The sequence below is a fragment of the Mytilus edulis genome, chromosome 3, assembly GCF_963676685.1.
Source record: "Mytilus edulis chromosome 3, xbMytEdul2.2, whole genome shotgun sequence".
NCBI classification, from domain to species: domain Eukaryota; kingdom Metazoa; phylum Mollusca; class Bivalvia; order Mytilida; family Mytilidae; genus Mytilus; species Mytilus edulis.
The window spans coordinates 40,907,925-40,980,013 of NC_092346.1; the positions used below are offsets into that span (position 1 = coordinate 40,907,925).

Genomic DNA, 72,089 nt, shown 5'->3' on the forward strand with positions numbered 1-72,089 from the left:
CCACGCTGGCGGCCATCTTGGATGATGGATCGGCTACAAAATAACAACACTTGGTCAGCACCACATAAGGAACATTCATGCCATGTTTGGTTTCATTCCATTCAGTGGTTCACTAGAAGAAGTGATTTGTATGCATTTCCAATAGGGTCCTATGTTAAACTAAGTCCCCCGCTGGCGGCCATCTTGGATAATGGATCAGCTACAAAGTAACAACACTTGGTCAGCACTCCATAAGGAACATTCATGCTATGTTTGGTTTAATTCCATTTAGTGGTTCTCTAGAAGAAGTCATTTGTATGCATTTCCCATAGGGTCCTATGTTAAACTAAGTCCCCCACTGGCGGCCATCTTGGATGATGGATCGGCTACAAAGTAACAACACTTGGTCAGCACCCCATAAGGAACATTCATGCTATGTTTGGTTTTATTCCATTCAGTGGTTCTCTAAAAGAAGTCATTTGTATGCATTTCCCATAGGGTCCTATGTTAAACTAAGTCCCCCGCTGGCGGCCATCTTGGATGATGGATCGGCAACAAAGTAACAACACTTGGTCAGCACCTCATAAGGAACATTCATGCCATGTTTGGTTTCATTCCATTCAGTGGTTCTCTAAAAGAAGTCATTTGTATGCATTTCCCATAGCGTCCTATGTTAAACTAAGTCCCCCGCTGGCGGCCATCTTGGATGATGGATTGGCTACAAAGTAACAACACTTGGTCAGCACCTCATAAGGAACATTCATGCCATGTTTGGTTCCATTCCATTCAGTGGTTCTCTAGAAGAAGTTCAAAATGTAAATTGTTAACGACGACGACGACGACGGACGACGGACGCCAAGTGGTGAGAAAAGCTCACTTGGCCCTTCGGGCCAGGTGAGCTAAAAATGAAATACATTTTCTTGAATTTTACTCAATGCTTTTATGTAGTATACAAATATATGCATGGGTTTCTCCTAGTTTCATATAATGACTGTCCACATACAACAACTTCATAAACAATAACTCATCTTTTACAAAAGAGTCTTCAACTGAGTTGACCCAGTCAGCAGTTCTACCTGTTGCATTTGCTAATATTCTGTTATGATGCCTTTTGCTTATCAAGTCTTTTATTTCAATGCCTGTTTGGCTTCCTAATTCCTCATCAATGGCTGTATTAGGTATGTTGCTTTTTTCCTTCTCTAACGCATTCCGATCTTGATTAACAATATCATTTCCCAAGTTAGGGTCATCAACTGTACTTTTAAGATTACTTATATCTCTTTGATGTATTTTCAATGAGTTATCTCCCATTTCTATGTCACTTTCCTGTTTTTGATCATTTTTTTTACTTGTCATTGCAGTGTTATCTGTCTTTGATGGGTTATCTCCCATCTCAATGTCATTTTCCTGTTTTGGATCATTATTTAAACTTATCTTTGAAGAGTTATCTTCCTTTTCTATATCGTTTTTCCCTTTCAAGTCTTTATTTGTGTTTTGGAGATCATCTTGTTGTTCAATTAGCGAAGCGTTATCTCCTTTCTGAATATCAATTTCACTTTGGCTTCTAATTGCATTGTTTGTACGTTTTGAAGAACCTTTTTCATCTGTCTTAATGTCTTTTTCTTGATTAACATTTTCCTGCTTGGATTTCTTTTTCTTAGAAAGAGATTTTAAAAGGAATCGCTCCATTTCAGGACTTGTCAAAAGAACTACAATTCCATCTGGTTTTAGTATCCTTAAAGTACAAAAAAAGACACATGAATTTATTGCAAAGGCAATCAAACCTTTCCCAATAAGCAGTTAGAGTTTATCTGTCCATTTAAATTTTGCAAAGTGTACTGTCCCATTGAATAAATACTATAGGTAATGTTCTCTCTCTCTAGTCAATTAAATGGGAAATTTCAATTTCTCCTTGAAAAAAGTAATCACCCATTGATTTATTCAGCTTTATTTTTTAATTTACTTAAATGGCTTTTCTTTTTCATTTACTTAAAGGACAACGGTAAAATCAAACACTTGTACTGAGAAGAACTTTCATGGAGTATAAAACAGCTGACTATGATGATCAACTAAGAAATAGTAAAGACAGTATATTTGCTCATTCATAGATCTTAGAGATTTTTTTTCTCTCTTTTTTAAATCATTTTATTTTAATCCACATGTGCAAAATTTGGTATTACCTAATTAAGGGCAATAACTCTTCTTCAACTATATTGTTTCTTGTGTACTATTATTTGTCTGTTTGTCCTCTCATTTATAGCCATGGCGTTGTCAGTTAATTTTCGATTTGTGAGTTTGACTGTTCCTTGACAGGTATCTTTTGCCCCTCTCTTAAGGAAATTGATTAACAAATGCTTAAAATGAATGAAATGAAATACTTTGAAAGTACAAAATATATCTTAATATGTAACAGAAAACTTACTGCAGAACTTAAGGAATTAGATTAATTTTAAATAATGTAGCTAATAACAAGATTGTGTCCCAAGTACACGGATGCCCCATCTGGACTATCATTTTCTATGTTCAGTGGACCGTGAAAATAGGGTAAAAACTCTGATTTGGCATTTAATTAAAAATATCATATCATAGGGAACATGCGTACTAAGTTTCTAGTTGATTGGACTTCAACTTCATCAAAAACTACCTAGACCAAAAACTTTAACCTGAAGTGGGATAGACGGACGAATGAACGTACGAACAAACGTACGGACCGACGCATAGACCAAAAAAAAATAATGTCCATAAATGGGGCATAAAATGTTCACCTTGTTACTTCATTGAGAAATCTTGTGTAGAAATGTTCCAGATCACAATCAACCTTATATTGTTTCCCAAATGGAGCGTCACACAAAACATGGTCTATGGAACAATTGCGTAGAGGCATCTCTGAAAACATAAAATGCTTGATTGAATGTCATTGGAAAATATAAAAGTTGTACTTTTTTGTTAAAATTGAAAAAAAAGTTATACACTGTATTGTTTCCTCTTTCCAGTGAGTGGTCCTTTGACCTATAGTCAAGATAAGCAAGAGGGGAGATCAGTGTGGCAATGTATGCACGTAAGGCTGTTATAACCATACCACATTTTTTCTCTTTCTAAAGTCAAGCTATTTGAACTATTGTATTGTTCATTGTTGCTTGTCTTTGTGTTGTATATCTGTTACAGTGAATTTGTATAATCAGGGATTATGTAGAATCCCTGATTTTTCAGGGAATATGTAGAATCACTGAAATCATTAGTAATTATATATAATCCCTGAAAATTACCAGTGATTTTACATAATTACTGAACATTTTAATAATTATTCTACAAATTCCCTATAATAATTTCAGGGATTATGAATAATTTAAGAATCCTTTGTTTATTAAAAAAAAAATATAGACAAATTATCATTTTTACTTTCATATTCTTGCCAGATGAAATAATTTTGCTTTTAAACACCCAGGGTTTCGAGATAAAGTTGAAGACTTCAAAATTAATAACATCAAGATCCAATATTTGGATTTTACACCAATAAAATTATTTGATTTGATTTGATTTGACCTATTTGTAAATCCACAGAGCATGTTATTTGTGGTACATGTAAAACAAATGGTGAAGAAGATTTTGGAATATCTGTTTTTTTGTTTTATTGTTTTTGTTCAAATTAACAAGAAATTCAAAACAGAGAGATCTTACGCATCTAAATGTATAGAAAAACTAAGGATTGAAAATTAGAACAAAATTTTAGATGAAGCTGGCATTTGGTGTAATATTCTCATAGCAATTCCACAGGGTAAAAAAGGAAAGGGAATCCCAACTAGAGGCTCTAAAGAGCCTGTGTCGCTTACCTTGGTCTATGTGAATATTAAAGGAAGCAGATGGATTCATGACAAAATTGTGTTTTGGTGATGGTGATGTGTTTGTACATCTTACTTTACTGAACATTCTTGCTGCTTAAAATTATCTCTATCTATAATGAACTTGGCCCATTAGTTTCAGTGGAAAATGTTAGTAAAAATTTACAATACTATAATTGTTAAAAATTGACTATAAAGAACAATAACTCCTAAGGGGGTCAATTGAACATTTCGGTCATGTTGACTTATTTGTAAATCTTACTTTGCTGAACATTATTGTTGTTTACAGTTTATCTCTATCAATAATAATATTCAAGATAATGACCAAAAACAGCAAAATTTCCTTAAAACTAACAATTCAGGGTCAGCAACCCAACAACGGGTTGTCCGATTCATCTAAAAATTTCTGAGCAGATAAATGTTGACCTGATAAACAATTTTACCCCATGTCAGATTTGCTCTAAATGCTTTGGGTTTTGAGTTATAAGCCAAAAACTGCATTTTACCCCATGTTCTATTTTTAGCCATGGCGGCCATCTTGGTTGGATGGCCAGGTCACCAGACACATTTTTCAAACTACTAACCCAAAAGATGATTGTGGCCAAGTTTGGATTAATTTGGTCAAGTAGTTTCAGAGGAGAAGATTTTTGTAAAAGATTACTAAGATTTACGAAAAATGGTTAAAAATTGACTATAAAGGGCAATAACTCCTAAAGGGGTCAACTGACCATTTCAGTCATGTTGACTTATTTGTAAATCTTATTTTGCTGAACATTATTGCTGTTTATAGTTTATCTCTATCTATAATAATATTCAAGATAATAACCAAAAAGAGCAAAATTTCCTTAAAATTACTAATTCAGGGGCAGCAACCCAACAACGGGTTGTCCGATTCATCTGAAAATTTCAGGGCAGATAGATCTTGACCTGATGAACAATTTTACCCCATGTCAGATTTGCTCTAAATGCTTTGGTTTTTGAGTTATAAGCCAAAAACTGCATTTTACCCCTATGTTCTATTTTTAGCCATGGCGGACATCTTGGTTGGTTGACTGGGTCACCGGACACATTTTTTAAACTAGATACCCTAATGATGATTATGGCCAAGTTTGGTTAAATTTGGCCCAGTAGTTTTAGAGAAGAAGATTTTTGTAAAAGATAACTAAGATTTACGAAAAATGGTTAAAAATTGACTATAAAGGGCAATAACTCCTAAAGGGGTCAACTGACCATTTCAGTCATGTTGACTTATTTGTAAATCTTACTTTGCTGAACATTATTGCTGTTTACTGTTTATCTCTATCTATAATAATATTCAAGATCCTAACCAAAAAGAGCAAAATTTCCTTAAAATTACTAATTCAGGGGCAGCAACCCAACAACGGGTTATCCGATTCATCTGAAAATTTCAGGGCAGATAGATCTTCACCTGTTTAACAATTCTACCCCATGTCAGATTTGCTCTAAATGCTTTGGTTTTTGAGTTATAAGCCAAAAACTGCATTTCACCCCTATGTTCTATTTTTAGCCATGGCGGCCATCTTGGTTGGTTGGCGGGGTCACGCCACACATTTTTTAAACTAGATACCCCAATGATGATTGTGGCCAAGTTTGGTTTAATTTGGACAAGTAGTTTCAGAAAAGAAGATTTTTGTAAAAGTTAACGACGACGGACGACGACGACGGACGCAAAGTGATGGGAAAAGCTCACTTGGCCCTTCGGGCCAGGTGAGCTAAAAATACATAATGGTAATTGTTCACCAAAAGTTGAAAAAAAAGGATATCGCCTGGCCAAAAAAACATGGTATCTTGCTCGAATCAGTTCAAGGTTGCTAATTCCGGTACCTACAGATATTTTTAATTCAATTCAATTCAAATCTTTATTGCCATAAGACTACATATTTATAGTGTGTGACTTTAATGAACACTTAGGCGGGTCTTAAAATCTGATTTGATGTGTGAAAGAAAATGTTTTCTAAAATGTGGGTATTGTGGTAAAAACAGCATATTATTTTAATATATTGTGTTTAACATTTTAATTTATTGTGCCTAACATTTAAAAAAAAATAGGAATATCATTTTGATATTTTGTGCTTAACATTTTACAATTTATGTTTATATAATGTAATGCTGTTTTAATATGATTTTATAGCATAAATTATTTGGCTTTCATTTATTTTCTTTAATAAATAAAACTGTTTCTTCATTTCAGTTATTATGTATAATCCCTGGCGTTTTTTCTAGTGATTATACATAATCCCTGAAAATTTTAGTGATTATATATAATCCCTAAACTGGCCAGTGATTCTACATAATCCCTGAAAATTTCAGGGATTCTACATAATCCCTGATTATACAAATTCACTGTAACATATCCACTGATGTAGAGGTGTTGGTTGATATTATGGTATGTTGTACTGTCCGATGTTTCACTTTTTCATTGTTATTATTGTTCATGAAATATTTGCAACCACACTGTAGTCTTAATAGTATTATAAATACTTTTTTTTCATATTTTCTGAATTAAAAGACAGAAAGCTTTATTTCAACTAATTTTTGAAAAACAAGAATTTGTCCATAGTACACGGATGCCCCTCTAGCACTATGTGGACCATGAAATTGGGGTCAAAAATCTAATTTGGCAAACTAAATAAGAAAGATCATATCTTAGGGAACATGTTTACCAAGTTCAAGTTGATCAGACATCACTTCATCAAAATCTATGTGGACCAAAAACTCGCACTATCATTTTCTATGTTCAGTGGACCGTGAAATTGGGGTCAAAATTCAAGTTGGCATTTAAGTCAGAAAGATCATATCATAGGGAACATGTGTACTAAGTTTCAATTTGATTGGAAATCAACTTCATCAAAAACAACCTTGACCAAAAGTTTTAACCTAAAGCGGGAAAGGTGGATGAACAGAAAAAAGAACATACAAATGGACACACAGACCAGAAAACATTATGCCCCTCTTCTATCTTAGGTTGGGCATGAAATAAAAATTTGCTTACCTAACACACTACCCTTAAAGATTTGAACATTTTCAAGTTTGGCAAAGCGAATGTTGTCTGTTGCAAACTTAATCTGGTTATCATCTTTGTCACTGCCAATGTATGTAATACTCTGTAAAAAAAATTGTAAAGTACTGATAATGATCATGTATTTATTGAATTGAGAAGTTGCACAGCATGCTATCAGTTGTATTTCAAAGTATCAGAGGGTGGCAACTGTAAAGGTACCAGTCTTGTATTACAACTCAGTTCCTGGTGCATGTCAAAACATAGAGGAAAACAAAATAGTCCATTTTTTTCTGAAATTTTTTCTGGACTCATTTTTTTTGTTTGATTATAAGTTTATGCTGAATTGAAATATATATATGTAGGACTCTGAGGTGCGATGGTACTCCATACCCCGATGGTCACGCTAAAGTGCAATGGTCTACGCTAAAGTATGTAATGTAACACTCTGAAGTGCGATGGTGACATTGTGAGTTATCTTGTTGATAACTACACTGTTGTGGTTACACTGAAGTGCGATGGTAATCTTAAGCGTGATAGTCTGTCTGCATGTGACATTGAGAAAAAAAATGTTTAAATGAAATTACATCTGACATTAAAAATTGACAAAAGTAGCTGCTAGCCTCGCATTTGAAATATCTTTTAATTTCTGTTCAGTTCCAACCACTTTACAATCTGAATTTGTTTTAATCTAATTTATAATTTGCCAATTCTCCTTAATATGGAGTCAGAAAATATGGTGTAGAAGATTGAAAAAAAAAGATTCAGAGTCTGGTGTAGATCTATATAAGATAAAAAGTAATCCTAACGTTTTCCACCAAATTTTTTTAAATAAGCTGATTCGCCACTGACATGGAGAATAAAATAAATTGGAAAGTACACGTATAGGGACCAGTCAGGTTATTTTCGGCCTAACATGTTGTAGAAAACTAAATACTGTAACCAAAATAAAATAAGGCTGGAATGACGGTGTACTTATAAATCAGGATTTATCTCGGAACTAAAAGAACATTATATCAACTTGATATAGCAAAAACATTGCTAAAACTATTAAGTAAGTTCTTTAATAAATTGTCCACACAAAATCGTGTGAAGCATACTTGAAGAGGAGTCAAATTAATAATTAATGTTAAGCTCAAGCCATTTCACTGACAGGTTTGCAGCGAACACGGTTAAGCTCATCTACAAACCAAGTTTATCTTTTGACGCTATGTTCCCCATGGTTTGACGCCTGACAGAGTTTTTATTTTTTTGTGTAATATCCACTGAAAACTTTTCGAGACTAAAATTGTTAGTTACTTTATTTATCCTTTAATCAAAATGAATGCAACTTTCATCTACTCGCATGAAACTTTTATCAACAAAATCTGATATTCCAGCCTACTAGTCCCTGTTTTATTCTGTATTTTGTTGTATTTGAAAACGTCACAATATTTAAACGTCAAGCCAAACCTACGCACTTCAGCGAAAGGACCATAGTATTTTGGTGCGGACCATTGTACTTCAGCGTCACCATCACACCTCCGAGTCCTACATATTGTAACAAACCTAGGGTTACTATAAACTGTTTAACCATCATTCAGGAGGAGTGGAATCGACGGCAGTGTGAAGAAACAGATTTGTAATAAACATAACAATGATATTTATTTCAACAGTATTTTGACTTCTTCTTTCAATATAATAAACATCAAATACACATTCATCATTCAACAGATAAAGCAATAAATCGGGTGGTCAATATAAAAGGTAGTTGACGGTTCAAGAGATTGATTCAGAATGACATGTTGTTCTACAGGCTCCTACTTATGTCTTTTGGCACTTACTATGACGTTAGAGTAAACATCTAATCGTCCAATCAAAAGAAACATTTCTTACGTCTTTTGGCTTGAAATGTTCAAGAAGACAATCAGATTTCGTTATTATTAAATAAAGACTCGTTATTGAGTTGTCCTCATTTTGTCCTTCTTGTCCGAATTATATTTAAAAGCAAATAAAACCAAAAGGACATTTCTACATAATGCTATTTTTAAACGGACAGTAAATTCCTTTCTCGATACGGCGTATGAACTTGGGTGTAATTTACATAACCTTACGCATTAGATATAATGCTTAAATGAGATCAATGAAAAACCGGTTCTATCATAAATAAAGACAATGTTAATGAAAAGGGAGGCACAAACATAATAAATACGCAATTTATCTGCATTGACAAAGTGTTTACTTAAACAAATAATAATGTGAGATCGCAAAGTGAAAGTACAAAACGGTGTCATGGCAGATGTAAACAAGTTGAATCTTACGACGATATTTGACAAAATAAATCACTATATGACGGGATAATCAAAGTATTTCATAGGTAAACATTACCAAGATATACATATAAAACTGGCCCTTATCGCTTGCAAAGTACAAATAGTTTAAATCATGAGTATGAAAGTCAATGCATTTATCAGTGTTTGTGCACACCCGAGAAGTTGACCACCCGGCAATATTCAAATAGATATATGTAATATACAATAAATAATAGGTTAAATAATAACAATTATCAGTCCAGATTTGTCACAATTTCCCCCACCCAAGTCTTAAAATACTCCTGTATTTTCTGGAGGTAACAGTATACCAGTACTTTTATTTTTTACTTATAGTCTCTGTGCTCTTCAATCTTTAATGGAATATATTCACACTGTTTAATTATATCATCCACACTTCTGTGTCTTCAGGGATATCATCTTTCTGTCAACTGTAGATAATTTTCACTATTACACTCAGCAATTTCTGATATGACATTGGACACATTTTAAAAACCATGGAGAAACACTAGAGCCATTCACGAATTTCTTCAACTTATCTACAAAAACACAGTATCACTTTAACATCAAATAATAATTTCTGTTGACGCTGCAACTATAATTATTAACTACCTTGGAAATATCACAATATTCCACCAAATTTTCTATAGAAAACCCCCTCTTTTCAACCAACTCTGGGGTGATCAGTCCCTATAGGCAAATCTGGGCTACGTTTCTAGAAATATCACATAACAACTGGATGCATTCACAACACTGCACCAATACTTCTTCATATACACTATATCTCAACACATGAATAATCTTATTCATAAAAAAATAAAAATAACGAGTGATACACATTTAAACACATAAGCACAATAAATTTTGATTGGCGTCTTGTCCTCTTCTTTGGTTTTAACTTTACTTCTTGCTAGAATATGAGACACCTTCTCTTGTCACTTTCTACTGTTTCCGTTATATTCAGCGAGTCTATCTATGTGAAAGACTTTTCCTGGTTTCTTAGTCACTTCAATATCCGATAATTTACTGGTACTGCAAGAATTTAAATAATGAATCTTGTTCTAAAATTTTATCAAGGTAATATCACAAATAATCACATTATTTTCATAAAACATATGTTGCCAAAGTTCTCTTATGTTTGTCCATAAACTGAACCATGCATATAAAATCCATGAACTGTTATTTTTTCTTGACCCCCTTATTTGATTTATTCTGCTATTTATAATTGCAGTCTGAATTTCATTTCCAACATCTTTAAAATTATTTAATTGACATCAAATACATCTTCTGTAGCCGTCAACTCCCGACCTATTGAATAAACGGACGGTTGTCTCCCTGAACCGTTTCCATAGTTGTATTCGGTCTGAAATTTCTAAAATTAAGTGAATTCGGGGATTTATTCTCCCTAAATTCATGACCATTAGACATAGAACATTGTCTATAAAAATGATCAGGCGAGTCACAAATGAAGCAGGTCCTTTGATTCTGTGTATTGCCCACATTTTGGTAATTTTTGTGGCAAAATCTAAAGTTGGATCGGTTATTCGTATTCCGAATCTGATTTTCTAACTTATCCATTCTACTTAAAAGCATTTAAATGGTTCTGTCATTATTTGGCTGTTGGGAAATTAATCTGACATTTTGGTCACCATTATTTTGCCATTCCATATCTAATTTATTTTCACTATAGTTTTCATAAGAAACAGAGCGGACACTAGTTTTCTTTTGACTTGACTCCCCTAAAAGAGCCTCATATCTTTCAATTATATCCACAGCGTCAGCGACCGTTTTACATTCTCGATCTACGCATCGACATTTCATTTCTATAGGAATCGACTTGTATAACTGATTGAGCGCCAACACTTCTTGTGCCACTGAATCTAAATTACAATAAGCTTTTTGTACCATCTGGCGGAGGTCATCACCGAGAGCAGCAAGTGTTTCACCGGAATTTCGCTTTCTCATTTCAAAATGAGATAACCATCTGTTTTGTTGACGGGCACTTCCGAATCTGTCTTCTAAGCGTCGGACAAGAATACTATAAGGTCGGCGTTCATGTGTAGGAAGGCTCATATAAAAAGTTCTCGCAGGACCTTTCAAACTTGCAGCAAGTGTCAATACTCTATCTTCCATACTCCATCTGCCTAGTTCTGCACAATCTTGAAAATGCGAAAAATATTCTTCCCAGTCATCTGATCCACTATAAGCATCTGGACGAATTGTAGCAGGATGTTCAGCAATCGGCAACTGTTCACGGCAAAATCATGGTGCATTTCCCCATTTTCGTTCTTGACTGTTATTATTTTCAAAATACGAAACACCCGGATTAACTTCAAAATTTCGTTCCGTCTCGACTGTATTTCTCTGTCTAACCATATCGTCTCGTACGTTGTCATTAAATTCATTTTCCATATCACCTTGACCTTGTTTTACTGTATTTAATGCAGAGTCTTCATTATTTTTCTCAACTGTTTCACGTTTATCCATATTAAACTCGATTTCTGAATCAGATTCGTCAGACATTGAAAATTATTACCAGTTCACTAAAATCGTTGAAAATTTAATATTCTATTCAAACTTAAAAATCACAGGCGAGGTATTCGATCACTGGATGACAATTATTTTTTGGTCATCCCACTTCTGACACCAAACTGTAACAAACCTAGGGTTACTATAAACTGTTTAACCATCATTCAGGAGGAGTGGAATCGACGGCAGTGTGAAGAAACAGATTTGTAATAAACATAACAATCATTATGATATTTATTTCAACAGTATTTTGACTTCTTCTTTCAATATAATAAACATCAAATACACATTCATCATTCAACAGATAAAGCAATAAATCGGGTGGTCAATATAAAAGGTAGTTGACGGTTCAAGAGATTGATTCAGAATGACATGTTGTTCTACAGGCTCCTATTTATGTCTTTTGGCACTTACTATGACGTTAGAGTAAACATCTAATCGTCCAATCAAAAGCAACGTTTCTTACGTCTTTTGGCTTGAAATGTTCAAGAAGACAATCAGATTTCGTTATTATTAAATAAAGACTCGTTATTGAGTTGTCCTCATTTTGTCCTTCTTGTCCGAATTATATTTAAAAGCAAATAAAACCAAAAGGACATTTCTACATAATGCTATTTTTAAACGGACAGTAAATTCCTTTCTCGATACGGCGTATGAACTTGGGTGTAATTTACATAACCTTACGCATTAGATATAATGCTTAAATGAGATCAATGAAAAAACGGTTCTATTATAAATAAAGACAATGTTAATGAAAAGGGAGGCACAAACATAATAAATACGCAATTTATCTGCATTGACAAAGTGTTTACTTAAACAAATAATAATGTGAGATCGCAAAGTGAAAGTACAAAACGGTGTCATGGCAGATGTAAACAAGTTGAATCTTACGACGATATTTGACAAAATAAATCACTATATGACGGGATAATCAAAGTATTTCATAGGTAAACATTACCAAGATATACATATAAAACTGGCCCTTATCGCTTGCAAAGTACAAATAGTTTAAATCATGAGTATGAAAGTCAATGCATTTATCAGTGTTTGTGCACACCCGAGAAGTTGACCACCCGGCAATATTCAAATAGATATATGTAATATACAATAAATAATAGGTTAAATAATAACAATTATCAGTCCAGATTTGTCACAATATAAAGATTTTATAAAAATCTTGCATCTTTTGGGGATATCAATCCAGGAAAGTGGAAGGATATCATGTTTACTGGAAGTGGTGCAGCCTAGTAAAAACAGCAAACAGAAAGTAGAAAAAAATTGTTTTGACTTCAGGGTTACACAACTTTTTATTCTTCGTGGCGTGACCCACTTTTACCCGATTAAATCACAATTTCACATTAGTACATACATGATATGAACATGAAATTATTTTTCTATGTAGCATTTTTTATTTTTTTATTTTCAAAGATCAGCTGTTTTGCAGGTAAGCTTATGGAGCAGTCAATAACAAGACTGCAACCTAAAGTCACTACTACTAAAACAGAGGTATTATGAGGTCAATCGAAAATATTTTTAATATTCATTTATTCAAGATTCATTCATTAAATTTTTTCTGTTTATCTGCATTTGTCAACTGGTCATACATGTCATATTTCAATGTTATGTAAAAGTTTAAATGAAATATTGCAGATCAATAGATATCTTATTGTATTTTATTTAGTCAATCATTTTGGATTAACACTCGAGTTTAAACATGTTCAAAACCAAATTCTAACATGACGTCCTTCAAACGCTTTGAGTACACACCCGTGGTAAAATATGAATATATTCATGATATTGTTAGGGTTGTTCCGATCGTCTCCCACATCATATGCTTTTTTATGAATGAGCTACCCGACGTCATAGAACTTTGACCTAATATATAAGCATTTAACTGGAAAATACATGCTTGTGAAACAGAAAATCATCACAACAAGGAAATGTAAACAAACAATGCTAAAATGTGTTATATAAGCCATTTTTGTAAACATATAAGACATTTAAGTACAATTATCCTTTAAATTCATCCAAACCTATCTAAATATGTTATTTTAAATAGTTTAAGCATGTTACTTATCCAGTTTGCTTCGTTCTTTTACATCAATTTAATAGTGCGTTTATTCATGGGAACGGCAAATAATGCCTTCACCTAGAGCGCTTCAATTAAAAAAAAAATGCTGTATTTGTCCTATTAGAATCGAAATAATTCAAGGGGGCTTGAATATATCTAGATTTTACTACGGGTTGTCCCTTTATGCCGATAGTTTACCCCTCGCTATCGCTCAGGGTAAAATATTTGTCATAAAGGGCCAACGCGTGGTAAAATCACTATATATTCAAGCCCCCATGAATTATTTCTTAAGTCACTGTCAGCAAACTAATCTATAGTGTGATTTTGGCATCTGATCTCTAACTATGAAATTTAAGGAAAAGAAATTTGTTAAATTTAGACAATCATAACAGGCAAAAATTTAACTTTACCTTATTTTCATGGGCGGACTCCACCAAAATCGTAGCTTTTCCACACATTGGATCCAAAACAATATCACCACTCTGCAAACAATGGAATGTATTAAGTTACTAATTCTGTAAAATCCTGTAGATATTAAGGAACTGAATTTATTTTTTCTGTCTCAAGTACTGTAACTGTAATAAACACATTGACTTCACAGTAACAAGTTATGAAATAATTTTTATTTTATTTAAACAAAAAATTACATGTATTAAGAACTACAGTAATTGCATTTGAAAACTACAGTCATAAAGCAATTGATATCAAGTTAAAACTCACTGTTATGATTAATACAAACTAACTAGTGGCAGACAAATGCTTGCTGTATATGAATAAAAAATAATGCATGCTTGGATGTGCTTAAAGAATACCCTAGGTTCTGCTTCAAAGTATTGAGAAAACCAGACTTAACTAGATGTAAGACATTTTTTTTTACCAAATTGCTATATTAAACTTACCTTCAATGGAAGAAGGCTGGACATTATGTAAGATATTGTTGATCTCAAACCAAAATGCTATATTAAACTTGCCTTCAATGGAAGAAGGCTGGACATTATGTAAGATATTGTTGATCTCAAACCAAAATGCTATATTAAACTTACCTTCAATGGAAGAAGGCTGGACATTATGTAAGATATTGTTGATCTCAAACCAAAATGCTATATTAAACTTACCTTCAATGGAAGAAGGCTGGACATTATGTAAGATATAAGAATTTTTTTTATTACCAAATTGCTATATTAAACTTACCTTCAATGGAAGAAGGCTGGACATTATGTAAGATATTGTTGATCTCAAACCAAAATGCTTTATATAACTTCTGTTGGACAGGGGTAATCTTAAATAATAAACATATCAAAATCATCTGATAAAGATAACACTTTCTTTATGATGATGTCAGTTTAATTGCTGGAAAAATAGGACAAACATGGTAAATTACAGACTCTTCTACTTTATGATGATGTCAGTTTAATTGCTGGAAAAATAGGAACGAACATAGTAAATTACAGACTCTTCTAGAATAAGTTACAAACAGTCATTTCTTCAAATTACCAGAGATATTCTCAAATCCCTACCATTTATACTTAAGGTTGCAGCCATCTACTATTACAAATAATGATGAATTATCTTGATCAATCAAACCAATAAGGATAATAGGAGATCACACAATTTATGTAACTGTACAGATTAACAATCTTTGATGACTGACTTGAAAAGACATTTAGGGAGCTACCATTTGATTTTTATGGGGGGACTAGGATCAAATTTGAAAAAAATAGGCAGGACAGGAGTTGAGTAAAATAAAAGGCAGGATGAGATCACTTGCAAAAAAAAAATCAGGACGACAATTTAGGTAAAAAAAAGGTCAGGATAAACTAAAAAAAAAAAGGCAGGACCGAACGCAGTGAAAAATAAAAAGGCAGGACAGAGATTACAGCTAAAAAAAAATGCAGGACAAAATTTTTCATCCTAGCCCCACCATAAAATCAAATGGTAGCTCCCTTACAATGAAATCAATGAATCAAACATAAATAAAGGATTGCTTTTAATGATGGTTAAATAAAGTTATGAATTCATGTTCTTGAAAATCAAACAGGTCTGAGAAACGTTATTACAATGTTGTATAAAAAAAATCTTACCTCATGATAGGGATTCCCAGCACAACACATTTATCATTGACATGGCAACTGATCTGAAACAAAAAAGACAGAATTTAGTGAATTAGTCATTGCACATATTAACAGATGTGTTGCAATACTCAATATTACCCTATGCTTCTAAGTTCTTTACACAAATGTATATGATGGAATATCTAGGAATATCTTTGAACTGAACCCTGATCGTCTTATCTATGTGAATGAGGTATAAAGTCTAGGACAAAGTGTTATATTTTTGTGGGTTGGTCACCTAGTTGGAAAATGGTTGGTGTTTGGTAGCTAAGATTTGAAATCAAAGGTGGTTGTAGGGTCTTTCTTTTGGTTTTACGATTTCTTTCATAGAACTGAACTTGGATGTAACATTTAATCCAGGACTATTAAACATGAAAATGCAGAATAAAATTAAAATTTTGAAATAAACTACCATGTTATTGTAGATCCTTCATTAAACCAATTTATTTAATTGTCATTTAATCCAAGCAAACAAAAATATGAGCAAATACAGTTAGCGTTGACAGCAGAACAGATTCATCTATATTTTTATTCAAACATTAGCAATTTTTATTTAAATTTTAATCATAGACTTCAATAAATTTAATTACTTAATGAGACAAAATGAGTCATCATTAAAAACAATACTTGAGCAAATTTTGATATGGAGCTTCTAAAAAATCAAACAGATATCTTGTAAAGAAAAAACTTAACTCACTATATCAATAATGTTTACCTCTATGTCAGGGTCACGTAGGTTAACTTTCCAGTTCAGCATATTCTTCAGTTTAGATCCAATGCTTATTTGGAGATCCTTTACAAATGTAAAATATACTACATGTAAATGTGTTTGGACTAAACAAATGACCTCACTAGAATAAAATACAAAATTGATCCGTATCTCACCTTTAAACAATAAAAATAAATACTAAGAAATTTCTTGATTTTAAAGGGAAGTAATTTGATCATCACTTAGGTAAAGGGAAGTAATTTGATCGGGATGTAATTTGTTCATAGGTACAATGGCACTGTTCAATAGTGTACACTCAGATTGTAACTTATCATTACAAAGTAACATTTTAAAACGAAGACATCACTGCATGTACTACTGTTTAAAATACCTAAAAGTATATTTTTTGTAATTTATTTGTATGTCAAAGTTTAACTTTAACTTAGCAGTGCATGCAGTTGTGAAAGACTTGTGATTACATTTTTGTCTTTATGTCATTCTAGCATAAAAATGTATTACCATATAACATACCTATACTTTGAAAAGATAGCATAAAGCTTTCATTTATTGAAAATTTGTTTTACTCAATGATATAAAGCATACACATTTCAATCTTTTATACCATTACCTGTGCATACACATATTTGCCAACTGAGCCTGTGCAGCGACAAGTCACTCTAAATGTAAAGTCTAACTTTTCTTTTTTCTTTACAGGTTCTTCAGGGTTTTCTCTATTAGGACTACAACTTCTTTTAACTGATTTTGTTGATCCTAGAGATTGTTCTACCTTCAACAAACCACTTTCTGATTCACTTTTTGGGGTTTCTGTCAGTTGATCTTTTTTCTCAGTGACAGACATGCTTAATCTTTCAGGTTCTTTTAAATCAACATCATGCTTATCACATTCAATGTTTTTTACATCATCCGAAATGCTTTTCTTTTCTGTAATAGGTACATGTAAGTCTGCTTTGTTTGTTTCCACAGAAGCAACTGGTTGTATGTCCAATCTATCATGCTGAATATCCATAGGTTCATTTTGCTTTTCTATGGTGGCTGGGCCTTCTTTGTTTAAAACTTCGACTAATGTATCTGTATTTGTTGTTGTAGGCTTAATGCTTTCTAATTTCTGTGAACAATCGATTGATGTTTTCTCCAAGACATGAGAACATGTAGAAGTTGATTGATGTTTTGAATCTGGAGAACTCTCATCTATCATGGCTGTGTTCTGGACCTGTAATACTTCATGAGGGATCTGATGAATGACAGGATCATTCCATATATCAGCATTCATAATAGCACGTCTCACATGAACATAGGAAATTCTATCATACTGCTTTTCTACAAAATGTGTTATATATTGTAATCATAGGGAAAATTATATAAGAATGAATTGACTGAAAATTATGGTAATTCAAATTTCATATTAGATGGCATTCAATAAATGAATCTAACACATTTCTCTGTCGTTCCAATCCTAAGGCAAAAATGATCTACTTTTTCAAATTCAAATTCAACTTAGAATTTGCATCAAATTTTCATACAAATAATGTTGCTTATTCCTTTTCCTGGATTGACATGATTGAGGAAAATGTGTTGTTTCATGGATATTTAATTTCTTGGTTTTGCCAAAATATGCATACTAAAAGACAATCCTCTGTAAAACTTTTAAATTTGTGGTTTACTTTTAGCTATGAATCAAAAAAATCTTGTTCTAATTTTCAAATGATCAATAGTCATGGAAGTTCTATTGGACATAATTGTAAAATAAAATTGAGAATGGAAACAGGGAATGTGTCAAAGAGACAACAACCCAACCAAAGAATTTTCAACGGCAGCACAGTTCTTGCATAAATTGACTTGTTATATATTATCTAATTGTAAGAAATGGCATGTAAACAGTCCTTTTAAGGTTCTTTTTATCCTTTGAAAGTTAGTTTAAGATCTTAAAATGATGAATTTAAAGGCACGCACAATATATTACAGCAAGGTCAAGATGTTCAACAAGCCGAAAATTAAAATGATCTTTCATTTGCAGTAATAATTGATGGTTATCATGGTTATTTTTTAACTAACATAAAAGTATAGAAATTTGTATATCAAAACTTGTGAAATTTTCTCGCCTTGTTCCAACCATGTCAAAAGAATACATGTACCTACTTTTGTTTATTTCTCGTATCGTCTTCCAATCCAGTTGTAAGATATGTACAAATATTCTTTCTACTGATCTCAGTGTTACAATCTGCTGAATCTGTGAGATATTGGCATCAAAATAAACTTTACCATCAGAGACAACAATCTATATAAATGAAAAGAAAAAAAACATCACAATAATCTGGGAATTCTATCATTTTCAGTCCAAACTAAAAACTGTGAGCACTGAATTTTCAAAGGATTCAATAAAATAATAGTCTCTTCAAAGAAATCTGTAATATTACCAATTGGTTCCAAGGCATGTTAGCAGTATTTCTTAGATAGGGCCACACCAATTTAATATCTTGTTCTACGGATTTTCTGCGAAGCTTGAAAAGTAAAGGCGAGCGATTATAATTTTTTTTTGTAAACATAAAATAGTAGGTTTTGACAATATTAAAACTTGATTTATCACTTGTTCTTTGACATTTCTTTAATTTCTGAAGTAACTTTTCCCTGTTCACCAAGAAATAATTAAATCTGGTCTATGTATGTGCGACTGACAATGAGACAATTCTCCATCTAAGTCATAATCAGTTTGGGGGCAACCCCTTAATGTTATAAATATCCCTTTTACATATTTTTTGAGGGATCAATATAAGTTATAATATATTTGTTTGTACTAAAGGGCTCATGTTTTCTCAAAGAACTATATATTATCTATCTCGTATTAAATGGTCAAACATGTCCAAGAATTTTGTAATATTCCTGGACTTTTTAACACATTTACTTTAACAGTTTAATATTATTCAAAATAAGTGGACCCCTCTTTTAGAAAAAGTTGTTTAAAATATGATGTAACTCTCCTCTTTTTCAGTACAAAATTCTAAGTTTTCAAAGGTTTTGTATAGAAGAACTATACAAATCCTTGGTATTTCTGTTTTCTTTTCTACATCAGTAAAATGACCCTTTGTCAAATACTTGTCTGAGGGAGACCTGGGAGGGTTGTTCTCAAACTGATAATAACAAACACATGTAAAAGTACGACCTTTTACACAAGGCTTTGATACAGACCAAACAGCAAGCTATAAAGGACCCCAAAATTATTAGCGTACACAATTCGAACAGGAAACCCAATGATCTAATTTATATATCCAAACAGGAAAATACCAATGAACAACATCAACAAACGATAACTGCTGAATGACAGGCCCCTGAATCAATCAGGACAGGCGCTTAAACATGCAGCGGCTATGGATAGTTTTGTTTCGCCAGCATACAATATAATTGCAGTTGAAGGCAAATCCTTCAGAAGTTCTTTGTACTTTATTCTAACAACGAACATTTTTTGATAGGGAATATAAGTAAGGGGGAAAGAAACCAATCTTTTGTTCTTTACAGGTATTTCCGCTGTTATAAATTTATATCGAGCACTCCCACTTTGGATAAATAGGTTTAATGCTGAAACAAATATTCTCACAGATATTTACACAGTGTGGTGAACTGGTGGTGTGCTTTTATGTGTAAAATCTTATATATACAGGTTAGACTGTGATTTTATAAACAAATGTTGATATCTTTTTATAATATTTACAAAAAAAACGGTGCAGGAAATGGGCATGATTACATTTCCGGATGCGGGAAGCGGGAATATAAAAAAAAATAAAAAATTCTGTTTTGAAAAAAATAGGTGCAGGCGGGTCCGTCGAACAAGGAATCAAATTAGTGTGGCCTAGGCTAGTAAAACTTAAAAAATCGTAATTCTAATATATAAATAATAGAAAAATAAGATTATAAAGAAGACTTTCCAGTGTGTGCTTTTTCCCCCGAAATTTCCTATGTAACAGAAAGAACTGATACACCATATTGATATTTGACGACACTTTGGAAACCACAAACACTGGCGGATCTAGACATTTCCATAAGTGGGGCCCACTGACTGCCTAAGAGGGGGCCCACTCCAGTCACGCTTCAGTGATTCCCTATATAAGCAACAAATTTTTTTCCCAAAATGGGGGGCCCCAGGCCCCCTCCCCCTAAATCTGCCTCTGACAAAGGTCCTTATAAAATTTGACGTCATAATACCAAATATATGACGCCACAACATGCACAATGGAAACATGATTGTTGTGTGATGTGTCTTGTGTACATATAAATAAGTCAACAATGTATGGTACTCTAATTTGATACATGCTAAACCCATGACATTGTAAAGAGTGTGGTAAAGGGTTATTTTAGTGCAACACTTTTTGCCATTTTTATTTCACGTGCAGCCGTGAAAAAGGCTTGTTATTCCCTGTGTTTCGTGAATCAGTAAAAAGACCAACATGCAGGACAATTTTAATTGTTCGTTTAAATGTTTAACGAGAAATGAATTAGTTTTATTTATTTTTTTATTTTTATTTTGCGTTCATCCATGCAGTTGCCCTCCCTTTACACCCCTATATAAATCTGAGTGTGTTTTACATATGTTTAAAGAGATTTCTAAAATAACTTTAGTAAGAAATGCATGTAGGATAGATAGTTTCTTTGTGTTGTTGTACAAATCTTTTAATATCTTCATATACATTTTGTGCTCTCAGTTTTTTCTCTAATTCTGTTTTAATGAACTTTTCTGTTCCTCTTCCTCCAGTGCAATAAAATCTTATCATGTTGGAGATAGAGATGGCGGGAAGACGTTATATATCGTATATGACTTTTTCTTTAAATTATATGAATACGCTCCATAGAGCTCCGAATGTACCAGGAAGAAAAATACTTTGGAAAAAAAACCGGAAATAATCTTCCGGAAATTGCGCATGTCATCTGCTCTGGAATTACGCGCGAAATGGAAAAAGTGTAAACAACGAAAACTTAGAAAACAGTCTAGTTATTCAAATGGAACAAAGTATTCACACGGTAATATATAAAAAACGAAAAACAAAATAACCCATGGTAGCTTTATTTGTTTGTACCAAATTCCCTCTTTTTAAGGCTGATTTTAACCTAATAAATTTACAAAAAATTATTGGTTCACAGCACACAGGCACTTGTTTCTGTCCATGGGAAGATCCGTTGATAGTGGGTCTTCTCATGGATATAAACAGTAGCCAAGGAGCAGTACACTGCATATCCAGAGGTGGATTTATGTGGAAAAAAGGGGGGGGGGGGCTGCAGGATGTTCAGATAAAAGATCATGAATTGTATTGATATTATAAAAACTACCAATCCAACATACATCGTTTTAGTTTTATTCCGTCATATTTCTTATATATAATGAGACAAAAAATAACATGCATCCTGGGAATCGTAACCATGAAGTAGGAGAAAGAAACCAGAATGAATAGACCCAATACCTTTGGGCCCCATAAGCCCCCTTTGAATATACTTGATCGTCATCTGATATTTAAATCTTGATATAGGAGTGGTTCTAATTTTGTATTTTTCAAAACGCCTCTTAAACAACTCAATTTTCTCTGACTTTTATTTATATAATTTCCATCTGCATTGTCCCCCTTCCATACACCTTATCATTAATACTATTTGTCTGCCATTTCTTGACATTGCTAAGGTTCCTGTGAAATTTTGAAGTCACAATAAAAAATATCAAATGCCACAATGATAAAGTGATTGTTGTATGACATCAAAGTTCTTAGGCGAAGATTCTCTGGTTAAGCAGAACAAATCTCCCAATAGGGATAATGTGTCTAGTTAAATCAAAAGTTTATTTACTGTCTAATATGTATAATTGTTCAAATGATGATTAAAAAATAAGGACATTGCTATAATTCAAAAATGGTGAATGCCATTTCAAAAGTAAGATGAATTTTAAAGGCATTAATTACCTACAATGTTCTAATGTATGTATGATAGTGTATGGTTAATAATTGTAGGAATCAGATAACATTCATGCGGATGAATTGAAACTGGAAGACAAAAGTGATAAAGCTGATTCAGGAATGGATGAGGATAGTCAGCCATTTAATGAACAAGGTTAGAACAATGTGGTATCAACTAATAGTATCTTTACTTGAGTGTGTACAAATGAAGTGACTGATATCTATGTCATTTGGTCATGGATGTATTAAGATTGCAATGAAATATAATTCAGATGTAATCCTTATGGGAGATTTTAACATAAATTGTTTACAACCCAATAAAATACCACAAACATGACAAAGATGGTTAATTGCTCTAGAAACTCATAACTTTCAACAGGTAATTAAGGAACCAACTAGAGTAACAAATGAATCAAAAACTTTGATTGACCATATATATGTCACCAGTTTAAGCATGGTTAAAGAGGCTCATGTTTCTAAATATTCTATTAGTGATCACTACCCAATATGTATGACAAGACAACAGAAATTGTGTGATAAAAAACATTCTCATTCAACAATCACTTATAGAAATTTTAAGACTTTTAATGAGAAAAATTATTTAAAAGATTTTAAAAGTGCACCTTTTCAACATATTGAATTTGAAAATGATCCATCTGTTTGTATTGAAATGTGGTACAACATTTTAAATAAACATGCCCCTATTGTGAAAAAGAGGGTAAAAAAAGACAGACAGCCTGAATGGTACAATAAAGAAATCTCATATGCAAGAAAAATGAGAGATAAATATCACTCACTGGGAATGTGGCCTGAATATAGATTCTGGAGAAACAGAACAAAATATATCATTGATACATCTAAACAGAAATATTATAATGATATGATAAAAGACTCAAAAGATTCTAAAACACTATGGAAATGTATTCACAGCCTAAATCCATCTAATCCTTCAAAACCACATGAACTTATTACAAATGGAGACCATAAAACAACTGACCATAAAGAAATTGCTAATACGTTCAATAATTATTTCACCTCATGACTTGTTGAAAAATTAAGGCATAGTAGGGCACCAAGCAACTCAAATTTTAATACTCTGACAAACTACAATGTATGTACAAATGAAATTCTTGAAAAAAAGGCATAATAAATTCATCATTCCTCCAGTAAAAGTTTCAGAACTATTTGCTGAAATAACTAAACTAGATGTTAAGACATCTTCTGGTTCTGACAATATAGGTCCAAAGATTTTAAAACTTAGTGCTCCTTTCATAGCATCTTCCTTAACATACATTTTTAATTGAATGATTGATACTGGTATTTATCCATCTGTTTTAAAAAATGCCGAAGTAGCTCCAATTTTCAAATCTGGTGAAAAAAATGTAGAGCTCTAGCAATTACAGACCAATATCTGTTTTGCCAACATTATCAAAATTAATTGAGAGACATGTATCTAAACATCTGTATAAATATTTGACAAAGTTTGATAATTTACACCCTTCCCAGTCTGGTTTTAGACCCAACCATTCATATCAAACTGCCCTCATTAATACATTTGTATTGATAAATGGCTACATGAAATGAATAATGGAAATATCAATTTGGCAGTCCTCTTGGATTTTAAGAAAGCTTTTGATGTTGTTGATCATGAAATTCTATGTAAAAAAACTTCTAATTTATGGCTTCCATGAAGATACTGTTGATTTTTTAAAATCATATTTGAGTGAAAGAACACAGCAAGTCCATATAAATAATCAGTTTTCTGATAAAAAGTTTATGAATTTTGGTGTTCCACAGGGCTCAATACTTGGTCCCATTTGTTTGTTTTGTTCATAAATGACCTTCCATTACACATCAAAAACTGCCATACAGACCTGTATGCTGATGACACAACTATGCATACATCAGGAAAGACTATTGGTGATATGCAATTAAAAGTACATTTGTACAAGATGATCTCCAATGCGTTGAAAAATGGTGTCATGAAAATAGCATGTTCATAAATTCGGATAAGACGAAATGTATGGTTATAGGTACAAGACAAAGGCTGCGTTTAAATCAAGCAGAACCAGTTCTAACTATTGAGAATAATATTCTTCAAAAATCATTAATTGAAAAACTTTTAGGTGTTAGAATTGACTCTAATCTGTCCTGGACAGGCCATATTAATTACTTATATTCATCAATTTCATCTAGACTTTTTTTACTCTCTATAATCAAGAAATTTCTAAATATTGATCTAAGAAAATTATTTTATAATGGTTATATTCTCCCACTGATAGATTATTGTTGTATTATTTGCAGTGATTTTGCTAGCGCTCGTCACTTTCGTATTTTACGAAAGGGTTTTCTCATTGACGAAAGTATTTCAAATCAATTTCGTCACTTTAATTTTGAAAGTGTAAAAAAAATTTCGCAATAAAAACTATAAATCTACCTGTCTTCATATTTTTGACAAGTTTATGACCTCCAGGTAATTAACATTTTTAACAGGTGTTACAAGTTGTGATTACAACTAATCCGCTTATCACCATCGGATGGGTCACTAATCCGTTAATTATTATTAAAACCCATAATTGAATGACCATCATAATTATTTCCCCAGGAAAATCAGTCAGTCGGCATTTCATTTCAACAACAAGGAGTATAGTTTCGTCAATTATTAAATCAAAAATGTAACAACCCGGACAGTTCGCATTTGAATTTCAATATTTTTCAAACGATCACAATCTGAAGTTCGTTTGTCGTAGATTCGTCATTCGAAGGCATTTTCGTCATATTTGATTTAAAATTTTCATCAAAAACTTTCGACAATTTCCATTTAAAATAAAGAACTTTAATGTGTTTATTCAAAACTTTCACGAGTTAAACAGGTGCTTCCTGTATTGTGTTCTACGCATGCGTGAAAGTATTCCTTTGACTATTTATAGACTTTAAAAAACGTAAAATACGAAATCATTTAGAATCAATTAAACGAGAGAGACAAATATATATCTCTTACTAAAGGAATTTAAATCATAAAAATGATAATTTCCTGATGAATCCGTACTCGTTTTGAATTTATTATCCACGTGTCACTTCCCGTTTTCGTTTCATTTTAAAACCGAAAGTAGTAAACGTGATCTATTGTTGATTTGTTTACAACCTACTTTCAGTCATTATTATAGTTCCAAAAAGGATTTTACACATTTCCAACTTGATAGAAATGATTTCCAAATATCGATTTAGACCTTTTATATGGATAATGATTATGCAGTGAAATAATCATTGCAAGTTAATTTCTGCTGTGATTCCTTGTTTAAAAAAAATAGAATCCAACTTTTGTTGATCAGGAATGACCCATGGAACAAACTGAAGAGAAATTGTGAACTAAATTTCTGGATTCCATGTCAGAATCTTTCATAATAATGGCCAATACAGTCAAATCATACAATAACTGCCAATCATGCTGGTGCCTCAATGCTTAAAATCTGACAAAGTCAAAAGATGAAGCTAGTAACATACGTCATTGGTCCCTTGCTTTTACACAAAATAAGGTTGATTTTAATAGCGCGCAAAAGTGACTAAAGCCCTCAAAATCCTAGCTTAAACCCTGATTATTTGGAGTGGTTGTGCTAAAAATGAGCTAGTCAGAATAATAAAATTGCAGAAAAGGGCTGCAAGACTCATTTTAGATGCTGATCCACTTTCATCATCAGCTCCACTGTTTAAACAGCTTGGATGGATGACAGTAGAGAACAGAATCTCATACCACAAATCAGTTTTGATGCATAAATGCCTTAAGAATGAAGCCCCTGTATATCTCACTGAAAAATTAAAAGAAATGCCAGAAATAAACCAATATTGTTTGAGAAATGCCTCTTGCAAAAATTTACAAGTTCCAAAAGCCAAAACAGAGCTTTATAAGAAATCTTTTATATATTCAGGATCTATTTTATGGAATAACTTACCAATATCCCTGAAAAAATCAACCTCAAGTACAAGCTCATTCAAAAATATTTAAAAAATTACTTGATGGAACATTAAGAAGCTGTGCGTTTTTTATATGCATAATAATTTTCACACACTTACTTAAATTTATGATATTGTTGATGCCAATACTATACATGTCATATGAATTTGTAACTTTTACCTGTTTTGAAAATTGTATATTTCATAACAATTTTTTATTTCATTATTCATGTATGTGTGTCTGTATGATATTTTGTAATTGTTTGTTATATTTCATTGTATTTCATGAGGGCCTCAGGGAAGATTAGCTTTATAGCTAACTGTGTAACCTTCTTTAAATAAAGAATTATTATTATTATATTATTATATTATTATTATTATTGTTTCATTAATGGCAATAAGCCAGTTCTGGGACACGGTACATGTTGTTAGTTGAATCTGTCATGTGACTTCAATTACCACATGACCAAAATGTAGGCATCGCCACTTCCAAAACATTTTGAACAAATGGGTGAAAAAGCTTGATTTTAAACTAAACCTCCCTTCAGTCGTATGGGAATTAGGATTATATACTTGCGAAACATAAATTATTTCTAGACCACCCTGCAGAATGATTATTCTGAAAGTGCTTCAAACTTTGATAGAGCAGGGATACAGCAGGGCTTCCAAAATATATTTGAGCCAGCCAGACATTTTATATCTGACCCCGATATTTTAATCCCTTAAGACATAGTCATAAAAAGCAATTATGGTAATCAGATGCCATTCCAATGATTGACATTAGATTAAAAAAAACGATTTTAAACTTTACTATGATATGAATTTGATGATCGGATGTAAACTGCAAAGTGTGCACATCAGTGTGCTCATATCTGCCTTAGACTCCTTATTTGTGCAAAATGACATTGTCAAAAACTTTCTTTTCGTTTTTAAAATCACTAAAACGGGATGTTGACTTGACAATGGTAAAACATGGACCATAGATGGATTCGTAAAATCTGTGTACGTTTTCAAAGCACGACTGAGTAATGAAGCTCTTTCAACGTTATATATTTCTTCAACAAAATACTTGAAATTAACGTTAGATACAGGTATCAATGGTAATTTTAGCATTTTTGAAGAAATGTAGGATGCATAATTAAATTTCCCACCTGTGCACATGTGCACACGTGTTCTAGTTCATACAACGTAGTTCTGACGATTTTTCATTTAAAACCTTTTTAAATTTTTAATCAAATCATGTTGATAAACTAATTTCTTATCATTTTAATCTTTTAGACTAAATCAACTAGATACAAACGGCTGAAATGTAAGAAAATAATTGTGATTAGACCTATCAATTTACATGATGTCCGGTAATGAAAATAGTTTACCTGTCACCTGAACAGGTAGATTTCAGCTGTCCAACAACTAATTAGCCTTGATAAAAAATTAGAAGGTATTGAAGTAGAGTTGTTTTGATAGTAGTTTATCATCATGTCACTTTTATGACCGGAAATGTGTGGTTGTTAAAGGCAAAAGGCTAGGTCAAAAAGATCGTATATTACATTAAAATGACCGAAAAAGCCTTGATAACAATAAAGAAGATGACGGTTTCATGCTTTGCCCACTTTTACAGGACATACAAATGAATGGAATATATGACTGTTTTGGAAGGCCTGGGATACAGGTGCACCTTCTATCTGGTAAATGATGTCAAATAGGCATGCAAAATGGATGATCTTTTCAGATGAAAGACATGATTCCACAAATAAATACAGCACTACTTTAATGAGGAATTTTTGTGTGTATTTTAAGGTAATGATGATGACGATGAAGAGGAAATTGTAACAAGGAAACCAAAAAATAAGGTACCATCAGTTACATTATAAATACTATATATTAAATAAAAAAAATTATCAGAATTTTTAGAAAAGAACACCCTTTGAGTCTTCTAATCATAACATTCATGTACTCTCATCAAATTTTCTAATATTTTACCCGTAATTGTCTTCGGCACTAGCCCAGATGGCATTGCATGTTACAAAATCATCATTTTCATGTTCAATTTGAAAACGAGATTAGAAACCTGTGAAAAAATTGCACTTAATGATGCCAATAAACGACTTATCATGAAAGTGATCCCAATGCCTGTTTTATAGAAAAGTGTCCAGATTGATGAGAGATTTTCATAATTGAAGAATCTATTGAAATTAGATGTATGCTTTTACAAGCTCCCTGTGGACTAAGAACAAGTCAATATTATGTGTATATTCCAAAACTATATAACAGGTTTTCCTGTGCCTTAAATTTTAGCGTAAACAAAATATTTGGGCATCAGATTATTAATACTTTAATAAGCATTAAATGCAAAAAAGTACAAGAAGATTCATAATTTATGACTAGTTATAATGTTACAAGCAAACTTATAATTTTATTATTAGAAAGCTATATTTGATGATGACGATGATGAAGACAGCAAACAGTCAAACACAGGTTAGTTTAATACAGAAGGGGTTATAACAAAAGACAGATTTAAAGAGTCATGCAAGAAATAAACTGAAATGTATTTTAATTTTGTTTTGATATAGTTTTTGTACTGTGTTTTAAAGCTTTTTGTAACAAAATATTAAGATCTTCCTTTTAGCAACAAAATTTTAACAAATCAGAAATTTTATAACTGATTTATAATAAAGACGTTAAAAAGTCCTTAGAAAATATTGGTAAAACAGTGCATAGAATTTTTATTATGATCTATTTAGAGTAATAAAAAATGGATATCTTTTTCAGAGGAGAGAGTTGAACATATAGAAGTGGTACCAACAACTACTTTGAAGGTAAGTGAACAGAAATTGTTCATCATCAATTTTTGGTAGTTCATAAATGCAGTTTCTTGCATATTGTTACTATAATAGAAAAATAGCCAATCAGAAGATGTGTTGCATCCAAAATTAAATTATATTAAAATAAAATTAATAACTTTCATTTTATGACTTGATTATTTCAGTGAAGTATGTAAACCTGTGTACCCCCAAAAAAATTTGTACACATCATTTTGAAGATGGGATAAATTTTCAAACAGTATTTACATCTAGGGCCTCAGTGGCAGAGTGGTATAAGTAGGAACTACTGTAATCACTAGCCAGTCGGTGGTTTTCTCAAGGCACTCCTGCTTCCTTTACCTGGAAACTGGTCACCATGAAATAGCCCAAAAGCAGTGCTTAAAAGTGGTATTATAAAAAAAAAAGTCAAATCAAACCATTTCTAATTTAATAAAATTATGTACCATTTTATTTATGATTTTATATACCTAAATTTTAGAATTGATTACTGATAAGAGCAGGATATGATGCACTGGTTAAACTTTTACAGTAGCTTGTAGAACTTGAATTGTTTAAACAAAAATCCTTTTCTTTTTCAGACAGCAGACCAAGTCCTTGATGCTGTAATGAATGATGAATCAGGATCAGAACATAATGATGGTAAGATATATAGATTCCTACACTGCAACAAGTGTATTACAATATTTCTCCACTCGAGACAGTTAAATTTTATTATTTAAAGCGTGAGGCTTGCCGAGCTCTTTAAATAACTAAAATTTAACTGGCGAGAGTGGAGAAATATCGTAATACAAGAGTTATAGTGTAGAAATCTGTTTCTCTAATGATTTTTATCCTTCTTTTTGAAAGATTTTCAGAAACTTGTGTTCTTTATATGCGACGTCATCAGGCATTGTTGCCTTTTTTCATGACGTCACAATAGGAAAATTCAGAAGAAATCAAAACATTTAGACTTCATAATCAAATTTCGACTAATCATTTGCCGAGAACAGATTTTTCACTAGTGAGGAGAAATATTTTTCTCACACCGGTCAGGAAATGTGAAAATGGCACAAAAATTAGAGAAATTACCTATCATGTGATAGATAGAAATAAAATAAAAATGAAAGGGCAAAAACTGTATAAGTATTAAAGCATTATGGGAAAAAGCATTTTTACAATAAAAAAAACTACAAATTCTACTGATAAATGAAAAAATAAGTGGAGAATCTTCAGTGCTGGTGTCAGATTAAAATGGAATTCCCACACAATCACCTTCATTCACTTTGTAATATCAACACCAAGAGTGATTAATAACCAAATCACTGTATGTACTATACAATGTATAATGTTGTGGTTTTTTTTACTTTTTATCTTGTTTTATAAAGGTTTTAGTGTCTTGAGTCTTTGGACTGCAACATTTCAAACATAGTGATCCTTAATCATGTGTTAGGCTTTTTAATTTTGTTTCATAAAGAAATATTAATTATGAAAAAATTTGTATGTTTAACAGATTCTACTAGTGATGAAGATGATCATGAACCTTTGTTGTCAACCATAAAGAAAAGGAAAAAGGTAAGAAAAAAAGAACCTACAATTACATTTACTTTTTACACAATTAAGAATTACCACATAACTTTTTTTCCAATTGAAAAATATTTGTGTCAGTAGTAGTGATTTTAAGTTAGGAATCCGGATCGTTTCACTGAACACTTTCATCTTATCGATACATTATGTAAGAAATTCATGAGTTTAAAAAATTAAACCCATGCAAATCCAAAAGTTTAAAATATAATTGAGGTGAAATCTGGTTGAATGGTAGATAATGGAATTCTGATGAAGATAAAAATGACATGGGAAAATTAAGATTCAGATTTATTTTGTAAATCTTAAACTTGTTGAAACTGAATACAACTTGATTTCTGTTGCAGATTGTAAAGACAAGTATAGATTCAGATAGTGAAGTAGATGCAGGTAATTTAGTTTCATTTAAGTTTCACAAGATAATTATAGTTGCTAATTAAAAAAATGTCTGGAAAGAGTTTTTTTTAAATGAATTTGATTTATTTTCTGACAACAAATTTTAGTAATATCATTGCAGAATATGAGGTCAATTTATTACCATATCAAATAGGTAAAATAAATTGCAAAAAAAGAATTAAGAGGACTACTTTGATATTATAAATCAAAATGCATCATTGAAGATGGTCGCTACTCTTTTTCAAAATAAAAAGCTTTTTAAAAGACGGTCATAAATTGATAGTATTAAAAAAAAAAAAAAATAATAGCAGTAAAATATGAATGGTCCGTGTGGTTGTTTTTGGAAAATGACGCAGTCATTGTTCCATAACTGCCGACCTGAACTTCATTACATTTCTCTGCCTACCGCGCTTGGTTTCGTATTTCGTATTTTCCATACAAACTGGAATCTGCTTGTGTTATCATTATGCATCATTGTGTAGTATTAATTCAGCCAGGACCCAGTTTACACTGGTTTTTGCTTGTATTCCACTACACTCGAACAAAGTGTTGTAGTTTGACGGGAACCAGTTTTAAAATTTGTAAACTACAAAACGTAATCGGTTATTGTTCATTCCGTTTTGGTGTTTCATACCGACTTATATGGTTTGAATAAGCTTAAGACCCTTCAAACATTAATGTGATAGGTATATTAAAGATTGTTTTACAAAAGGATTGAACTGTTTTACTTTCAAAGTCGTACTATAGGGATATCTGTCATATACGGATTTCCACTCTCACCGGTTAATTTCTTCTTTTACACGTGCTTTGGAAACTTCCTGTTTAATTGCAAGTTTTAAAATTGTTTTTGAGTGAATTAAACTTATTTTAACAATCATGAAGCGTTCCAGAATCATTTTAAAGCAGTTTCTTCTTCTCTTTGATGATGGAAAATAGGTTTTCTCAAGAAAATACCGCAAACGATCGCAGAGGAATTGAAACGTACAAGTCAAGTCGGCACCTGGTTAAATTGGCATCTAGTCAAATCGGCACCTATTCGACATCAATTCGGCATCCAATAATATTTGTTATAATATTTTCTATTCAATTAATTAATTACTGTTACCAAGTACATAGTGAATATGTTGTTGTGTATTTTGGTAAACCACGAAACGAAAGTGAATATGTAGTGTATAAAGGTAAACAACGAAGCCCTTACAAAAGCTGTTGTTTTAACAATTAGACAATTTGTGTAATTGTAAAAACAAGTCAATTATTAAAATAAAATGGAAAACTATGAGTCCCTTTCAATAAATCAAACTTTCATGCCAAATAATTAGCAAATTTAAGGTGTTTGTCTTTCAGTAAAGTTTAAACAGCATTAAACCAACAATCCTGTAAAATACACAATATCTCATGTATTAGTCCAAATAATTATGACGTCTGGCAAGGCTATTTTATTATTTTTCTGGGACGCCTTCATACGACGTTCGTAGGAAGGCGTCCCAGAAAAAAATTAACATAGCCTTGCGGTTATAGGAAGGTGTTCCAGAATAAAATTAAAAAGCCTTGCCAGACGTAATAATTATTTGGACTATTCATATATATATATATATCATTAAAAATACACCAAAAAAGTCATTAGTTGAGAAAAATAAATATATACAAAATGTACATGAACACCCAAAAATGTGAAAGTTAGTATTTAACTCTTTTTGCTTAAATACTGGAAAAAATTCTGGCAACCCCTTTCTTCTTTCTACCCTATTGCGTAAAATACTGTTAAAAATATATATTTAACATGGGTGACGAATTGACTATATCAGGTGTCGATTTTAACCAGGTGCTGATTTGTCCAGGTGCCAATTTAACTAGGTGCCAGTTTGACTAGAATTCTTTGACAAATGTTTGAAACTATCTGAGTTTCATTAGACCTTTGATAGCAGTAACAAAAAGATTATTTACTTAATATTTTGTGGGAGAAGGGGGTTCAGACTGTGTGGTATCAGGTCTGTTTGTGCCCAATACATTTTCGCACCCTACACGTTCGCACATTCACACTCTACTCATTCGCGCCCAATTTTAATTCAAATTCAAGTTGAATAATTGGAAAATCATGGTTGTTGTTTTAAATTGCTTTGGTGTAAATACTGAATGTATTTATAGCTTGGTATGAGTAAAACATTGAAGATTTAAAAGGAAAAAACACAAAAGATAATTGTTTTTAACAGCTTGGTCCCATTGATCTGAAACAACGAAACAATAAAACATAGCAATCCACTAATATAACCAAAACATGATAAAATTTATTCAACACGCAGAAACAAACATAGTCAGAATCTCACTTCATTTTGAAACAAGTCAATGAAACAAGTTATAGCAATACACTAACCAAAACATGATTAAGAGTTATTCAACACAAAATAAAACGTTGACAAAATACCACTTTATTTAGAAAGGATTATTATTATTTTTAGCAATACCTTATCCAAAACATGATTAAGATTTATTCAACACAAAAAAAAATTGCTGTCTCACTTTATTTTGAGACAATGACAACAATTATACTTATAAGAAAATACTTGCTTACAGAGTTATTAAACACAAAACCAATTAAGATTGGGTGCGAACAATGTAGGGTGTGAAAGTGACAGGGGTGAAAATGAGTGGGCGCAAACGTGAATGGAAGCGAACGGACCCAGATTCAGACTATGTACCAGTGAGAAATATACAAGCCTTTCTACGGTATTTATTTGTACAATTCAGCTAGTCTTGACCTATTCATTTGTCTTAAAAAACCAGCCAGTTGTCACCTTCACTTCACACACACACACATATACGAATATCAATTATATGCTCACGATACATGTTGCATTGTTAAACTAATTACGGTATGTGAAAATCAAGACTTGCATAAAAACTATCCCAATATTAGAGACAGTGGCGTCATTTTTCTTCAGAGCTTTCAGCTCTTTGATTCAAGATATGGGCCATTGAAAATTTGGAGGGAAAACAATCTCTAGATTTTTCATACATTTAACATTGGCAGCATTTTTTAATCTGTGCAAAGACAATTCTAACACTGAATCTGTTAGCTTAGGGTATATATAGCAATCAAACATGTCAGAAAATAAGTGCTTTCAAAGCACAAACATTTCTTATTTTATTATTAGTATTGAATTTATGATATGTATAATTACAGATAAAAAAGAAACTGGTGACAGTCCTGCAGTTATGAAGGTTAGATAACTCATTCACTAAAAAATACCCAAGGGTGACTGGGGTATAGAAATATGGTCACTTGGTCTTCTCCCGACCAGCAATAAAACGCTTGCCGAAGTGGGGTGTCCGTTTGGCTGTGCGGGATGTATCAAGTTCGAAGTCACGTCCGGACAGAAGGGGGACGTTAAATCCAATGCCTTGTGTAAAGAGAGTGCCACGCTCTTTGCACGTTAAGAACCCTCGCACCAACTCTTTGAGGGGTCTGTAGGTGGCCTGTTGCAAGGCAAAATTTCTGTCCCTATCCAATATACCCTCATTTTCCAGTGGCAGTCCAAATTTCCCCGACCATCATCCCAGATGGCCTCTATTGTATCAACCTACCTATTGTATTTATTGTGAACTTGTTCTCATCCTGAATATGCATTAAATATTTGCCACTGGACGTTAAGCAACAAACAATCAATCAATCAGTCACAAAAAAATAATTCATGAAGAGATCATTCATGAAGTGCATTCACAGAGACTTGAAAAGAAAAAAAAAATCAATTCGTTTTTATCAAGAAAAACTGTGAGATATACAATATATCTGGATATTAAGGTGTTTGTCTTTTCACTAATATTGTTGTCATCATTTTACAATGCAATAGGCCCTGCACAAACCTTTCACTACTTATTACTACATGCATTGTACAAGACCATGAAAAAACTTTTTGACCTGCAATCATGAAATCAGTTTGCACGTAAAATTTCTTTAAATGTATACAAGGACTCTTATCAGGAAAATGTTACTGGTCTAGCTCCTGGGACTCTTTCTTTCAGTAAAACTTATATAGACATATGTTATTTAAAAAGTTATGAAACTTAACCAAAGACTTATATTACTTTTGAAAGAATTTAGTACCTTTAACTTGAAAATATATTTTATTTTGAATTTTGGAAAGATAGTAATGTTATATGAATTTGATTGTAGACAAAGTCTATATTTGGTAACAGTGATCTGTTTGATGCAGAAGAAGACAGTAACAGTGGAGCAAGGAACAGTGGTGAGATATTAAACACGAAATGTGATGGGATATTCCTACTATGTATAAAGTACAAATATAAAAATAAAATGCTTGTTAAAGTTCAATGACTAACACTGTATGATTACAGTTAATTTTGTGTCAAATATGTGTACAAGATTAATTGAAGCTATGAACTTTGTCTATAATATTGGTTTAAATCTCATGGAGTTTTGTTTGGAAATGTATTAAATTGAGAAATAGAAGGGCTTGCTTGAAAGTGTTTGTATTTGATACAGAAAATAACAGAGTTCGCGAAAAGTGTCAGTCCTCAGGATTTCACCACCAAAATGTTGCATAGGACTGACACAATTTTAGTATTTTTCAATACAGTTAATAGTGAGGACCAGTAGATTTTCTTCAAGGAAAAAATATTTCGCGAACTCTGAAATAATCAACACACAATAACGATTTAAAACTTTTAAATATTATTTGCATATAGGTGAAGACACAGCCTCTGACAGTAATAATGAAGGAGGTGATGATGAAGGTTTTGATGAAACTGCAATGGACCCAAAATTATTAAAAAAGCTTAAAATGGTAGGTTGTACACTATATTATTTCTAAATTGACCACATTATTGTTTATTTAGAATTGCCAAACTAAAAGTTTAATCTCATTTTTAACATGGATAAGTTTTCTGAATGGTTTATGAATATTAAACAGTAGTTCCTATTCTAATTTTTTCTTTACGAAAATGACTACTGGTTAACAAAGCTATGTGGGTTACTTGTAAGTAATGTAAAATGATAATAAACTAGAAAATAGATAAAAAACAGAGCAAATATTACAGTATGATATAAAATGTTCAAATTCTCTCTTCCAAATTCCAAGGAGTATTATTTTTTTGGAATTGTATATGCTCATTGCACCTAGCAAATAGGCTGTTGATGTAAAGTTTGTTCATGTTATTGTTTTGGTGTGTGATATTTGTTTGCTGTCTAAATTTTCATGGTACACAACACTGGGTTAGTACTCAAAGTGGCAAGAATTGTACCTGGCTGGATAGCAGAAATGTTGAGAAATGAATCCAATGTCCATTTAAAACATTTCAATTTCTATATTTTTTTTTACAGGGAGCTTCCAAAAAGGCAACAATGTCAAAGAAAAAGGTTGAACAGGAAGACAAGTTAAAATTACACAGTGAAACCCAAAGACTTATCAGAGGTAGAGCTAATTGTGAAGTTTGTTAAATATAACTTTTGCATCTTAATTATATTTAATAAAATGTCTCTTCAACAGACAGTTTAATTTACAATTTGTTAAATCAAAAGACTTGCCATATATGTTTCATTTTTTATAATTTTAAAAACCCACTACAGTCATTTATTCATTTCCTCTATGAAGCTATATTCCACCTAGATGACTGTTGTTATTATCACGAAAAAATAAGCCAATTTGGAGAAATAGAAAAAATTGTAATTTTAGATCTCCAATGTTAGATATCATTCGTAAAAATCAAGTTTGCTGACTCCTTGGAGCCTTAGGTATTGAATTTGCCTTCATTTTAATTAAAATTAAAAAAAAAAATCCAAATTAAATATATGATTTCTTTTCAGAATCCAGAGTAAATATACCTTACCATCAACCTGAACCTAAGCGTTTACAAGACTTTCTAGCTAGAGCTTCTAATAAGCAACAACAATATAAGAATTTACGAGGGACCAGGGACTCATTGTATGTGTACTTATTAGGGTTAATCAGTCGTGACATGATTAATATATACTAAATTGTATTGTTGCTCCCTTCTATTATCGAAGATACTTATTTTGATGTCTTAAATCAGAGTAAAATGTTCAATGTACATACAGAACAAATTTTTTTTTTTGGATCAAACTAGGAACTTTCAATGATATGGTCTGATGGAGCTTAAACAGAGTACAAAATTTCTATCATTATGAAGCCATTGTTTATCCAAAAAAAGAACATACAATATTAATTCCTGAACAGCAATGTCTAGAATTAGGTACATACATTAGCTTATGTCGAATAGAGATAGAATTTATCTATAGAGAATTATATTTGACTTGTCAACTCTTTAATTTCTTTCAGATACATAACTAAGTGAAAAATTGTACCTTTTGATTTAACTTGTTTAACTTGTATATATATATTTAAAAATATTTAAAAAAACAAACTATTTGTAATTCATTTTCCAGGAAGGCCAAAGCAGTTGAAGAAATATTGAATAAGGCTAAACTATCATCCAAAAAAGAGGATATTACTGTTCAGAAGGATGATAATGGGATATTGATGGATAAACCAGTAGATAGTAATGTGAAAGTTGCTGATTCTTCAGACAGACTTGATGATAAAAATGAAAAGCCTGATGGAGAGGACAAACTGTCTCAAAATCAAACTGGAACTGCAGAACCAACGACTAGTCAAAAAGATGATGATTGTGACAGTCTACCAGATATTACTGATCATGTGATTAGTGATAAAATGGATGTGGACGATTCAGTAGAACAGAGTGAAAGTGCTAAAACTTGTACAACTACTATAAATAACACAGATTGTGATAGAAATGAAAGTGAAAGTAAACCGTCCAGTGATTCTGTGTGTCAGGAAAATACTGAATGTGATAAAATGGATAGTGAAAATAAGGAGAATGAATGCTCAGACACTGTAGATGATAACACTAAAAAGTCCCCAAAACCTTTGAATAAGAAATTAGCAATATTAGCAGAACTGCCCTCTCTTCCTAAACTAAGTTTAGGTCCAGAAGACATTTTTGATTTAGAAGTGAATAATGTACAACCTAAAAATCCTGGTGTTAACAATCTGATGGACAGATTTTTGGCACATGGAAAGAAAAAACACAAGCATGTACAAAAAGATGTGGAACTAAGGTAAATTCAATTCATGAAATTTTTATCATTTAACATTTTTTTCTGGTCTATGTAGCAAAGTTTTTATTTAATGTTCATTAGTATTTATTTTACACCACTAAGCAATTAAGTAAATGTTAAAGGAGAAAAATATACTGATGCTTTATTTGTAAGAATTATTAAAATTATAGAATTATTGATAAAGTTTTTTGACTCCACAGTGCAAATCAAAATGATGAACGTTGTTGAATGTATCATAGTCCTATAACAAAAAATGTTACGGAGGGTCACAACTCTACAGGGAGATAACTTTACTAAAATTAACTTATCGTTTTAAACACTTTCTACTGTTAATGAAATATTAAGCTCCTCAATGATCAAAACAAGTGTTTTTATACTGCTAAATGTATATAACCAATTTTATACTGCTATATGTCCAATGCATTTTTTTCCATTTAAGGAATGACTTTTATATTTTTCTGTCTATGAAGAAATAACATAAAAAATTTGGTGCACACTGAATAACACGCGTAGCGGGTTATTTAACAGTGTGCACCACATTTTTTTGTTATTTCGAATAGACAGAAAAAATATTACAGTTATTTCTTATAATTTAATTCTAAATTCCATTTAAAACCGTAGAAAACCATGAAAAAACGTTGATGACGTCACAGTCACATGACTAAATTATGTCTATGGGCTCATAACAAAATAACGTCATCCAATCAGAAGACGCGTTACATCCAAAATTAAATTATAAAGTGATTGGATCAAGTTTTTTCAAATTGTTATATTTTTTTCAATGGGTCAAAGTAAATAATTTATCAAAATTTATGAAAATTAAGTGTGCTGAACTAATTTTAGTCGAGGAATTTGGTACCACCTTGAAAGAAATGGGAATCACCAAAATATGGGTGGAATGAATTACTGCCTTATTTGAATGAATAAACTAAATACTTGATCTTGTTTTATTTAGTGTCATACATAAAGAGAAAACAGAAGCTAACAAAGAAGAATTAAAATTGGACAAATTTGTCTATCATGTTGAAGAGAAAGAGGATTCCATGAGTCAGTTTGATGCTCCAGGTTAGCTGGTATTTTCTTGAGGTTGAAATATTTTTTATAAAATAGACTAGAGAACTGTTATTACTCTTACATCTGTGCTTTGTCCTCTGTTCAAAATTTTTTTTGGGGGGGGATGGATTAGCCTTTATCAAATGATTTGTAGTTTGTTCTTATGTTATACTGTTACACCACAGTGCCAGATTTTGGGGAGGGTTGAGCTCTCTTAAATCTAATCACAGCTGTCCCTAGAATAATAATAAGAAGAAGAAACGGGACAAAAACATAAAGTCTCCTAAACTCTGTTTTGGCGACTTAATAATACGACAGAATACAGATTAAGCAACACTACTGGTATTATCTAATTGACAATTATATCTCCCTATTTTTGTATGAAAACAAATTCAAATTATTAACTTTGTGTATTAAATTTTGAATTTGCAGGAGCAAAACTAGTAGCATTGAAAGAGAAATTACAGCAAAAGATGAAGGTGAAGAGAGAAGAACATAGGAAACAAAGACAGGAGGTCTTTGACCTTGACAATGAGGAAGGTTATGCAGATGATGGAGAAGACAAAGTGTTGGATGATGACGAGGAAATGACTGATCAGTCTGATACAGATGTAGAGGATGATCAGTTTGATGAGCAATTTGGGGAGGAGGAAGACTATGAGGGAGGAGAAGAAGAAGATAAAAAAGAGGTAATTATCATGAGGTTTGCCTAAAGGGCATATTAGCTGTTTGTTTCAAAATTTATATGTTGATCAGTTTGATGAGCAATTTGGGGAGGAAGAAGACATAAAAGAGGTAATTATCATGAGGTTTGCCTAGGTTTGCCTAAAGGGCATATTAGCTGTTTGTTTCAAAATTTATAAGGTTGTGAACATTTTCATGAGCATGTGTTGGTTTTGGAAACTTTTAAATCAGTTACATGTACATCATCTTGCAGAGTTAAAAGTTTGTATTGAATATTTGGCATCACTTATAATTTTACAAGGAGGGTATTGGCTTGACCTTTTTGAGAGGTTGGTTGAAGTCCAAAACCTGTTGTAAGCAGTCTACATTGATTAGTTACAAACATTGCAATCTGGCCATCTGAGTCTTTGACCCTTTGTTTTCTATAATAATTATTAAATTGTGTAAAACTGTAATTATATATAAAGCACGCACTATGTTTTTACAGGAAAACCCATTCTGTGATGATGAGGCTGAAGTAGATGACGATGATGAGTCTGCATTCAGACTTCATATGTCTGACAGTGATGACAATGGCAATGAAGGAGATGAAGAGAATGATGATGAAAATGGAAACGACGAAAATAGTGATGATGAAGACGGTATATTTTAATGAACTTTAAGTTATATTTTTAAAAAGTAATATATAAGTCGTATTCCAGTTATTACACAGAATTTTGACTTTCATTTTGCAACATTGTGGATAAAATGTATAGAACATTAACAAGTATCAATCAATCTTTGAGAATGTTTGTTGCTGAAATTTGAAATGACAACACATATATTATATAAAAGAGCAAAGAAGCAGTTAATATCATTTTTCAATTTTCAATAAAAAAGAAGATATGGTATGATTCCAAATAAGACAACTCAACAAGAGACCAAATGACACAGAAATTACCAGCTGAAGGTCACCATACAGCCTTCGTCAATGTGCAAAGCTCATACCAGATAATCAGTTATATAGCTCTGAAATCACAAATGTAAAACAATTCAGAGAAAACTAACAGCCTGATTCTTCTTAAAAAAAAAAAAACAAAAAACAAATACGTAAAACAGCAACATACTACAACCACTGAATTACAGCCTCCTCACTTTGGACAGGCAAGTATTGTTTTATCTGTCTGGGATCAAACCAATAACCTTTCATAAAAATAAAAAAGTAAAAAATAGAAGAAGTAAGAAACCATAATACATTATAGGAAAGAAATATTACATTGTATCAGAGAAAGAATTTCCAATTTTAGATATAATAAAATCAAAGAAGCCATCTTCTCTGAAAAAGAAACCAAGAGTTCTGCATATCAGTGATGATGAAGAAAGCAAACAGTCAGCTCAAGCTAATGCTGAGGATAGTCAGCAGTCAGAAGATATCATCAGTGATCACAGTAAGATTGACTTAAAATAGTATAATTTCAGATATGCTTTTACAGCTTTGGCTATTTGTGTGATAATTAACTTGTTGTCAGTTGTATTTTGTTGGAAGTTACAACATGCAATCAAAAATGACTGATATCTTATACATATTTTGTATGCAGATTTGTACTGAAATCACAATAGTCTCACATCTTTGACCATTCTTCAAAAAAACTGCAATAATAAATTTACAAATCAATTTCTGAATTTACAGTATAACAGAAGTATAATGATTATTGACAAAACATTTCAGTTTATCTTTTAATTAGATATAGGAAGATGTGGTGTGAGTGCCAATGAGACAACTCTCCATCCAAATAACAATTTAAAAAAAGTAAACCATTGTAGGTCAATGTACGTCCTTCAACATGGAGCCTTGGCTCACACCGAACAACAAGCTATAAAGGGCCCCAAAATTACTAGTGTAAAACCATTCAAACGGGAAAACCAACGGTCTAATCTATATAAAATAAAAAACCGAGAAACACGTATAAATTACAAAAACAAACGACAACTACTGTACATCAGATTCCTAACTTAGGACAGGTGCAAACATTTGCAATTGTTTATTTCATCAAAAAGCTGGAAAAAGTCAAATCGTATAAACAATTGCTATTGATATAAAAAATAAAAAATTGGAGTAGAAAGCTTTGTTGTTGGTTTTTTACAAAGCAAAACGGACAAATGACTAAAACCCTTTTAAAAGATTTGAAATTATGATGGCAACTAGAATTATAAATGGGGTTTTTATGTTTGTCACCAATGTTGTTTTAATATTTAATTCATTATTATTTTACAGATAAAGAAAATAACAAAGAAGGCAAATGTAATGAATCTATAGAAGAGGAAGCTTTTACACCATTTTCCAAACATTTGTCAGGATTGGATAATACCCAGGTATGATAGGGATTTAACTGGGTAATATCCACCTCTTGTGCACAAGAGTTCAGTTAGATGAACCACCCAAGAAATTCGTCTTAAATGCATCTTTTAGGTTGAAAATTGTTTTAGATTTTTAATTTCATCTCATTCCTACTTGTATAGTCCTTAATTGAATGCTTTAAAGATAACAATTTTAACCATGGTAAAGATGCTTAATTCTGATTTATTGTACAATTTCTGGTCAAAATAAGAATAAGTACATGTCTACTTTTATCTTTTCTTTAAAATATCTTAAATCATTATTTTTATGCCCCACCTACGATAGTAGAGGGGCATTATGTTTTCTGGTCTGTGCGTCCGTTCGTCCGTCCATCTGTCCCGCTTCAGGTTAAAGTTTTTGGTCAAGGTAGTTTTTGATGAAGTTGAAGTCCAATCAACTTCAAACTTAGTACACATGTTCCCTATGATATGATCTTTCTAATTTTAATGCCAAATTAGAGTTTTTATCCCAATGTCACGGTCCACTGAACATAGAAAATGAAAGTGCGAGTGGGGCATTGGTGTACTGAGGACACATTCTTGTTTAAATTTCTGTACAGTTTATACCTTTATTTGTGCCTGACTGACTGCAACCTTGAGAAAGTTATAAGTCTATTGTTCTTCTTGTAGACTATAACGTTTTAATTCTAAAATTTAAACATTTGAAAACATTTCTTATATTATATCTTTTAAACAGCAACCACTAAAGAAAAGTCTATCATTGCCAATAGAAGAATCTCAGGATTTATATGGAAAGAACAATGCTACCCAGGGAAATAACTTTTACATAGAGGAATCACAAATGTTAGATGCTGATGGGTAAGTTTGATAGAAAAGTCTTTAATTGCTACTTTCTGTTTCATTTGGTGATGGTGGGGTGGAGACTTGTTTCATTGGCAATCAAAAGATATCTTCTTATATTTAAATTAAGAGTATTAAACAGTTTTACCCTGCCTCATTTTGTTGGTGCCTGTCCCTAGTCAGGAACAAGTCATTTAGTGGTTATCTTTTATTGCTTTGTTACATATTTGTTTTTCAATCATTATTTTGTACATAAATTAGATCCTTAGTGTTCTTGTTTGCGTTGTTTTACGTTTCTCATTTAGGCCCTTTTACAGATGGTATGGGCTTTTTTCATTGTTGAAAGCTGTACAGTGGCCTATAGTTGTTAATATCTGTGTCATTTGGTCTATTGTGGAGAGTTGTCTATACATATCCTTTATATCAATAGTAAACCAATGTTAATGAACTTGTATTGAATTATCAACCAGATAAGCCAATTATATGTACTTCAGAAAACCACTGTAATTCTGGAAATTGGTTTGGAGAAATTTAAAAAAAAATTAGGATTTCTGATGTTGCTGATTCTTTTATTTGACTATCTTTTTGTTTTAGATTTTTGAAATTTGGATCGGACAAAAAACCACAGCAGTCAAGATCAGATTCACCAAACTTTAAAAACTTAATACAGAGTCAAGAAGATACTGGTGATATGGATGAATTGCTGGGCCTTTGCTCAGGACGATTTGGAGGTGAGTTTAATTTCCCTATGGTTTTTGATTAGATTTGTTCAGAATAATTTGCATGCAAAGTACTGTTTCCTATGGCAAAAATTAGAATATTATTCATTTAGTTTTGTGTTTCACCTTGTGGTTACCGCTAAGTTTTGTTTGTTACCCAATATCCAGGTACAACATGATGACTTTCTAATCCTTAAAAAAGATTTTTTATGAAAGATTTAAACTTTCAATTATAGATGACGACAAGAGAACGCCATCCTGCAAGAATTTGTTTGGAATGAACTCTCAAGCAGCCCCTGACAGTACACAGGGAAACATGGATGAACTATTGGGATTATGTTCAGGGAAATTTGCCTCAAAGTAAGAATAGTTGTCATAAATATTTAGAATTGCATTGGATGATAGAGAGAAAAGTTATGTATATGTTAGAATTTAATTTTAATGGTACACCTATCATTATTGTATTGATGATTTCAATTCATGGTTCTGCTCTGAAACTTGAGTTTTATGTTGCAAAATTTATAAGTTAACCAATAGTAATCAATGATACAAATTGAGGAAATATTTTTAAAAAGAATTGTTGCATTTTAACTACCACAGATTAAATTTTATTATTTGAAAGAATGCTATATCCAAAAAAGGCTGTAATTTGTTTTCTTTCGTATCTTTAAAGTTTGAATTTCTCAAATTTATTAATACAAATGTTAATTAACTGTTTAAATTGTGGCAAGATAAATTATTGCATTTTCAAAAAATACAGGATACAAATAGGGTGTTCTAATTTAGACTGTTTTAATTATTGCCAAAACTTCTCTCATGTTCAGTATGCATATGTTATTGGGCCTAATCTCCAGTGTTTTATAAATACCCAGATATTACTAGCATGCAAATATATGCAGTTGTAGTATTTATAGGAAAAAATCCCTGTAAGTCGATGCTCTTTTCTCTGTTTAGTACACAAGCCACACAGAAGAGATCTAGGATCAAACGTAAGGCTGATTTTGACGAGGACAGTAATTCATCACTACATATGGTTAGTGATACTGAGGAAGAGTTTAATGAGAGAGAAAAGGTAAATCTAAAACTTAGTATACAAGAAGTAAAGTCTTTGAAGTTGTCACTTGAAGTTGAAACTTGATACATATATTCAGTTTGTTATGTACTTTTAGAATTTTATTGTGGATTCATTTATTTTCTTGGATTGGGGAAAATTGCTTTTTATTATGCCCCATTTTGCCCCATTTATGAGCTTTATGTTTTCTGGTCTGTGCGTCTATTAGTCTGTCTGTCCCGCTTCAGGTTAAAGTTTTTGGTCGAGGTAGTTTCTATGAAGTTGAAGTCCAATCAAATTGAAACTTAATACACATGTTCCCTATGATATGATCTTTCTAATTTTAATGTTAAATTAGAGATTTTCCACCATTTTCACGGTCCATTAACCATAGAAAATGATTGTGCGGATAGGGCATCTGTGTACTGGGGACACATTCTTGTTCTTGGATATTTTATTTCATGGTTTTACCAATGTTTCTGTTCAAGTCAATAGAAATTTGTTGTGTTTTTCTTTGAATTTTTAGATTCATGGTTCACCTATTTCCAAGAAAACCATGAAAAATGGTATCCAACAAATAATAATGAATCCACAGTTTATCAAATGATTGTTTTGACCCAAATTTTGTAGTTCACAGAACAGTCATGTGATAGTGTAAAATTAGGTCAAGATTAAAACTATGGATTTAAAAAAGTTTACCATTAGGATGAGGTCACATAAATTTGAACATTCTGCTGCCAACGTTTGAATTTAAAGCAAAATTACAATGTTTTGTTTTATTTGCATGTCATTTAAGCTTTAGGTATATAGTGATTGTGAAGTAAACATTTAAACCAAATACTATTAAGTTCAATGTACCATGTACAACATGATATTACTTTCATGCCTATCAATTCTCTTTCAATTAGATTGAATGTTTTTATTTATCAAAACTATGGATGAATTTGATTTTTAAAAACAAGTTATTGTAATAATACTGTATAGCGGGTTATTTTCGCGTTAATTTCATGATTTTCATTGAGTAAGGTATACAAAAAAATTTGGCGGTTATAATTTTGGCGGATGAAAAACTTTTATCACTACCTTTGCATGTGCCCTTTTAAATTGGTGGAATTTATTTTGGCAATTTTGTTCTATTCGTGAAAATTGACACCTTTGCGAAGAGAACCGCTATACAGTAATCTAATGATATTTTACCAAAATACAGAATTCTTGAAATAAACTCATTTTTATTGAATTGTCCATTTATTTTACGTTTTAGAAGACCTTCAGCGATGATGAACCAGATAATGAAGATAACGATACTAATTCAGTTCATTCAGAAGAAAATGTTCGTCCATTTCAGGGATTAGTTTCTGGAAAGACTGGGTAAATGTTTAATAGACAAGACACCTTTTACTTTAAGGATATGTTGAGGGATTTGATATTTGTATGCTTGGGATATTTTCTGTATTTGAATTATTGCTGTTTATTTTAGTATCAATTGACAAATACTACATGCTTGAAACAATGTATTATTTTTAAATGATTTTGGAAATAAGGGAAAATATTTAAAGACTATAAATGAGAACACTTTTAAAATACAGTAAAATCATTAAAGGCATTTAAAAAAGATTAAGTGATTATTAACACCTTAAATAAAAGTAATAAAATGAAATTTTCTTTATTCTATATAGTAAAATCAGGAAAGAGTTTGTGGACGAGGAGGCAGAATTGTCAGGTATGTACTGCAAATTATTAATATTGTGCTTGTAAACACCCTCATAAAAAAAAATGGTAGAAATATGGCTTCTTTAAGTTCAGATAGCTATATTTACAAACTCTGGCTACTCTTGAGGTCAGTTATTTCAAAGGAGTAGGTCTGGTAAGGACCGATTTTGGCCTCAAATTTCAGGTTCATCTGACGAAAGATTTTGACCACTTTTTAAACACTTAAGTGTCTATTTTATTTGAATCAAATAGTTTATGTGAACGATTTTAATTGATTTAGTCATTAAAAACTATCCGATTCAAGCTCAAATATGAAAAATCTACCAAATATGCCGAAAAATGTCACTTTTCAGATGTTTTTTTTGTCAAAAATGAAAGTGGCCGCATCCGTGTTCATCCTCAACCTTTATATATGTTATGTATTATCATACAATACAACTTACATTTCAATATAAAGGATGAACACGAATGCGGCCACTTTCGTTTTACACGAAAACCGTCTAAAATTTAACTAAAATGATAGAATTGTGAAGATTTCAGTAATTTGGCATGACTTAATGGTGCAAGTATCCGATATATGTGTATTGTATTGTCAAAAACAGCCCATATTTATGAAGCAGAAGCATTCTTCTGTGTAATAAATAACTAAAAGTTTACATTTTAACAATTTTGTAAAACTGCTATATTTTGGGGCCGAAAAGGGGTCTTACTACTCCTTTGACATGAAATATAATGCGTTTCTCTTAAATGATTGTTATTTTGATTATTGATATTGAGTATAACAAATGGAAACAAAGTATATCCGGCTATTGCAACGGTCAATAACTTGGATAAGACTGTACATGTTGTAGTTTGTGTGACTTGAATTTAACCTCTATGGGAATACATGTATTACTTATTTGTATGTTGTATTTTGTTTAGGTAGTGAATATGACAGTGATGAGAACATAGATTTAGCAGAGGAAGATGATATAATGGAAGCAGAATTAGGTGATGCTGATGTCACAGCTACAGAAGATGAACTTAGAGACCAAGTTGGTAGAGCTCATTTGTAAGTTGAAACCATGAAGACATTTATAGTTAAGTATTATTCAGGAAACCACAAGATGGAATGGCCAAAAGATATGTTATTGGACACAATATTTAGGCAACCATAAGATTAAATGGTTCATAAATCTCTCAGCTATTGGACATTATTTAAGGTTTGAAAAACAATTTTGATATTCTGATTCTTTAATTGGCAATATTACACTTGACATGAAATAATCCGTAAATATTGGCTTCACATGATTTTTATAAAAGACTTTTTATGAAATAACTTGTAGTCTTATAGTTTGTTATATTCATAGGAAACAGCTGATAGATGATGACAAACGTGAATTAATGAGATTCCAGGAAATGTACCTCCCTGATGGAGATTTACACTCAGATGCTGGCAGACTAAGGAGGTTTAAGTGGAGTGGAATTGGTAAATATCTTTATTTATGCATACAGTCTATTTTTTTAGAGTTGAAACACTACATAGATTCTGCAAGGAATTTGGTCTGACTTTTGGGTGTAATTTTCCTGTTTATTGGTGGTTTTATTGTCATATTAGAAACAGCTGAAAAAAAGAGCCTTTATCCTTCCATATGAATCCAAAAAGTTTTAGGGGGCATTTTAAAGTGTTATCCTGGTCCATCAAAACATTCCACAATAAGTTTCCATTCTCTAAATTTAGTTTGCCTCGATCAAATATTACAAAATGCTGATTACCACATACCACATCAAATTTAAATTTGGGTTGCGTCACTTTTTCAGTTCTTGAATTATGTCCCTTTATAATGTTGCATGCAAGCATGGACATCATCAGTATGGGACAAATTCTCCATTAACTTTAACTTTAATTTATCATCACACAGTAAAAATCTGTCTTTACTGACTATAGTAAATGTTTTCTTCCTGAACATTCCAATTTGTGGTTCAGGTTACCAATGAAATCCACTAAATATGGTACGCCATGAATATTCATGAATCCAAGGTAAAAAAAAATTTTCACCCACTAGATGATGACACACAGCAGGATATGTTTTATGACCAGTCTGATGAGGAGAAAGAAGACGAAGAAGGAGAGGAGGCCAAATGGAGGAAAGACAGATTTGAGAGAGAAAAATGGCTTCAGGAACAGCAGATGGTTAGTATAAGAGATTATCCACGAATTTAAATTTCAATGAGTGCATTGATTATGGTCATTGCATTTTTGTGATACCATTCTGTAGTGGCAAATAAATTTATGCAATTCATGTTAATTTATAGAAAAATGCAAATCTTTTGACAGCTACAAGGGGGAAAATAGCAGATTTATAACATGTTTTATGTTTAAGTTACTGTAAGTTCAGAATTTTTTGCAATATTTTTATTATTGCAAAATTGGGAGATCAGTTTTGAAAAAAAAACTTGCACATTAGATGTTCAATAGCATTCTTTAGATTTTAATAGCATTCTTTTTATACAACATTTCATGAAGTGGCAATTATTTATCTTATATTTTAATTAATTGATCAATAAAAAAATGCATAAAAACCTCCATAAGTATAGGTTGGAGGCAAATGGTTGTTGCGTATAATATGTAGATGTGCATAATTTTTTTTAAACCATGCAGTGGCGTAGCTAGGTCATTTTTTTGTGTACGCCCGTATCTCGGCGAGGATTCTTAGGACCTTACTTTCAAATATGAGTAAAACGAGCTGTGGGGCCAAGCATTCTATCAACAACAAAATCGTTAATGAACTTGAAATAATTAATTTTCAGAAATGTTCAGAAATATTCAGATGCAATATTAAAATTCGCATTTTTAGGGTTCTGTAGAACCCTGGTTCTCGCCTGGGATTTCCTGCTGCAAAAATTTAAGTGAATCCATTTATCAGTCCTTTTCAGCAGTTAAAATGATCAATCATTATTTAAATATGTTTTTTTTTAATCTGGAATACTGACTTCTGCACAGGTATCAAAGTTAAAGGAGCTACCATTTAAATTATAGGCAAAACAGGAGTTTTGAGTAAACAGTTTTGAGATGATCAACTTGTCAAAAAAAAAGAATGCAGGATGTCAATTTATGTTTCATCATTAAGCTCTGGATAATCTTTTGATATAGACAGTTTCTTTTCAACTTCCTTAAAATTTCACAAAGATTTGACAAAGTTATTGATTTAAAAAAAAACGCAAACCACTTACTGAACCTAATTCGACGCCGCCGTAGAAATTTAGGGTCGCTAATATCCCTTTTCACGACATAAATCATCAACTTCGCTAGCCAAGGGTTACGATCCACTAACGTTCTCTTCACGGGAGTGGATCGTAACCCTTGGCTAGCAAAGATGATAAATCATGGGCTGGACAAAAATGCAAACCACATAAATTATAGAATCTCAGCAGGGTTGTATTCAATGTTGTAGCAGCTACATATAGGGCTACGAAGATTTTTGACTACTGAACATGTAGCTAGCCTAGCTGCTATCTAGATTAAAAATCTAAGTAGCCCTGTGCAGATTTATGTAACAGCTACGATATTGAACGCAACCTAGATACATTTTTGTAAATGCATTTCTTTGAACAAAAGAAAAGTACACAGAACTCACAGTAGATTCAGACTTTTAGTATTACAGAAAATGAACGAGTATATATATATATATATATGATTTGATATGATTGTCCCGGGCGTTTTTACGTAAACGTAGCTACGCGCCTGACCATGCACATTAATCCTGAATTGATGGTGTCAAAAATGTACAAAAATGAACAACTTGTTGAAAATTTGCCTTGTATTCATCAGTCTCTTTGTCCAACATAAAAATGTGTTAGTTAATTACAAATAAAATTTATACACATATAATTTCAGGAGAATGAAAAAGGTGAAGATGAAGATAGTCAGTTCTTAAAATTAGGAAAAGTATTCCTCAAGAGAAGAGGTATGTAGGGTCATTATGGCTTAATAATATATAAAAAAAAAAGAGAGAAAATAAGAATGTGTAAAAGGTGACAAGATAACAATGGGGCAATCAAAAACAAAGCCAATACAAGAATAAGAAATTGATACTTTACTTTTAAGGTGAATTTGAGTATTCCTTTTACAATATACAATACAATATGCTTTATTTTAAAAACACTCCGTCACATTGACATGTGAAACAAGAAAACTTTTAAAGTGAAAATATGTATCTTTATTACATTCAGTCTTTCCAAAAACTGTGGACAACATTATGAAAACCTTGCATTAAAAAAATGTAAAAGCAATGATTTTTTTAAACAAAGTATAATTTTAGATTGAAAGAGAGAAATTGAACTTTCATTGCAGTTTTAATCTCTGTTATATTTCTAAAATTTGGAATTCTTTGTGTACTCAGATATTAAATCAATGCAAGGTTTTATTTTGTCTTGATAATTAAGTCTAGTTATTCCCCTTTAACAATTGCAGTCATGAAATATATAAATGAAATAATGTTCTTCCTTTGCAGATTCTGATTCTACTTTGATAAAGAAACCAGAACCTGCTCCTGCTAAAACAGGGAAACAGTCCACAGCTTTACCTGTCCCAAAATTATCATCTGTAGGTATTTAGTATATCTTTAAGGAATTCCTCATAATATATTTACTTTTATTCAAAGTTTCCATATTTATTCTGTAGAAAAGGTATACATGTGATTACTATGACCATCAAATATTTTAAGTTAAATTACGAAGAATAGAGTTTTAAAAAATGTGTTTTTAAACTTTTTTAAACTTTAACATAGCATACTATAATTTCAATTCATAAATGCTCAACTGAAGAAAAAGGGTTATGATATATAGGAGACCAAAGTTTCCAAGTTTATAATGAGGTTTTAATTTATTTGAGGAAGAGCATATTTGTTGTTCATCTTCATCTTGAGTTATTAAAAGGTCTTCAACAATAAACTTTACCTTAAAGTAAGAAGTAGAAGCAATTAAGAATTTAAAGTCATGTAAATGTTCTATAGGGATAAAAACGACTTGCTTAAAAATTGGCATAGCTGAATGTGGTGCAATTTAGGTTTGTATCAATGCTTTGTTAAAATATAATGATGTGGGCATTTTTTTTATGCCCCACCTACGATAGTAGAGGGGCATTATGTTTTCTGGTCTGTGCGTCCTTCCGTCTGTCCGTTCGTCCCACTTCAGGTTAAAGTTTTTGGTCAAGGTAGTTTTTGATGAAGCTGAAGTCCAATCAACTTGAAACTTAGTACACATATTCCTTATGATATGATCTTTCTTATTTTAAAACAAAATTTGACTTTTGACACCATTTTCATGGTCCACTGAACATAGAAATTAAAAGTGTGAGTATCAGGTTAAAGTTTTTGGTCAAGATAGTTTTTGATGAAGCTGAAGTCCAATCAACTTGAAACTTAGTACACATGTTTCTTATGATATGATCTTTCATATTTTTAAATCAAATTAGACTTTTGACACCATTTTTATGGTCCACTGAACATAGAAATTAAAAGTGTGAGTTTCATGTTAAAGTTTTAGGTCAAGGTAGTTTTTGATGAAGTTAAAGTCCAATCAACTTGAAACTTAGTACACATGTTCCTTATTAGTTGATCTTTTTACTTTTAAGGCCAAATTAGATTTTTTACCCAATTTCACGGTCCATTGAACATGGAAAATGATAATGCGAGTGGGGCATCTGTGTACTTTGGACACATTCTTGTTTTGTAGTCATTTATTTCTGATTATCATCATAAATTTATCATGTATATTTTCAGAGTCAAAGAAGAGGTTCATTTTTATGTAGAGATAAAGATACTTTAGCAAAGATTGCTAACATGGCAAAACCAACAGTTAATCCTTCAGGTGCTAGGAGTTCTGGGAAATTTACCTTCCAAGTGATCTCCCCTGATAAAGATTCTCAGGTAGATTTAAATGTAATTTTTAGTGCATGTGTCCTCAGGAATGTGAATTCAGGAGTGACTTCCTCTATCAGGAGTGATTTTTGTGAAGCCTGCGACTTAGTGAGACCTAGCACTCCTACATTCTGTCCATATTTATCCACTCGTGGATTTCTACTAAACTTGGACAGAAGCTTGTTTATGATCATAAGATAGTATTTAGAAGGAAATTAGGAGAAAAAAAATCCTGTTGATCCATATTTTACTTATAAATGGACATTTTTGGGCCAGTTAACATTACATTCACTCTAGTTAAATTTTAAAAAATTTGATCAACTTTCTTTAACTGTCCTGGATTTGTACCAAACTTGAACAGAACCTTGTTTATGATCAAAAGCTAGTGTCTAAAAAGGAAATTTTGTAAAAGTTCATTTCAAGTTTTCCGTATATATCTTACAAATGGACCCCAGTTTTTCTACCAGTTAACATTACATATATATTTATAGTTTGCACTGTAGTTAATTTTTTTTAAACATTTTTAGATTCATAAACCATCCTGGATTTTTACCAAACTTGGACAGAAGCTTCTTACAATCCAAAGATATTATCTAGAGGAAATTTTTTAATGATAATTGTTTCCATATTTTATTGTGCCTATGTCTAACAACAAAAGTTGGTGAGACACTGGGTTCTGTGTAACCCTTAACAATTTTTTTTACAATGTACCCATAGAAAGATATTTTCTGTGTCTGACCAAAATTATCCTTTAAAATCTGCTGACTGAATAAAGGAGAAGGTCCGGTAAGGGCCGATTTTGGCCTCAAATTTCAGGTTCATCTAACGAAAGATTTTGGACACTTTTTGAACACTTAAGTGTCTATATCAATTGATTCAGTTAGTTTATGTGACCGATTTTAACAGATTGTGTCATGGAAAACCCTCCAATTCAAGCTAAAATATGAAAAATCTATCAAATATGCAAAAAAACGTCACTTTTCAGATGGTTTTGTAAAAAATGAAAGTGGTCGCATCCGTGTTCATCCTCAACCTTTATATATGTTATGTATTATCATAAAATGCAACTTAAATTTCAATATTATGAATGAACACGAATGGGGCCACTTTCATTTAAGACGGAAACCGTCTAAAATTTAACTAAAATGCTAAAATTGTGAAGATTTCAGTAATTTAGCATGACTTAATGATGTTAGTACCCGATATATGTGCATTTTATTGTCAAAAACAGCTCATATTTGTGTAACAGAAACATTCTACTTTCCAATAAATATCTAAACGATTACATTTTCACAATTTTGCAAAACTGCTTTATTTTGGGGCCAAAATAGGGTCTTACTGAACCTACTCCTTTTACGCCACACATACAAAGAAGTTCATGATCCTCTAAATTCATGTTGACATAAGTCCTAGAAATTGATCTAATTAATATCCCAAACATTATGATTGGGACCAACCAATCAGCACTTGTAAACTGTCTTCCTTTGATTAACTGTTTCAAAACTTTTTCCAATTTTTTTCAGTAAACTTAGATTATTGTTATACTTAGACTCGTAAATGAAAAAAGTATATATAAAAGCTATGTAAACAATTTTCATCTTAAGAACTTCACAACACCCGTGCAGGCTGGTACACAATTTCTTCATAATTAAAAACATTTTTAAAAATCTGTAGTTCAATATATAAATATAGTGAACATTTGAAGAATTGTATATTCATTGACATTTTATTTTATAGGCAATGCCAGCTCCTGATAAACCTAAAGTCAAGCGATCAACAAGCATGCAACCAGCTGCAAAGAAACCAAAATTAGAACGAAGTGCTTCATTTTCACAGAGTAGCATATTTAACCATTTATAATGATCTTTTCTAAATACAAAGATCTCTAGATTTGCTTTGGAAGACATAAGCAGTTCAACTGTTTGGACATTCAGGACTTTTAAAACAATATTTGTTTCAGCAACGACACTTTCATTTTAGTTAGTGATGCTTAAGGAGAAATACTCCACTAAGAAGTATGCTACTACTCTAGAAGTAGTTTAGATGTACAGACCTAATTTTATCCTTAAACCTGAAATTGTAAAATGTTGTCAGTGATTTTAAGAGGACTGCTCACATATTTAAGAATTGAACTTCACAAGAAACTTCTATAAATATAGAAACCATTTTGCCCAAAAAATTGCTAAATCCCTTTATATATTTGTAATTTCATTTTGATGTTTCATATATTGCACTCATTATTATAAAGATAATTTCCATCGGAGAATTTGAATTTATCCTTAAATGTAAATATTTTTCTCAAGATTTTTTTTTGTACACAGTGCAGAATGGCAATTCACAGAAGAAAAATTATGAGTTAAAATTTTCTTTGTTTTCTTTTTAGTATCATGTATTTATTTTTATAAGTCTGAAAAAAGACTGTCCAAGTATCATTGTATTATAGTTTTACTTATTTGAGACGAATAATGTACCAAAATATCATGTAACATTCTTTTTGTAAAAATATCCCATGTATAATTTATGTAAATATATATATTTATATCAGAAGTATGAAACTTTTAAAAATACAGTGAATTAAATTGCTTTACTTATTTTTTAGTTGGTCAAAGTGCTTTACTTAGTTTTTAGTTGGTCAAAGGTGTATGCAAATCTTGTGTGAAAAGAATATATTGATGACCATATCACACCCATTTTGAAAATTCACAAATTTATCCACATTGTTTGAGCAAGTAAGACCAAGATCTATTAGATTTTTACAACTTGTGCCATTTTTGTCTCGCCTGTGATGGCTGTATGCAAAACATAGGAATTACTATCAGGTTAGATATTTCAATGTGTGCAATCTTGTTTCTTTTCAGTATAAAAAATTATTTATTAACCAGAGTTGTGCCCCTTGGAAATATGGAAAATGGCCTCGTTAGCACTACAAAAAGTGTTTTTATTAAGTTATTGCCCTTGTACCTTGGATAGATCAAATATGAGCAGGGGGGGAGGGGGCATTGGAACATGTCTTCTATTATAAGATTTTTACTGTCACTAATATCAATTATCTACTATACCAGCACCCTGCTTGGAAGGTAAAAATGTGATAAAATCTACTATTGACACAGGAAGGTATACAGTTATCAGTATGTGACAGGTAACCTTTAAAAGACTGACCCGTTATCTGAAATTTTCCATCTTGTCAGCCCTTTATAAATCTTGTTCATCTTCAAGTTAGTCCCAATGTAAATAAGTCAATGTGGTCTGATTGCTAATAAGACAACTATCCACCAGAGACCAAAGTAAGATGATGTAAACAACAGTAGGGTGCTGTACAGACTTCAACAATGAGCAAAACCCATGCTATATAAATATATAATATATATATAAACAAGTCTAAATTGAAAACAACATTCAAAACTATGATTGCAATGGATAAAATTGCAATTTTTATATGTGTGCATGTAACAAATTTTGTTGTAGAGGGGTCTAAATACAGCATAAATTTTTTTTCTCCAAAAGACCAAAAGAGTGAAAAATATATTTTAACAAAACGCAATTGCCTAACAGGTCAAACAACTGATGTTCTTAAACCCTGCTAACTGCCATTGACGATTGCCAAATAAATTGATCACAAGGTGCAACAAAATGGATCTCTATATTAATTTAATACCAAGTAGAAAACAATAATAAACTTGTCAGGGGCGTAGCTAGAATGAACTGATGTGCAAGCAACTACCGCCGAGCGGAGCGAGGTGAAAAATTTTTGAGACCTTTTTATGCAGAAAAATGTTCTTTTTACGGTTTTCAGTCATAGGACGGTTAAAAGAGGAGCTATATGTAGATATAGGACTTATAAAAAAATTATGAATGTAAAACTATTAATAGAGTAATACATAAACAACACATTTTAGTGATACAGAATTTACTCCGAAAATTGTCCAAAATCTGCTCTTCGGGTCTAGGCAGAAACAAACTTCTCTATTACTTTATTTGTCAATATTCACACTGAAATCCCGATGAATATGCAGTAATGCTAGTAACTGTCGTTGTCCATTGTTGATCGTACATTTGTTTTCAACATACGTAGTACACTGATAGATCTCCATGGTAGCACTCGCGAGATGTTATAAACCAGCGTACCTGTTCGGCATCGAGCGACCTCCCAATTGAATTCGTCAAAATTACATGCCAGGTCAGTTTCGTATGTCTCAGACAATGTTGAGATTTTTTCGTTTGTTATATTTCTTACAACACGATGAAGCAGATACAGCGCAAAGAAGCGATTTTTTTTTTTATAAAACTAGACGCGACTCCACTCTCCAGTTCCCTTATCATATGGGATAAAAAAGGATAAAGAACTATTTAAATCATAAAGCTAGACAAATGTACTATAACGCTTACGTTTTACCTCACTTAGATTATTGTTGTTCAATATGGGGAAACTGTAATAACTTTCTATTAAGATAGTTTACTAAAACTGCAAAAAAGGGCAGCAAGAATAATTTTAGACGAACATGATAACACCAAACCTTCAAGAGAATTATTTCACGAATGTAACATTGTGCCAATCACACCAAGAATACTTTATCACAAATCATTACTAATGTATAAGGCAAAACATGGCTTAGCTCCAGAATATATGTCCAGTCTTATTGTATCAGCTTCTGCAAACCAAAAATATAATACGAGATTTTCATCCTCAGATAATTTTATTATTCCAAAACCAAATACAGAGTTGTATAAGTCTAGTTTCTCGTACAATGGACCAAAAGTGTGGAATGCTCTTCCTAATTCAATAAAAAAATCAAATACAATATCCGAATTTAAACATAAATACAAATCTATGTACTTTTAACATTACCATCATATTTTTACTGTAATGCCATATCATAAATGTTTATTGTATTTTAAATTGTACGTAATCTTTATTTACCATTATTATTGATGCATTGTTTATTTGTTATGTAATTATTATAGTATTAAGAGAGCCTTATTGAAAATTGGTGTAATCCAAATGAGTTACTCTCTCTAAATAAAAATATTATTATTATTATGGTCTATGAACGCAACAAAATAATGAGACTTTCCAATACTGTTTTTGGCGTTTTTGCAGGGTGATTGGCTCTAATAGTCTGTCGACCACATCGCCTCGGCATATTTTCAACAATATCGAAGGGTTCTGATAATTCTAATGCCCAATTGGTACATCTCATTCCAAACTGATGAACAGTACACTGTAAAATGTGCTCCAAAAACTACATGTCTTAGACTGAGTATTACAAATTCAAATCTTGTAAAAAATACAAGTTACTGTCCGATTGTGTCGGATCTCCAATACAACTTTTATTTTGAAACCAAATGCCGTTATTTAATGATATTTCATCAATTAAAAAAGTGACAACATAGGTGTTTCCTTTAACATTCAATCTATAAATTTTTATTTTTGCCATATTTTTTTTGCATGCCGAATCGATGTGCACGCAACTGCGTGTTGGCGTATAGGGAGCTACGCGCCTGCTTGTGGCAAAGATGGTAAACATAAGGTGCTAAATATTTTACACCAGATCTGGATTTGACAATTAATGCCTCTTTAGTGATGTTAGGGATCTAATAGTATTTAGATTATTTTAGAAGGCCATTTAATTTACCTCAATTTAGGATAGACTCTTGTATTTATTTTATTTATTGAGTCAAAATAGGATGAACGGATTATATAAACTGGAGGGAAATTGAAAACAACGTTCAAACCTACGATTGCGTTGGATAAAAAATGCAATTATTATAGGTGTGCATGCAACAAATTTCGTTATTGAGGGATCTATATACAGCACAAACAACATTTTCCAAAAGACCAAAAGTGAAAAATATATTTTAACAAAACGCATTTGACTAACAGGTCGAACAACTGATGTTCTTAAACACTGCTGATTGCCAAATAAATTGATCACAAGGTGTAACAAAATGGATCTCTATATTAATTTAATACCAAGTAGAAAACAATAATGATCTTGCTATATAATTCGTCTAAACAGCTCAACAACATTAGATCTGTAAATAATATATATATATTGTAAGGTTTAGAGGGCCCACAAGAGTTTCAAACGTGGTTATAATGCTACCCGGGTCACACCTAGTACTTGAAAATTGGTATTTGTTGATTCTCTGCTAAGCAAGTTGCTTTTAAGAGTAAGGGTAGGAAAATTTGGCTGTTGTCCAAATAATAAGTCAATGTAGATAAGTCTTCCCACGAACAGACTATACTGTCTGGTCTTTCTGTGGATTTCTGTGTGAACTAGCTTAATGAAAATCTGGCAAAATGTTGTTTTAATACAAAGCAGGGTTCATATTTATATTGCATTACAGTAGCATGGCATCCTGAATATGCATATATAGGCCATATGGCAGTGAATCTTTATCACCTAAAATATTTCTTAGTTTAAACTATTTATTAATGAAAAATTACAAGATATATATTACAATGTTACATAAAGTTCAAATATGGGATTCGGAAACATGTTTGGAAAAACTTTTATAAATCCGTCTCCCTGAGAAAATTTTTATAAATCCGTCTCCCTGGAAAAACTTTTATAAATCCGTCTCCCTGATATTTTCTTGTTTGTTATCTTTATATGGAGTATAAGTCTAATGACATAGAATGTCATAAGCCCTTTGCCTTATTTTCATTGTTGGTTTAAGGTCAGATCATCAGGTTTTATATGACCTGCAATGTGGTTATCCCAGTTACAGAACCTTTGATAAATAGTTGTACAGAGCATCCATTCGTCTGGTCTTGTTATCTTTACAGTATATCAGTGGTGTAAAGCAGCTTTCTCTGAAAAAAAATGGTCTACTATTTTTGAAGGAGTTAAGCCCCTTGGAAATGTAAATTCTATAAAAAAAAAAATTACACTGTTAGCTCTCTCAAGCTTACATTTCTTGTCAGGTTCTATATATTTATATAAAAAAAGGTGTTCGAACAGTCTTATTTTAAGCACTGACTGCAAGAGTGGTGCTTTTCAGAAAATTTTATGTACTGTTCATATAAAAAGTTTAAAAGAAACAATTGGAGTTATTGCCCTTTCACAGATAAATTTATGCAGGTGACATTTGAACCTTTTTATTTTATTAAACCTGGTTCAGAAAAGTGTTGTGTCCTGTGGTTTATAAATCATATGCTAATACCAAAACTTTCTATTTTTGAAAATACTGAGAATTTTCTACCCCATGAATAGATTACCTTTATAGCTGTTTTGGCAAAACCTTTCGGAATATTGGATCCTCAATTCTTCTTACTTTTTTAAAACTTTTATTTGAAAATCACTGATGAGTCTTGCAAACGAAATGCATGTCTGATGAACAAAATTTTCATACTGGAAACTGATGTGTTGAAAACTTTATAAATGCAAAGACTCGCAGAGTAAAATGAAAGGTGGATGGCATTATGGGGATTACATATAAACAAAAGGATATGGTATTATTGCCAATGAGACAAATTTTCACAAGAGACAAAATGACACAGAAATTAACAACTATAGCTCACTGCACGTCTCTTTTCTCTTGGCCATATGTATGTATGTACGAAAATCCCTCCGTGAACGGAGCACCCCTCGATTGCTGCGAGGGTACAGTGGAATCCGTGTACACTCCCTATCAGGATTAATGGAGATGTGTCACTAACATATATACAACCCACCACCAGGACAATCCCCAACCCAACACAGAGGGAGTGTTAGGAGACACAGGGAAGTCTGTTATTATGGTGGAGGAAGCCGAAGAACTCGGAGAAAACCACCGGGCTTCTCGGCGGGAACAGACAAACCGAAGAGATATCTATAGATTGATCTCCAGGTCAAAGTCGGGGACCACTTTGACCTACCGAGGCCCCCAAAGTACCCATTCTAGTTTATTCTCCGGTCTAGGTACCAGAGATGTGTGTGGGAGGGTGAAAATCACCCTACTAATAGTACTGAAATTCCAGCGCCCCGAGCCAGGATCGAACCCGGGACCTTCAGCACTGTAGCCATCGGTCTTAACCACTAGGCCACGAACCCACATAGTTTGTCTGTCCTTCGACTTGTGAAAAGCGATTGTTGTCACAGAATAACAAATAGGTCAAATTCTCTATAACTGGAGATAAACATTTTCACAAATTTAAATAACTTAATGTTAAAAACCATATACCCCTCCCCAAATCTGCCATGGGAATATAAATTGCATTTCCGTAGCAATGTTTACGTATTAGTTGGAGCGGAGTCTGGACCTTTTCAATGGAAATGTGACTTTCTAAAACGACCATCTCAATAGATTTACAAAGTAAATACCGATATTTCAAAAATTGAACAATTTATCATTTGTTGTCAGAAAAATATTTGATATTGCACACAGATCAAGATAAATTACACAATTTACATGAAGTGTTATTTCCCAAAGAGGTGATTTAAATGATTATGTAATTGAGAGTTGTCACTTAATATAGTAACACTATTGTCTTCTGTCAATAAATGAAAATTCCAATTTTGGCCAAATATAGAATAGAGAATGGAGAATGGAAGCGAATAAGTTTATTTTAAGATTTTTAATTTAAATTAAGCTTGAATTAAATCCATATTTGAACCTCTATCGGTTGATTGAAGATTTATTGTCTCAACGAATTAGAACATGTTTACCATATGGGGAGGATGATGAATGAAAGTGTCCTCTAATTTGTGATTTTTTTGTGTCACTATTTGAAAGTTCCTTATTTTTTCAGGTACAATGATTTATTGTACTAATGTAGTACTGTACAATTATAGAAATGAAAAGGTACTAAAGGTACATTTTCTGTAGTTCAATATTACAGTACATATTTAAATTCTAACGACGGATAATTTGTGGCAAAATACGGTAAACAGGGATCACCACAGCCAAATATATATTTATATGTGTTTGTGTACAAAGATGTTATATTTCATGACCAAAATTTAATTATATAGTCTTTCAAAATTATACTGATTAAGAAATATTTTCCTAACTTGTCTCGTATAATCTAAAATTTTGAGACTATGTTGAGAAAATCAAGAGTGGTGCTGAAAACCTAAGCGGATGGTGCTTAACATTAAATGCTTGAATATGTTCTCATAGCAAGTACTGTTCTGTTCTAATATATTTGAACACAATTGACGTCCCGACGGAAGCATGATTTTCACCGACATTTTCCAGGTTTTTTTAAGGTGAATGATTTCAATATTTTTGTGATGAAATTTATGATGATTATGCTTTTAATTTCAGAAATTCATTATATTTTGTCAATTAAAACATGATGTATTGTCACATAACAGTCCACCTATAATTGCTGAGCAGGTGATTTCCTCACAGATTCTGATATTCCTTTTTGTTCCAAGACAATAAATTGCAGTTATGAAAGAAATTTTGTCTTTGTTATGCAATGCAACTTGAAGTGTAATTAATCAAAAATACTTTTAGTTAGTGGAACAAAGACTATCAGTTTCTCACAAAAGCATGCATGTGTCCGATTTTAACTTTGATCAATTTAATTTATATTCTTGTTCGTTTTATATGAATCATTATGTTGACACAAAAAAATTCTCAGCTCTCTCTAATTATGACACTAACATTTCCATAAAGTCGCAGGGATGTTTGCACATTACGTTTGAATACATTCGATGTTATTTTAGCCCTTGGCTCATACCGAGTAAAGTTATCTATTAACGAACAAGGCCAATTGATAATTTCATATTGCTAGATCAAACGAGATTTAACTTGACAAATCTCGCAGCAGATGCTGACGAGAAGTAGGGGCTGTGATTAAGACTGAATGACAATAGCAGCGGGAGAATCCGTAGTTATACGCGTCCATGGGTTCCTCTGGGAATTCAGATTATGACGAACTTTGGTGTAAAGATCTTTGTTCTAATGAATAGATTATTTGCATCGATGATGTAATTTCATCATGGATAAAGTCTCGATCGTAAATGGCTTTCTCATGCTAAATAGAAATTAGCATAGTTATCACAATATTAGAACAATAATGACTACATTATTAGAAAATGAAAAATGACAACTTGTTTGCATCTAATTTGACCGAACACTCTCCAGTCTGTACAATCTCTCTATTAAATATGGAAACGATCATTTAACGGGTGCTTTATAAACAGACACTTTCGTTATTGGAAATCCGAATTAAAGAATAGAATAAAAAAAAAAATGTCTTTAAATGCAAATTGATGTGCATTATAATTTGTATATAACAAATATTTTTGAAGGGCGGAATGTCCCCTCTATCATATAATTTTCCTCCAAAGCGACACTTTTTTAAAACTGTTTAGCATATATCACGCAACGGTAGATATCGAATAATATAAAGGAATCTATATCGCACATTAAACGAAAAATGACAACCAAAGAGAACAAAAAAAATGCATGAACAAAAAAAACCACTAAAACAAAAACAACATGACAAGTGCTCGCACAAAAAAAAGGAACAGCAAAGAAGACATATATAGCTAGAGATTTGTGAAATGCAATAACCCACTATAAATATGGAGTAATTTATACTAGTTGCATGATACGGAAACGGTCACAGGCCAGGGTAAGGGTTATCCGAGACTTATTTCCCTGATAACCTTCGAACAGTCTTGACAACAATTGTAAAACTTTTACGGACACCCTACTTACGGTATAATTTTATACTGTGAACAAACATTACTTTGTTTTACCTGACAATATCTAACAGTAATTGTCTAAAGTATATCAGCGTGTGTTCTCACTTGTGGGACGCCATCCCTTAAAAAAGAAGGGTTTATTAATTTAACACCTACATCTACATATACTTAAGTCGCATAAACCGAAAAGATATCAGCACAATTTTATTAAACCACTTCATAAGCAGGCAAATAAAGCATAATCAACTGAAGAATGTGTTTTTTTTTAGGTTAAGGACAATAAGATGTTGTTTTATAAGACACAAGTACATGTTATTCATGGCTTCTTAATTTGTCAAACAGAATGAGATGTTTTAATGTTTATAGCAATAATTGAAATCGTTAATACATTGTACTTGTACAATGACATTTATTTCGGCATTGATACGAATTCAAATGTATGCTGAATTTTGTGAGAAGAGAAAGTTAATGTTCTGGTTTGCAGTTCTGCTTTTCTCGGTTATTTTTTTTTTTATCTTGTGTCTATTTGTTCTCACACAACACGTATAAGTCTTCAATAAAGATATACGTTATTCTTGAATATGTAATATTGATTAACATCGAGTGGCAAATATTACATACACAAATATTCAACATATTAGATTGGAAGGCCTCTGCAAAATTGTTCGTCCGGAATGTCTAGAAGTGTATTTAGATTGCCAATGAAAAAGAAGTTTTGTTGGATAGGGATATAAACTTTGCCTCGCAGCAGGTCACAAACGGATCCTACCCGTCGCTAGGTAAACTCAATTTTCGACGGTAAAATCTGCGTTTAATACCCTAGTCCCACTAGGCCACGATCGCACTACGATCTGTGAAAAAAATGCAAATTTTGATGATCGTAGTGCGATCGTGTAGATCGCAGTAAGGTCGTATCACGGTCGTGGTGAGGTCTGCAAGATCGTGAAGAGCGTGGCCAACTTTGAACATGTTCAAAACAATCGTGGTGCGGTCGTGGCGAAATCAGGTCGTAGTAGAAGCGTAGTGAGAGCGCACTAAGATCGTAGTAAGATCGCAAAGGTCGCTGTACAATCGTAGCGAGAGCGTAGCGAAAGCGTGATTCTATTCGGAGAGACTGCGCTACGATCGTACAGCGACGTTATCACGACCTCACTACGACCATCACGTTCTCACTGCGATCCAACTACGCTTCCACTACGACTATACCACGCTGTTCACGACCATAGTACGAGTCTAGCACGCCCTTGCCGTCCTCATCACGCTCTTCTTACGACCTGACTACGTTCACACTACGACCATCATTCTCATTGTCATTTTCACATAAAAATATATAAAAAAAGCTCCCTAGATTTTGTTTGTTTGAATGTAATTATCCATTTGCTCTAACGGCTCAACCATGCTTCTCGTTTTTATATAGATTAGACCGTTGGTTTTCCCGTTTAAATGGTTTAACACTAGTAATATTTTGGGTCCTTTATAACGTTCTGATTGATGTGAGCCAAGGCTCCGTGTTGAAGGCCGTACCTTGGCCTATAACGGTTTACTTTTATAAATTGTTACTTGGATGGAGAGTTGTCTCATTGGCACTCATTCCACATCTTCCTATATATATATATTGATACATCTATGTCATCTCTGCTATCGTTCACTAAAATATCGTCATTGAGCTTCATGGACCAGCAGTAGGTTGTAATTTAGGTTGGATTGGTCGGTCCGACATCTCTGCTTGATCAGGATTCGTTACCTTGCTCCCTCTGCCTCTACATCAACTCCTACCACCATGCCCACGTGTTCTGGTAGATTTTGGTGGCATGACTATTGTTTCCGAGAAATCTACGATTTAATCAGAAATAGAAGGAATTGAACTGTATTGATATGGAACACGATGTTGATGTTATTGCTGAGAACGTAGTAAGATCGCGCTATGAACGTAGTATAATCGTGGTAAGAACGTGTAATAATCGCAGTAAGATCGTGTTGCAATCGGATAACTCGTGGTATGGTCGTAGTGAGAACGTGAAAGCGTAGAAAGATCTTAATAAGCGTAGTGAGGTCGCAGAATAATCGCGGTGAGAACGTGGTATAATCGTAGCGGGGTCTTTGTAGAAGCGTAGAGAAAACGTAGTAGCATCGTGAAAGCAACGAAAATTTACATTTTCATGCCGCTCATACCGCGACCTCACCACGATCTAAATTTATTTTAGATCGCGGTGAGCGTGGTGCGATCGTGGTCTAGTGGGACTGGGGCTTAACGAAATCCAAGCTTAAATTACAATTAATAAAAGCATCTCCTAAATACCAAATTGATAAGAATTTTAGTTATAGAACTCAATTCAAATTAAATTTTTTATTGGAAAATATTACAACTATAGCAAGTGACAAAACATAAACAAAATCATTATCAATATCCAATAATTCAGTTAATATTTAAAGAATGACCTGTCCTCAGTTCTATTTGAACGTTTTAAAAAAGGAACCCAAAAAATTTTCAACATGTTTATGAGTATTTATAAAAGAGAAAGATGTGGTATGATTGTCAATGAATCAACTCTCCATGAGAGACCAAATGACACAGAAATTAACAACTATATGTCACTGTACGGCCTTCAAAATGAACAAAGCCCTTATCGCATAGTCAGCTATAAAAGACCCCGAAATGACAAATGTAAAACAATTCAAACCCAAAACTAACGGCCTAATTTATATACGAAAAATGAACGAAAAAACAAATATGTAACACATATGTAACACATCAACTAACGACAACTTCTGGTTTACCAGCTCCTGACTTGGGACAGGCATATACATACATAATGTGGCGGGGCTAAACATGTTAGCAGGATTCCAACCGTCCTCCTAACCTGGGACAGTGGTGTAACAGAACATCATAAGAACGAACTATAAAAATCAGTTGAAAAAGGCTTTACTCATCAGATGGATACACAAAAAACTACATGTTACAAAAACACAGAGAGGCCGTGGCCGGGTACTTGTATATCCCAACATCAATAAGACATAAAGTACTGATCGTATGCGTATTTAGTTTGCTTTAGTCCTGTATATCTCTTAGTTCATTATTTGTTGATATAATATATTAAAAGTGATTACAAAAATATCAGTTCAAGAATAAGATGTCGAATAATACAGGTTAAATCGTTGTAAAAGTTCACGAAAATCGACGAAAAAGAAAAATCGAGAATCTAAAAATTCTGATATTGATGGATAAACACGACAACGACTGCAACATTCCTTAGAAGCATGAACATTATCATGATAAAATTTGAAACCAGTCTTGCGGCGATAAAACAGAAGAGTCAAGAGACAGTTATGGAAGCTTCGACTAAGATATCGTTACGAACATTTATCATTGCCAGGTAATCGGAACATCTATATTAACTCTTCCTCATTTCATTATGATATCTACGGGGACCGTTAATACCGTTAATATTTTAGAGGACAAATGGCATTGCTTGATTATTGGCATACCTCTGTCCACGTCTCCGATCTTAACCTAAATACTTAGAAGTGAGAGGTTAAGAAAACTAAAATTATATAAACGCATCGATAATTGCAACACATTCACATTTGATTACCGATTTATTTTTGGTGTTGAATTTTCCACGGCACTTTCCAAAATATCCTTGACAGAATGTCTATTGTCCGTTATTGTTTGGGAGATCTTCTATCGGGTTTAATTTTTCGTGGAATTTCTGTTAATTTGTTCCAGACAACAACAACACCCTCGTTCGTACCCCGAGCACATGCAATCAAGTAGTCAAGAAAATGACATAGTTATGTTGATTTTAAATCCGATAATGAACAATGAATTACTTTAAATGCAGCATAGCTAGGTTAGATTATTGCTATTATTAGTCTATGGTTCCTAGTGTAAAAAGGACATTACACGAACCGACAAAAATATAACAGTACAACAGACCACACCAACCATCAATGGATAATTGAATCTTCGAAACAATAATTCATGAATTATCATTGATATGGTCATATTTTTAAATTAACTGTTTACAAACCTTTGAATTTTTGAAATACTAAGGCTTTTTTACCTCAGGAATAGATTACCTTAGCTGTATTTGGCAAAACTTTTAGGAATTTTAGTCCCCAATGCTCTTCAACTTCTTACTTTGTTTGGCTTTTTTTTTCTTTTTTTTTTTTAAACTTTTTTGGATTCGAGCATCACTGATGAGTCTTGTGTAGACGAAACGCGCGTCTGGCGTAAATATAAAATTTAAATCCTGGTACCTTTGATGAGTTAATAATCACACAAAAAAATAAAAATAAAAACGAAGAACACATCTGAACTAAAATAGGAACAGCTTTGGTAGAAAGTTTAAAAACCACAGTTGTAGACTTCAGATATGTTCCAGCCATGCACATATAGTTGTCCCTATACCGTACTCTTGTCTTGAATTGTGGTATCGCCAAATGTGATTTGACATTTAATTTCAAATTGTCGTTATCAACATATGGGATACCGCTATTATCACAAGGACCTTCTAGAAGTACCAGAGATCATCCTGTTTGAGTTGGGTTCGTATTTCCGTATCTTTAATATACTAGTTTGTGTTTTGGACTATTGTCTTTTCATTGTTTCTGTTTGGTTGTGGTATTCTCTGCTTTCTTCAATTTAAGTTGTTTTTATTGCCCCCTTGGTATATTTTTTTTCCTTTTTGGAGCATGAAGTAAGCGTCCGATTTCTGTGGTCTATTCGCATGGACGTTTGATTTTTGAAAATTTTGATAGGTGCCACCTTATACTTACTAAAGCAGGTATATTCTAAGCAAAAAACAACAGAATCAAATAAACACAACGAACACAAAACCAAAATTAGAATAAGTAAGGTGAATTACATTACCAAATCCAAATTCAAAGTTATAAATATTGATAATTCTGTAGACAAAAAAGGCTCTCACTGAGAAAATGGCTAGGTGTGCAAAGATTGATTGATTGTGGTGTTTGATTTAATCCACAGCAGCACATATAGTTTTATCGTGGAGATAACTATTCAAATCTTTTAACAAAAGACAGTGTGCAAAGAAATTAGAGTACAATGCTTTATAATTCAGGAATATGACAGTTGCTATCCGTTCGTCTGATGTGTTTGTGCTTTTGATTTTGCCATTTGATTAGGACTTTCCGTTTTGAATTTTCCTCAGAGTTCTGTACTTTTGTTCATTTACTTTTAATAAAAGTCCAATGAAATCTTTAGTTACACTAACCCGAGTATTACAGTAACATTACTCTTCATAGCCAGGAAAACATAGCAAATTATATCAATATCAAGCAAGTTCAAGTAAACAGTCAGATTGTTTTAGTAGCTGATCAATGCATTCTTTTGGTATAAACTATTCACCTGTATATAACAATTTGCGCTATGTTTTAAATTATCTGCTCCAATCTAGAATTTGTGTAAATATAAAGCCATCCATGTAAACCGAAAATGACTCGAATCATAATTACCCAATTGCGTTTTAATTAGTGTGATTTTACGTTCAGTTGTCATTGCTGCTATCATAAAGTCAAAGTGTCCATAAATGTTTTATTACATTACGATAATTGATCATTTTATGTTTTAACCTAAAATTGGCAAAATACAGCCGTCGGTTCTGTATTGTTATTATAGTTTTCTTCTTGATTAAGCCGGTGTCTTTTTTAATGAGTCAACCCAACAGAATGAAATCATGCCCATATGTCGAATCATTTCCTATTGAGGTTCTCAAGGCAAAATGACGTGTTTAATTATGTTTATGAATTAAATAGCGTTATATACGTCTATAAATTTCAGCACATTGCCGATAAAATGGTTATCGAATGGAATAAAGTGCTGTGCCATTCTTTAACATGTCATAAAAGCTCAAGATAGTTTCATTTAATATAATGACGGGACATTGTGTTACAATTAACTTTCCATATAGAAAAAATATTATAGAAAAATTACTAATAAATTTTTATAAAATGATACGGCGGTATTTGTTTATAATCGCCCACAATAAGATATTTATCGTGAAAATTATCGATATTTCTTCATGGCACGGAAACTTTTAAATGAAAAGGACCATTAAAGCAATTATGTATTGATATTACTATTAATGAAGTGTCCAACATATAATCTCCACTTCTCCGTTGGTCTTTACGGTGTAAATATTGACTAAGAAAGTTATATCACCTACGTGATTTTTAATTAAATAAGTAGATTTTCTATCTCAATGGTCGGAACTTCCACTATCCATATTTATTCGACGATTTAATTTCTTGATTGTTATTTAAGACAATGATGGAAACTAAAAATCGGCAACATCTTGTTAAAATGTCAAACTTTTCCCCCAATTTAATATCAAAATTGCGAGAAATGAGTGCAAAACAACTGTGACACATTACATTAATGTTTATAATGTGCCATATAATTGCAGTAAGGGGAAATATATCAGTAACAAATCTAAAACAGTTTAATATAAAACTAGCAATTTCAAAACAATTTCATAGGTCATTGTTTTCATCATTTATACATTTGTAATGGTATTAGATTTTTTGCGTTATTTTACTCAAACAACGTTTGCGTATTAAAAAAATAAAATCAGAGACACGTGTTGTTAACACATGCAATATAACTGAAATATCTTTACATCTTAAAAAGACACGCCAATGTTTACAAAAAGCGTGTCCAAAAACTGTTATAATATCTGATATTTACTCTCATGCGATAGACAGCATGTTTTATTTTTAGCTTTTAACTAGAAAATTACTGGAAGAGAAAACATGAAAACCAAATTATCAAGCAATCTAACAAGAATGAGAAAAGCTCGTCAATTACTTTTCATTTAAAAATACCAGAAAATAATATCTATGATAAAGAATTAATAAGTTATGACTCTTTTCAACACAGGCTACTGAAAATCTGCAATCAACTCCAACAAATCATAATATGGACATCAACCTTAATTTCCAGTCCTTATGAATAAAGATTCGTGACTTTTATTTTTGATACCAATTACTTTATCAGATTGCAATCAAACGTTACGGTTCAGATAAACATGCTAAGATTATTTATAGCATTTAGATAATGTACAGACAAGTAAATTTGTCGAAATCCTCAAATGTGTAATTGCATGACGTGTTATCTTTCAAAAGTTAGCACCTTTTCAATTTTATTTCAAAAAATCAGTTTGAAAATTTCACAATGAGATTGTCTTGAAATATTTTTTGCGACAAATCTTTTTTTTAAATTGATTCATGAGTGACACATCGTTAAACGTCGTCCATGTTTTTAATTTGTTTTAAATAACGGCAATTAGTGATATGAATTTGTCATGCCTAAACAAACATAACTTCTTAAATTTCATTTTAACATTTTTGATTGTGTAAACTTATTCACTGAAGATATTAGTAATTATACATCAGCTCACATAACTTATGACAAACGTGTCATAAAAGAACAAGAACTTATAACAAACGATTCATAAGAACAAGAAACCTCCCTTTTGGACCATATAGTAACCCGTTGGTTTATCAATACAGGACAAACATGCATCAAATATACTAGGCTAATACTATAGTAACATAACGCGTATTCTGTCTACATAAGACTCATTACTACAGCCCAAATCAAAACAGTTGAAAAACCAAACAAATAACTTAGTTGACTAGCATTGAAAACAAAGATCTTAAGAAGTTATATTTAATATATAGTATAGTAACACTGGACACTTTTAATTTGCATAACACCTATTTGCAAATACGCCATCGCAATCCTCATGTATATACCAAAATGTGCACATGGGATTCAATAAATTAATTGCTTTTCTGCTGTTGTTATTAAATATATTTTGCAATCTGATTTAGCAAAACATGGGATTTTCAATATTCCATGGACATGGCAAAAAGTTTAATAATTTCTTGCGTCCGAAGCGCTTTTCTGGATTTACCTTCATCAGGAACGCTGAAAGCAACATCACATGGGATTGACCATTATCTCATTGGCTATTTTGTTTTGGATCCCATGGGATAATTGTAGTCCAATGTGATATTTGTTGTCACATTGGAGTGTTTAGTTGAAATCATGTTGTTTGCCAATGTTGTTGACTATTTTTGTTTGGTAATGGCATAGTCTCTTTTTCTGTTATGGTTTTTTGGCCACCTTCATTTCTTTTCTCGTTTTTTTAGTACATATTTTGTCACTTGATTAAATTCCTTCTACATTTCCATAGTGTGTTAGTTATTACACAAATTCTCATTTATTACACAGTTGTAAATCTTAGTAATTTCCACTCAGTCATCTTTCCTGACTACTTTCATCCTGATGTAACTTTAACTAGTGTGTATTTTGATATTGTCATTGTTGTTTCCAATTCATTTCTAAATTGTTGTAATTCGCAGTTACTTCGTACTGTTTTTTCTTTTCAATTTATTATCATAATATTGTTAACCTTATTCGTTTACATACTGTCGTAATATTTGTGTGCATACTACCATAGTTTCTTTTTAATATCCATCGCCGTTGTTCTTTTTTGGTTAATATTGTTGCATTTAATTTTTACTGTTGTGATTTCTATTTCTTTTCTTATTATCGTCTCTTTATTTGCGCCATACTGACGCAATTGTTATAATACTGTCGTTATTCATTTTCATGCTGTCGTAGATCTTTTCATTACTTTAATACTGCCGTAGTTCTTAATTGATACTATATCACAGTTCCTATTAATTGCATGATCCGATAGTGTCCTGTTGCTTTTTATAATTCAACTTGTTTATTTCGATTTGATTTTAGTGTTTGCTTT

At 32.1% G+C, this 72,089-nt stretch overlaps 2 protein-coding genes across 2 annotated transcripts; one reads left to right on the forward strand and one right to left on the reverse strand.

Annotated features, from left to right (window-relative positions):
• Positions 1 to 890: 890 nt before the first annotated feature.
• Positions 891 to 21,466, reverse strand: LOC139516518 (THUMP domain-containing protein 2-like). Its single transcript, XM_071306681.1, has 10 exons — positions 21,264 to 21,466; positions 18,724 to 18,862; positions 17,195 to 17,904; positions 16,573 to 16,650; positions 15,828 to 15,880; positions 14,938 to 15,025; positions 14,157 to 14,228; positions 6,832 to 6,943; positions 2,745 to 2,865; positions 891 to 1,714 (listed from the first exon to the last, which is right to left on the reverse strand). Exons 1-10 carry the CDS (start codon positions 21,345 to 21,347, stop codon positions 907 to 909), a joined length of 2,265 nt encoding a protein of 754 aa, XP_071162782.1. The 5' UTR covers positions 21,348 to 21,466; the 3' UTR covers positions 891 to 906.
• LOC139516516 (claspin-like) lies at positions 21,436 to 55,242 on the forward strand. The gene is made up of 32 exons (XM_071306669.1): positions 21,436 to 21,594; positions 22,569 to 22,668; positions 28,263 to 28,315; positions 28,889 to 28,940; positions 29,235 to 29,281; positions 29,866 to 29,926; positions 30,777 to 30,838; positions 31,195 to 31,237; positions 34,425 to 34,462; positions 35,415 to 35,487; positions 35,948 to 36,045; positions 36,582 to 36,672; positions 37,065 to 37,182; positions 37,665 to 38,357; positions 39,313 to 39,422; positions 39,843 to 40,099; positions 40,582 to 40,735; positions 41,381 to 41,521; positions 42,349 to 42,446; positions 43,168 to 43,289; positions 43,866 to 44,002; positions 44,227 to 44,350; positions 44,945 to 45,062; positions 46,303 to 46,409; positions 46,718 to 46,761; positions 47,673 to 47,802; positions 48,101 to 48,219; positions 48,797 to 48,924; positions 50,629 to 50,698; positions 51,245 to 51,336; positions 52,514 to 52,660; positions 54,389 to 55,242. Exons 1-32 carry the CDS (start codon positions 21,574 to 21,576, stop codon positions 54,509 to 54,511), a joined length of 3,771 nt encoding a protein of 1,256 aa, XP_071162770.1. The 5' UTR covers positions 21,436 to 21,573; the 3' UTR covers positions 54,512 to 55,242.
• The last annotated feature ends 16,847 nt before the right edge of the window (positions 55,243 to 72,089 follow it).

What these genes read in the sequence shown, in the direction of transcription:
- LOC139516518 (XM_071306681.1), bottom strand. Translation starts at nt 21,347, where the DNA reads ATGATAAGATTTTATTGCACTGGAGGAAGAGGAACAGAAAAGTTCATT. An exon ending in AAAAACTGAGAGCACAAAAT is followed by an intron (nt 18,863 to 21,263) that starts GTATATGAAGAT and finishes TCATTTATATAG; the next exon opens with ATTGTTGTCTCTGATGGTAA. An exon ending in CTTTAAGGGTAGTGTGTTAG is followed by an intron (nt 2,866 to 6,831) that starts GTAAGCAAATTT and finishes TTATGTTTTCAG; the next exon opens with AGATGCCTCTACGCAATTGT.
- LOC139516516 (XM_071306669.1), top strand. Translation starts at nt 21,574, where the DNA reads ATGGAACAAAGTATTCACACG. An exon ending in CCATAAAGAAAAGGAAAAAG is followed by an intron (nt 30,839 to 31,194) that starts GTAAGAAAAAAA and finishes TTTCTGTTGCAG; the next exon opens with ATTGTAAAGACAAGTATAGA. An exon ending in AGATATCATCAGTGATCACA is followed by an intron (nt 41,522 to 42,348) that starts GTAAGATTGACT and finishes ATTATTTTACAG; the next exon opens with ATAAAGAAAATAACAAAGAA.